Here is a 72,089-nt window from a genome sequence, read left to right as displayed (position 1 = left end):
ACAACGGTACGCAGTCTATGTCGGCATAGATATTGCTAAGCACAGTGATAAAGAAGAAGTAGACTTGTTGAGATGTGGGCACACAGTAATAGCGTATATTAAGAGAATAAGTGAATAGCAACCAGAGAAAGAGGCAGATAGAGAGATATGGTCTAGGTGCGGCCTGTACATTGAGTTAGCGAAGTGCAGTCAGTACGGGTCTGCAAGCCATAGGCATTTTACATTTTAGGACAAGCCAAGAGAATTTTTCGCCCCAATACAGTCAAGTATCAACCAGAAAACATAGATAGGATTTTTAGCAGGAGCACCAGGAGGTAATAAGCTTAAGGAGTTAACAGTTTACTGAATCTGTGTGAAGGAATGTGAATGACCTTTGAGACTCTCTGCTGATAAGTGGAAGTGCATGATCTCATGTGTGAAATTCTGTTGTATTGCTTGCCATGTGTGTGTGTGTGTGTGTGTGTGTGCCAGATATTCCATGAGAAAATGTCGTGCCCTAATTGCACATTTGGATTAATGTTGATTATATCTCCTGAAGGTTGGAGAATTGTCAAAATTATACCAGGAGGGTATATCCAACAGCTCACTGGTTTTGGATTTCTGTCAGACAGATTTCCAGAGTATAAAGTATTTAGGCTCAATGTGCATGGTATTCCTGCAATTCCCTGGGTCGACGGAATTTCATTAAGTGACATAGAAAATTACAATCTTGTCAGATGTCCATTAAATAACGGGCAACCAGAGACGTACCTGGTTGAAGCGCAGCTTGCAGCTCTGCTCACTGGATTCACATTATAGCATAATACGTATTTGTAGAAGGTATACAGCTAGTTTTTCATAATGTCAAGTTTTTTTTAGAATGCATGTTGATAAGAAAAAAAGGAGAGGCAGATGGTTCAAGGTACAAAGTTGCCTTTGACTTGAAGCAGTGTTAGATATCCATGGAAGGCAATTGTCAGGTAGTAAAGATAAGGAATGCTTTTAGTATGTGTTAGAAAGGAAAAAAAAAAAAAAGAAGAGGAAATCCCGTTATATGTGTAATGGAAATCCACCACTCTGCCACCTATTCGGTATTAATATGGTGATTTCCAAAGGGGGGGAGAAGAGAGGAGAGTCAGCTATTTTTAAATATTTTTAATCCATAAAGGTATCTCTCATTAATCTGGATTTTGAGTTTTTCTTTCCGGAAGGTCCAAGAACCTGGTTGTATGGCGATCACACAGCATGAGATAGTAGAAAGCAGAACCACTCCTCCCTCATAACTCTACAGGGGAGGTGGAGTTGACGGCACTCATTGAGGCGTTTAGGGGGCTTTAAGGTAAGCAAGACACCACATATACAAGTCATTGTTTTCAGGTGAACCTACAACTGCAGCCCCATATGGGGAGAAAAGGTCTTTTCTTACATCAACAGGCCCTGGAAGAGGTTGCCATAGTGGAAGTGAGGGTACATATGAGAAGGAACCCGTGGAGCACGAAGCAAACAAAGTGGCTGGGAATCAGCCAGAAGACCAAGGTACTGGGAGACCCCTGAGGCGCCTCCACTGGTCATGGTGAGCATTAAAGATAACCAGTTAGACTTAAGTATCTTACAGGCTCTGACTCGGTCACCAACCGGGGAAGAGACTGAAGTCTGGTCGGAAGCTGGAGCTCAGAACCGTGGATGGTGGGACAGTGGGTATGTTTGCCAAAATCCTTGCACCATGTGATGGCCCATGACTCAACGCACGTGAGTGAAGACAAAAACTATGTGCTCTGAAGAAAGATGCTGGGTCCACCTGTTTAGCTTTACATTAACATAGATTAGATGCGCACAACACAGATAGACTAGAAAGATGCCATAGACATACACGTGCGCCTGGGCCCTCCTATCCGTTTCAATGACTGCAGATTGACTTCATACAGGCTGCCCAAGGTAAGATGTATGAAGTATGTGCTCGTGTGTGTTGATCTCTTTTCAGGGGACTGGAGGCCTTCCTGATGTCAGAAGCTACCACAACTGAGGTACTCTTTTGTCCACATAGATGTTGTGACTATTTGACAACCCCTGCAGCAGGTCCGGAGTCCAAAAGGGACTCCCATTTGTGTATAAATAAGTTTTTGATTCTATTTTAGTTAATCCAGACATTGGTTGCTGACCAAAAGACATGAAGACCACTGGAGCCACTGGTTGATGGTCCCCGCTAAGCCACATCCGTAGAGTTAAACGGAAGACCGGTCTACACAAGCTACTATGAGGTCCTGGAGTGGAAGAATATGGGTCCTGTCCCTGATGATGTTGGCAGCTCTACTGCAAGAAGGACAAATGGACGAGACACTTCAGAACAGCACATCAGTAACCTTGTGGTTTGACACCAAGGCAGCAACAGCTACATTTAGGGTGGACTTGTGTCGGATAGTGAAGTGTCAATGGAATCTTAAATTTGGGAAGAAGAGTAGCAACCCCAATTATAAATATCTAACAGGAGTTGAAGGGGCGGTGGTATATATCTGTGTAACTAGACCTGGAAATGAGAACTGTAATTCTTGGTCAGATGCAGCTTGGAACACGGGAACGTCATGGGGGTATAAGCCAGAGGAAGCCATGACTCGTGTTAGTTCATCAGGAAAGCCTCTCCTCAAGAGGATGAATATTGCTGTACCCATTCCAAAATGGGGTTGTGATCCAGAGGTTTTGGACTGGAGATTCTCTTGCAATCCTCTCCTCATAACACTGGATGAACCCTCTCTTGGAGATGAAGGTCTCTATGTATTGGGACTGTATACCCCAGGTAGACAGGTTCAGCAGGGAACATTTTGGTTAAAAGCTGTTCCTGCACAGGACAAGGAACAAGAGGAGGACAAACCCCAAAGGTCAGGAGAAATGTTGGATGTTGATGGAATTGGAGAATTAGGCTATGAGGAGAAGTTAGCCGTAGAAACAGGCTACACAGAGAGGAATGAATGGTTGCTATGGATGAAGTATACTACAGAGCAAAATAACAAAACTGATTGTATTGCATGTGCAACCGCTAGGCCCCATTTAGGGACTATTCCCCTCAGATATTCAGAACAGGATCAAGTAGACTTACAGTGTATTCTAGCTTTGTATAATGCCACATATGACCCTAGTGATAATGTTCTGTGTCAATCTCTATCAGTCCGGTATCCAATAGCAAAAATTGATCAGGTACCACCTAGAGTTTATGCATATCCAGGTGACTACACTTGCTTCCTGAGAACAGGACCAGGAAGATGGGTAGGAAATCTAACTTCAGAGTTTTGTCACAACACCATCCCAATAAATACAGATACAGGTTTTAAAGCCAGTTGGTTTCAAAACCAAACTATAGCAAGGAGTGACATATGGTGGTTATGTGGAGATATGAAATTGAGGCCTAGGTTGCCACCAGGTTGGGTTGGCAGCTGTGCTCTAGTTCAAGTGCTCATGCCATTTAAAATAATTTCATCAGAAGAGATTAAAGGAGGTGGAATGAATGTTGAAACCCTACACAGAAATAGAAGGTCAGTACCTGCTGGGTCCTTTGATCCTAGTGTTTATATAGACAATATAGGGGTACCCAGAGGGGTACCGGATGAGTACAAGGCCAGGAACCAGATAGCAGCAGGTTTTGAATCAATTTTCTTTTGGTGGGTGACAATTAATAAAAATGTGGATTGGATAAATTATATTTATTATAATCAGCAAAGGTTTATAATTTACACAAGGGATGCAGTAAAAGGGATAGCTGAACAATTAGGCCCAACTTCTTTAACCCCTTCACCCCCAAGGGTGGTTTGCACGTTCATGACCGGGCCAATTTTTACAATTCTGACCACTGTACCTTTATGAGGTCATAACTCTCGAACGCTTCCATGGATCCCGGTGATTCTGACATTGTTTTCTCGTGACATATTGTACTTCATGTTAGTGGTAAAATTTCATTCAAATAACTTGCGTTTATTTGTGAGAAAAACGGAAATTTGGCGAAAATTTTGAAAATTTCGCAATTTTCCAACTTTGAATTTTTATGCCCTTAAATCACAGAGATAAGGCACACAAAAAACTTGATAACTAACATTTCCCACATGTTTACTTTACATCAGCACAATTTTGGAACCAAAATTTTTTTTTGTTAGGAAGTTATAAGGGTTAAAAGTTGACCAGCGATTTCTCATTTTTACAACACCATTTTATTTTTAGGACCACATCACATTTGAAGCCACTTTGAGGGGTCTATATGATAGAAAATACACAAAAGTGACACCATTCTAAAAACTGCACCCCTTAAGGTGCTCAAAACCACATTCAAGAAGTTTATTAACCCTTTAGGTGCGTCACAGGAATTTTTTTGAATATTTAAAAAAAAATGAACATCTAACTTTTTTTCATAAAAAAAATACTTCAGGTTCAATTTTTTTTATTTTACCAAGGGTAACAGGAGAAATTGAACTGCAAAAGTTATTGTGCAATTTGTCCTGAGTACGCAGATACCTGATATGTGGGGGGGAACGACTGTTTCGGCGCATGGCAGAGCTCAGAATGGAAGGAGCGCCGTTTGACTTTTTCAATGCAAAATTGGCTGGAATTCAGATTGGACGCCATGTCACGTTTGGAGAGTCCCTGATGTACCTAAACAGTGGAAACCCCCTACAAGTGACCCCATTTTGGAAACTAGACCCCCCAAGGAACTTATCTAGATATGTGGTGAGAACTTTGAACCCACAAGGGCTTTACAGAAGTTTATAACGTACAGCGGTACAATTAAAAAATCATATTTTTTCCACAAAAATGATCTTTTCACCCCAATTTTTATTTTCCCAAGGGTAACAGGACCCTAAAAGTTATTGTGCAATTTGTCCTGAGTACGCTGATACCCCACATGTGGGGGTAAACCACTATTTGGGCGCATGGCAGAGCTCGGAAGGGAAGCAGCGCCATTTGACGTTTTTGGCTGGAATTGAGATCGGACACCATGTCGCGTTTGGAAAACCCCTGATGTACCAAAACAGTGGAAACCCCCCACAAATGACACCATTTTGGAAACTATACCCCCTAAGGAACTTATCTAGATGTGTGGTGAGAACTTTGAACCCCCATGGGCTTCACAGAAGTTTATAACATAAAGCCATACAATTAAAAAATCATATTTTTTAAACAAAAATGATCTTTTCACCCTCAATTCTTATTTTTCCAAGGGTAACAGGACCCTAAAAGTTATTGTGCAATTTGTCCTGAGTACGCTGATACCCCACATGTGGGGGTAAACCACTATTTGGGCGCATGGCAGAGCTCGGAAGGGAAGCAGCGCCATTTGACGTTTTTGGCTGGAATTGAGATCGGACACCATGTCGCGTTTGGAAAACCCCTGATGTACCAAAACAGTGGAAACCCCCCACAAATGACACCATTTTGGAAACTAGACACCCTAAGGAACTTATCTAGATGTGTGGTGAGAACTTTGAACCCCCATGGGCTTCACAGAAGTTTATAACATAAAGCCATACAATTAAAAAATCATATTTTTTCCACAAAAATGATCTTTTCACCCTCAATTCTTATTTTTCCAAGGGTAACAGGACCCTAAAAGTTATTGTGCAATTTGTCCTGAGTACGCTGATACCCCACATGTGGGGGTAAACCACTATTTGGGGACATGGCAGAGCTCGGAAGGGAAGCAGCGACATTTGACGTTTTTGGCTGGAATTGAGATCGGACACCATGTCGCGTTTGGAAAACTCCTGATGTACCAAAACAGTGGAACCCCCCACAAATGACACCATTTTGGAAACTAGACCCCCTAAGGAACTTATCTAGATGTGTGGTGAGCACTTTGACCCCCCCAGTGCTTCACAGAAGTTTACAACGCCCGGGCGTGAAAATAAAAAATTCGTATTTTTTCCACAAACATGATCTTTTAGTCACCATTTTTTTATTTTCCCAAGGGTACCAGGAGAAATTGGACCCCAAAAGTTGTTTTCCAATTTGTCCTGAGTACGCTGCTACCCCATATGTGGGAGAAAACTACTGTATGGGCACACGTCAGGGCTCGGAAGGGAAGTAGTGACGTTTTGGAATGCAGACTTTGATGGAATGGTCTGCGGGTGTCATGTTGCCTTTGGAGAGCCCCTAATGTACCTAAACAGTGGAAACCCCCCACAAATGACACCATTTTGTAAACTAGACCCCCCAAGGAACTTATCTAGATGTGTGGTGAGCACTTTGACCCCCCCAGTGCTTCACAGAAGTTTACAACGCCCGGGCGTGAAAATAAAAAATTCGTATTTTTTCCACAAACATGATCTTTTAGTCACCATTTTTTTTATTTTCCCAAGGGTACCAGGAGAAATTGGACCCCAAAAGTTGTTTTCCAATTTGTCCTGAGTACGCTGCTACCCCATATGTGGGAGAAAACTACTGTATGGGCACACGTCAGGGCTCGGAAGGGAAGTAGTGACGTTTTGGAATGCAGACTTTGATGGAATGGTCTGCGGGTGTCATGTTGCCTTTGGAGAGCCCCTAATGTACCTAAACAGTGGAAACCCCCCACAAATGACACCATTTTGTAAACTAGACCCCCCAAGGAACTTATCTAGATGTGTGGTGAGCACTTTGACCCCCCCAGTGCTTCACAGAAGTTTACAACGCCCGGGCGTGAAAATAAAAAATTCGTATTTTTTCCACAAACATGATCTTTTAGTCACCATTTTTTTTATTTTCCCAAGGGTACCAGGAGAAATTGGACCCCAAAAGTTGTTGTCCAATTTGTCCTGAGTACGCTGACACCCCATATGTGGGAGAAAACTACTGTATGGACACACGTCGGGGCTCGGAAGGGAAGCAGTGACGTTTTGGAATGCAGACTTTGATGGAATGGTCTGCGGGTGTGATATTGCCTTTGGAGAGCCCCTAATGTACCTAAACAGTGGAAACCCCCCACAAATGACACCATTTTGTAAACTAGACCCCCCAAGGAACTTATCTAGATGTGTGGTGAGCACTTTGACCCCCCCAGTGCTTCACAGAAGTTTACAACGCCCGGGCGTGAAAATAAAAAATTCGTATTTTTTCCACAAACATGATCTTTTAGTCACCATTTTTTTATTTTCCCAAGGGTACCAGGAGAAATTGGACCCCAAAAGTTGTTTTCCAATTTGTCCTGAGTACGCTGCTACCCCATATGTGGGAGAAAACTACTGTATGGGCACACGTCAGGGCTCGGAAGGGAAGTAGTGACGTTTTGGAATGCAGACTTTGATGGAATGCTCTGCGGGTGTCATGTTGCCTTTGGAGAGCCCCTAATGTACCTAAACAGTGGAAACCCCCCACAAATGACACCATTTTGTAAACTAGACCCCCCAAGGAACTTATCTAGATGTGTGGTGAGCACTTTGACCCCCCCAGTGCTTCACAGAAGTTTACAACGCCCGGGCGTGAAAATAAAAAATTCGTATTTTTTCCACAAACATGATCTTTTAGTCACCATTTTTTTTATTTTCCCAAGGGTACCAGGAGAAATTGGACCCCAAAAGTTGTTTTCCAATTTGTCCTGAGTACGCTGCTACCCCATATGTGGGAGAAAACTACTGTATGGGCACACGTCAGGGCTCGGAAGGGAAGTAGTGACGTTTTGGAATGCAGACTTTGATGGAATGGTCTGCGGGTGTCATGTTGCCTTTGGAGAGCCCCTAATGTACCTAAACAGTGGAAACCCCCCACAAATGACACCATTTTGTAAACTAGACCCCCCAAGGAACTTATCTAGATGTGTGGTGAGCACTTTGACCCCCCCAGTGCTTCACAGAAGTTTACAACGCCCGGGCGTGAAAATAAAAAATTCGTATTTTTTCCACAAACATGATCTTTTAGTCACCATTTTTTTTATTTTCCCAAGGGTACCAGGAGAAATTGGACCCCAAAAGTTGTTGTCCAATTTGTCCTGAGTACGCTGACACCCCATATGTGGGAGAAAACTACTGTATGGACACACGTCGGGGCTCGGAAGGGAAGCAGTGACGTTTTGGAACGCAGACTTTGATGGAATGGTCTGCGGTTGTCATGTGCGTTTGGAGAGCCCCTGATGTACCTAAACTATTGAAACTCCCCACAAGTGACCCCATTTTGGACACTAGACCCCCCACGGAACTTATCTAGATGTGTGGTGAGCACTTTGAACCCCCAAGTGCTTCACAGAAGTTTATAACACTCGGACGTGAAAATAAAAAAATCATTTTTTTTCCACAAAAATGATATTTTTGCCCCCAATGTTTTATTTTCCTAAGGGTAACAGGAGAAATTGGACCCCAAAAATTGTTTTGCAATTTGTCCTGAGTAGGCTGATACCCTACATGAGGGGGTAAAACACTGTTTGGGCGCATAGCAGAGCTTGGAAGGGAAGGAGCACCATTTGACTTTTTCAACTCAGAATTGGCTGGAATTGAGATCAGACGCCATGTTGCATTTGGAGAGCCCCTGATGTGCCCAAACAGTGGAAACCCCCCACAAATGACACCATTTTGTAAACTAGACCCCCCAAGGAACTTATCTAGATGTGTGGTGAGCACTTTGACCCCCCCAGTGCTTCACAGAAGTTTACAACGCCCGGGCGTGAAAATAAAAAATTCGTATTTTTTCCACAAACATGATCTTTTAGTCACCATTTTTTTTATTTTCCCAAGGGTACCAGGAGAAATTGGACCCCAAAAGTTGTTGTCCAATTTGTCCTGAGTACGCTGACACCCCATATGTGGGAGAAAACTACTGTATGGACACACGTCGGGGCTCGGAAGGGAAGCAGTGACGTTTTGGAACGCAGACTTTGATGGAATGGTCTGCGGTTGTCATGTGCGTTTGGAGAGCCCCTGATGTACCTAAACTATTGAAACTCCCCACAAGTGACCCCATTTTGGACACTAGACCCCCCACGGAACTTATCTAGATGTGTGGTGAGCACTTTGAACCCCCAAGTGCTTCACAGAAGTTTATAACACTCGGACGTGAAAATAAAAAAATCATTTTTTTTCCACAAAAATGATATTTTTGCCCCCAATTTTTTATTTTCCTAAGGGTAACAGGAGAAATTGGACCCCAAAAATTGTTTTGCAATTTGTCCTGAGTAGGCTGATACCCTACATGAGGGGGTAAAACACTGTTTGGGCGCATAGCAGAGCTTGGAAGGGAAGGAGCACCATTTGACTTTTTCAACTCAGAATTGGCTGGAATTGAGATCAGACGCCATGTTGCATTTGGAGAGCCCCTGATGTGCCCAAACAGTGGAAACCCCCAATTCTAACTCCAACCCGAACCCCAACACGCCCCTAACCCTAGCCCTAACCCTAGCCCTAACCCTAGCCCTAACCCTAGCCCTAACCCTAACCCTAGCCCTAACCCTAACCTAACCCTACCCCAACACACCCATAGCCATAACCCTAGCCCTAACCCTAATGGAAAAATGGAAATAAATACATTTTTTTTATTTTATTATTTTTCCCTAACTAAAGGGGTGATAACGGGGGGTTTGATTTACTATTTATGGCGGTTTTTATGTTTGGCGGCTGTCGCACGCTAAAAGACGCTTTTTATTGTAAAAATAGTTTTTGCATCACCACATATTGAGAGCTATAATTTTTCCGTATTTTGACCCACCGAGTCATGTGAGGTCTTATTTTTTGCGGGACGAGTTGACGTTTTTATTGGTACCATTTTCGGGCACGTGAAATTTTTTGATCACTTTTTATTCCGATTTTTGGGACGCAGAATGAACAAAAACCAGCGTTTCATGAATTTCTTTTGGGGGGGGTGCGTTTACACCGTTCCGCGTGCGGTAAAATTGATAAAGCGCTTTTATTCTTCGGGTCAGTACGGTTACAGCGATACCTCATTTAGGTTTTTTTTATGTTTTTGTCGGTTTTATGCAATGAAAACTATTTTATATAAAAAATAATTATTTTTGCATCGCTTTATTCTGCGAGTTATAACTTTTTTATTTTTTTGCTGATGATGCTGTGTGGCGGCTTGTTTTTTGCGGGACAAGATGACGTTTTCAGTGGTACCATGGATATTTATATGCGTCTTTTTGATCTCGCGTTATTGCACTTTTTGTTTGGCGGTATGATAATAAATCATTATTTTTTGCTTCGTTTTTTATTTTTATTTTTTAAGGGGTTCGCTAAAGGGGTTAACTAATGGGACAGTTTTATAGGGCAGGTCGTTACGGACGCGGCGATACCTAATATGTGTACATTTATTGTTTTTTTTTTTTATTATTTTAAAAAAATGAATTTATTGGGGAATATTTTATTTTTTTTTTACTAATTTATTTGGCGATTTTTTTTAATTTATTTTTACACTTTTTTTTAAATTTTTTTTTACTTTATTACATAGTCCCAGGTGGGACATCACTGTCCTGTGACAGATCGCTGATCTGTCACATCACAGATCACTGTGACAGATCAGCAATCTGTCACAGGCAGTGCACAAGGCTTCCTCATGCCTGCGCTTTGCAGGCACTGAGGAAGCCAGCTTCCCCAGGCCCCCGAAGGCCCCCGTCGCCATCTTGGATTCGGGGGCCTGGAGGATAGGAGTCCCCCGCAGCAGCGCTGCACATTGCGCTGCCGTGGGGGGCTCAGGGAAGCACGGAGGGAGCCCCCTCCCTGCCGATGCTTCCCTTTAACTCCCGGTACACCGCGATCGCGTTTGATCGCGGTGTGCAAGGGGTTAATGTGTCGGGGGCGGTCCGTGACCGCCCCTGACACATTGTGCCGGGTGTCAGCTGTGATAATCAGCTGACACCCGGCCGCGATCAGCGGCGCTCACCACGTGGGCGCCGCTGATCGCGGTAGACGTACTATCCCGTCCCCGGTCATACGGGCCCGGGTACCGTGGACGGGATAGTACGTCTCATGTCAGGAAGGGGTTAATGACACATCAGAATAGGATGGCTTTGGATATGTTGCTAGCGGAAAAAGGGGGCGTGTGCAAGATGTTTGGAACGTTTTGCTGTACCTTCATCCCCAATAATACAAGTCCAGATGGGAGTATCACCAAGGCGTTGGAGGGTCTTACATCCCTGTCCGAAGAATTGGCAGAAAATTCGGGTATCAACAATCCCTTCATGGACTGGTTGGAATCCTGGTTCGGTAGATGGAGTCATCTTGTGTCCAGCCTCCTCATCTCTCTGGCAGTAGTAGCAGCAGTACTTGTGACCTGTGGATGCTGCTGCATACCATGTATCAGAGGACTACTTCAAAGACTGATTGATGCGTCTATTACTAAAACTATGTATATTACGATGAAACCTTACAATAATGATTATGAGCAAATGGTTTGAGGTTGAGAATTAGATATGATCTCCCTTTCCCTATGGGGAATTCGGCAGAAGAAGGGTTAGGAAGTCCGACACTGGCATTAGGCCTTTGAATGTACCTATATGTGAATGGTAGAGTCATATCTGTTCTCAAAAGGGGGGACTGACAGGGAATTCTGTATGTCCTTTTAATATCAATGTATTTCTGGGGTCTTACATGCATACTCTGTATATGAAAATGCTGTCTCATGATAATGATTACCTATAACCTTATTCTTCATAAGAAATTGTACGTGATGGATAAACTGTTTACTGCACCCAGTTGGACATTGAAACTACACGTCCACATATTAGGTAGATACTGGGGCCATGAATACTTAGTAAGACAGGTTAATGAGGCTAATGGAGCTATAACTGTCATGAGGATAGATTAATGAGAATGATATTGGGGTCTTGTGTAATTTACCCAAGACCTATTAAAGCTTTCAGCACGTCTACACAAATACTAACAGCCGAGTACAATCTGATTGGTTAACGAATATGAATATGATTGGTTGGAACCATTTATGCTTACTGTTGAATGATCAATTGTCCAATGAAATGTGATGATGTAATGTTACCGCCTACTCAAATGAGCATATAAGCTACCTAATTAAATCAGGAAAGGGGGAACATCCTGCAGATACATACCCTGTCTCTGTGTGTGTTTGTTCTCCGCTACTCGAGTAGGCCTCAGACCATAATCTGGCAACCTTCCAGCATATCGATCTCCCATTGAGAGATAAAGATCAAATCACAAACTCATCACATGACACATGCCCCTGAGAGAGAATGTGTGCGCCAAAGTGGATTTAAAAGAAGCCCAGTGAGCCAAACTAGCTCTTAAAGGGCCAACGCGCCAAAGTGATTGTTAAAGGGCCAGCGCACCCAAATGAGTCTTAAAGGGCCGACACACCAAATCGGAGACTGAGCCACCCCGGCCTCCAAATCGGAGGCTGAGCCACCCCGGCCTCCAAATCAGAGCCTGATCCACCCCGACCTCCAAATCGGAGGCTGATCGACCCAGGCCTCCAAATCAGAGGCTGAGCCACCCCGGCCTCCAAATCGGAGGCTAAGCCACCCCGGCCTCCAAATCGGAGGCTGAGCCACCCCGGCCTCCAAATCGGAGGCTGAGCCACCCCGGCCTCCAAATCGGAGGCTGAGCCACCCCGGCCTCCAAATCGGAGGCTGATCGACCACGGCCTCCAAATCGGAGGCTGATCCACCCCGGCCTCCAAATCGGAGGCTGATCCACCCCGGCCTCCAAATCGGAGGCTGAGCCACCCCGGCCTCCAAATCGGAGGCTGATCCACCCCGGCCTCCAAATCGGAGGCTGAGCCACCCCGGCCTCCAAATCGGAGGCTGAGCCACCCCGGCTTCCAAATCGGAGGCTGATCCACCCCGGCCTCCAAATCGGAGGCTGATCCACCCCGGCCTCCAAATCGGAGGCTGATCCACCCCGGCCTCCAAATCGGAGGCTGATCGACCCAGGCCTCCAAATAGGAGGCTGGGCCACCCTGGCCTCCAAATCGGAGGCTGAGCCACCCCGGCCTCCAAATCGGAGGCTGAGCCACCCCGGCCTCCAAATCGGAGGCTGATCGACCCCGGCCTCCAAATCAGAGGCTGATCGACCCCGGCCTCCAAATAGAAGGCTGATCGACCCCGGCGTCCAAATCGGAGGCTGAGCCACCCCGGCCTCCAAATAGGAGGCTGAGCCACCCTGGCCTCCAAATCGGAGGCTGATCCACCCCGGCCTCCAAATCGGAGGCTGATCCACCCCAGCCTCCAAATCGGAGGCTGAGCCACCCCGGCCTCCAAATCGGAGGCTGAGCCACCCCGGCCTCCAAATCGGAGGCTGAGCCACCCCGGCCTCCAAATCGGAGGCTCTTTGACCTCGGCCTCCAAATCGGAAGCTCATCGACCCCGGCCTCCAAATCTTACCCAGAGTGGCCCCGCCCACCAAATCTTACCGAGTGGCCCCGCCCACCAAATCTTACCGAGTGGCCCCGCCCACCAAATCGGACCCAGAGAGGCCCTGCCCACCAAACCGGACCCTGAGGGGCCCCGCCCACCAAATCGGACCCTGTGGGGCCCCGCCCACCAAATCGGACCCAGAGTGGTCCCGCCAACCAAATCGGACCCAGAGTGGCCCCGCCGACCAAATCGGACCCAGAGGGTCTCCGCCCACAAAATCAGACCCTAAGGGGCCCAACCCACCAAATCTGACCCTGAGGGGCCCCAACCACAAAATCGGACCCTGATTAGTCCCAACCACAAAATCAGACCCTGAGGGGCCCCGGCCACAAAATCGGACCCTGAGGGGCCCCGGCCACAAAATCGGACCCTGAGGGGCCCTGGCCACAAAATCGGACCCTGAGGGGCCCAACCCACATAATCGGACCCTGAGGGGCCACGGCCAGAAAATCAGACCCTGAGGGGATCCGGCCACAAAATCAGACCCTGAGGGGCCCCGGCCACAAAATCGGACCCTGAGGGGCCCCACTCACAAAATCGGACCCTGAGGGGCCACACCCACAAAATCGGAGCCTGAGAGATCCCCGCCAACAATTCAAGTCCTGAGGAGCCCAGGCCAAGGAATCGGATCCTGAGGGGCCCCACCCACCAAATCAGACCCTGAGGCCAAAGTGGCCTCTGAGAGGCACTCACAGTTAAAACGGATCCTGAGTTGAAAGTCTTGCAGGGGCAGCAGGCAAGTCTCTCTTAAAGGGGCAGCCCGGGCACCATTTCAAACCACTATCTGTACTTCCTTCAGGAAATACACATCTAGTTATAGTGGTTTGAAAAAACCACTATATTGTAATCCGAACGCTGCTAACTTATTCTTCTTATTATTATTATTAAGTTGATTTCCGCAATTAATGCGGCCCGAACCGCTACACGCACAGACTCCGTTGAGGTGTCGTTTCGAAGCCAGCGTCCATGAGAGGTGTGCTAAGTATTTTTCGTGTCGATCGGATTTGTAGTTTTTGCGCAATTTGCGTTTGAAAATTTTTTTTCCAGTCATTGGAATGCACTGTCTCCAATGCTTTTCAATAGGAAATGGCAAAACGTGCCCTGAGGCGATTGAAATGACAGTTGAGCTCATTGATATGCGCAGGCAGACCCAGTTACTATGCCAACGCCTACGAACTTCAATTGAACCCCAGCACAGAGCCTCTGCCACATAATATCAGCTCTTAAAGCGAAACCCACAGCACAAATGCAAATCTAGCTTCATCACATGACACATGCCCCTGAGAGAGAATGTGTGCGCCAAAGTGGATTTAAAAGAAGCCCAGTGAGCCAAACTAGCTCTTAAAGGGCCAACGCGCCAAAGTGATTGTTAAAGGGCCAGCGCACCCAAATGAGTCTTAAAGGGCCGACACACCAAATCGGAGACTGAGCCACCCCGGCCTCCAAATCGGAGGCTGAGCCACCCCGGCCTCCAAATCGGACAATGAGCCACCCCGGCCTCCAAATCGGAGGCTGATCCACCCCGGCCTCCAAATCAGAGCCTGATCCACCCCGACCTCCAAATCGGAGGCTGATCGACCCAGGCCTCCAAATCAGAGGCTGAGCCACCCCGGCCTCCAAATCGGAGGCTAAGCCACCCCGGCCTCCAAATCGGAGGCTGAGCCACCCCGGCCTCCAAATCGGAGGCTGAGCCACCCCGGCCTCCAAATCGGAGGCTGAGCCACCCCGGCCTCCAAATCGGAGGCTGATCGACCACGGCCTCCAAATCGGAGGCTGATCCACCCCGGCCTCCAAATCGGAGGCTGATCCACCCCGGCCTCCAAATCGGAGGCTGATCCACCCCGGCCTCCAAATCGGAGGCTGATCCACCCCGGCCTCCAAATCGGAGGCTGAGCCACCCCGGCCTCCAAATCGGAGGCTGAGCCACCCCGGCTTCCAAATCGGAGGCTGATCCACCCCGGCCTCCAAATCAGAGGCTGATCCACCCCGGCCTCCAAATCGGAGGCTGATCGACCCAGGCCTCCAAATAGGAGGCTGGGCCACCCTGGCCTCCAAATCGGAGGCTGAGCCACCCCGGACTCCAAATCGGAGGCTGATCGACCCCGGCCTCCAAATCGGAGGCTGATCGACCCCGGCCTCCAAATAGAAGGCTGATCGACCCCGGCCTCCAAATCGGAGGCTGAGCCACCCCGGCCTCCAAATAGGAGGCTGAGCCACCCTGGCCTCCAAATCGGAGGCTGATCCACCCCGGCCTCCAAATCGGAGGCTGATCCACCCCGGCCTCCAAATCGGAGGCTGAGCCACTCCGGCCTCCAAATCGGAGGCTGAGCCACCCCGGCCTCCAAATCGGAGGCTGAGCCACCCCGGCCTCCAAATCGGAGGCTGAGCCACCCCGGCCTCCAAATCGGAGGCTGATCGACCCCGGCCTCCAAATCGGAGGCTGATCGACCCCGGCCTCCAAATAAAAGGCTGATCGACCCCGGCCTCCAAATCGGAGGCTGAGCCACCACGGCCTCCAAATCGGAGGCTGATCCACCCCGGCCTCCAAATCGGAGGCTGAGCCACCCCGGCCTCCAAATCGGAGGCTGAGCCACCCCGGCTTCCAAATCGGAGGCTGATCCACCCCGGCCTCCAAATCGGAGGCTGATCCACCCCGGCCTCCAAATCAGAGGCTGATCCACCCCGGCCTCCAAATCGGAGGCTGATCGACCCAGGCCTCCAAATAGGAGGCTGGGCCACCCTGGCCTCCAAATCGGAGGCTGAGCCACCCCGGCCTCCAAATCGGAGGCTGAGCCACCCCGGCCTCCAAATCGGAGGCTGATCGACCCCGGCCTCCAAATCGGAGGCTGATCGACCCCGGCCTCCAAAAAGAAGGCTGATCGACCCCGGCCTCCAAATCGGAGGCTGAGCCACCCCAGCCTCCAAATAGGAGGCTGAGCCACCCTGGCCTCCAAATCGGAGGCTGATCCACCCCGGCCTCCAAATCGGAGGCTGAGCCACCCCGGCCTCCAAATCGGAGGCTGAGCCACCCCGGCCTCCAAATCGGAGGCTGAGCCACCCCGGCCTCCAAATCGGAGGCTCTTTGACCTCGGCCTCCAAATCGGAAGCTCATCGACCCCGGCCTCCAAATCTTACCCAGAGTGGCCCCGCCCACCAAATCTTACCGAGTGGCCCCGCCCACCAAATCTTACCGAGTGGCCCCGCCCACCAAATCGGACCCAGAGAGGCCCTGCCCACCAAACCGGACCCTGAGGGGCCCCGCCCACCAAATCGGACCCTGTGGGGCCCCGCCCACCAAATCGGACCCAGAGTGGTCCCGCCAACCAAATCGGACCCAGAGTGGCCCCGCCGACCAAATCGGACCCAGAGGGTCTCCGCCCACAAAATCAGACCCTAAGGGGCCCAACCCACCAAATATGACCCTGAGGGGCCCCAACCACAAAATCGGACCCTGATTGGTCCCAACCACAAAATCAGACCCTGAGGGGCCCCGGCCACAAAATCGGACCCTGAGGGGCCCCGGCCACAAAATCGGACCCTGAGGGGCCCTGGCCACAAAATCGGACCCTGAGGGGCCCAACCCACATAATCGGACCCTGAGGGGCCACGGCCAGAAAATCAGACCCTGAGGGGATCCGGCCACAAAATCAGACCCTGAGGGGCCCCGGCCACAAAATCGGACCCTGAGGGGCCCCACTCACAAAATCGGACCCTGAGGGGCCACACCCACAAAATCGGAGCCTGAGAGATCCCCGCCAACAATTCAAGTCCTGAGGAGCCCAGGCCAAGGAATCGGATCCTGAGGGGCCCCACCCACCAAATCAGACCCTGAGGCCAAAGTGGCCTCTGAGAGGCACTCACAGTTAAAACGGATCCTGAGTTGAAAGTCTTGCAGGGGCAGCAGGCAAGTCTCTCTTAAAGGGGCAGCCCGGGCACCATTTCAAACCACTATCTGTACTTCCTTCAGGAAATACACATCTAGTTATAGTGGTTTGAAAAAACCACTATATTGTAATCCGAACGCTGCTAACTTATTCTTCTTCTTATTATTATTATTAAGTTGATTTCCGCAATTAATGCGGCCCGAACCGCTACACGCACAGACTCCGTTGAGGTGTCGTTTCGAAGCCAGCGTCCATGAGAGGTGTGCTAAGTATTTTTCGTGTCGATCGGATTTGTAGTTTTTGCGCAATTTGCGTTTGAAAATTTTTTTTCCCGTCATTGGAATGCACTGTCTCCAATGCTTTTCAATAGGAAATGGCAAAACGTGCCCTGAGGCGATTGAAATGACAGTTGAGCTCATTGATATGCGCAGGCAGACCCAGTTACTATGCCAACGCCTACGAACTTCACTTGAACCCCAGCACAGAGCCTCTGCCACATAATATCAGCTCTTAAAGCGAAACCCACAGCACAAATGCAAATCTAGCTTCATCACATGACACATGCCCCTGAGAGAGAATGTGTGCGCCAAAGTGGATTTAAAAGAAGCCCAGTGAGCCAAACTAGCTCTTAAAGGGCCAACGCGCCAAAGTGATTGTTAAAGGGCCAGCGCACCCAAATGAGTCTTAAAGGGCCGACACACCAAATCGGAGACTGAGCCACCCCGGCCTCCAAATCGGAGGCTGAGCCACCCCGGCCTCCAAATCGGACAATGAGCCACCCCGGCCTCCAAATCGGAGGCTGATCCACCCCGGCCTCCAAATCAGAGCCTGATCCACCCCGACCTCCAAATCGGAGGCTGATCGAACCAGGCCTCCAAATCAGAGGCTGAGCCACCCCGGCCTCCAAATCGGAGGCTAAGCCACCCCGGCCTCCAAATCGGAGGCTGAGCCACCCCGGCCTCCAAATCGGAGGCTGAGCCACCCCGGCCTCCAAATCGGAGGCTGAGCCACCCCGGCCTCCAAATCGGAGGCTGATCGACCACGGCCTCCAAATCGGAGGCTGATCCACCCCGGCCTCCAAATCGGAGGCTGATCCACCCCGGCCTCCAAATCGGAGGCTGATCCACCCCGGCCTCCAAATCGGAGGCTGAGCCACCCCGGCCTCCAAATCGGAGGCTGAGCCACCCCGGCTTCCAAATCGGAGGCTGATCCACCCCGGCCTCCAAATCGGAGGCTGATCCACCCCGGCCTCCAAATCGGAGGCTGATCCACCCCGGCCTCCAAATCGGAGGCTGATCCACCCCGGCCTCCAAATCGGAGGCTGATCGACCCAGGCCTCCAAATAGGAGGCTGGGCCACCCTGGCCTCCAAATCGGAGGCTGAGCCACCCCGGCCTCCAAATCGGAGGCTGATCGACCCCGGCCTCCAAATCGGAGGCTGATCGACCCCGGCCTCCAAATAGAAGGCTGATCGACCCCGGCCTCCAAATCGGAGGCTGAGCCACCCCGGCCTCCAAATAGGAGGCTGAGCCACCCTGGCCTCCAAATCGGAGGCTGATCCACCCCGGCCTCCAAATCGGAGGCTGATCCACCCCGGCCTCCAAATCGGAGGCTGAGCCACCCCGGCCTCCAAATCGGAGGCTGAGCCACCCCGGCCTCCAAATCGGAGGCTGAGCCACCCCGGCCTCCAAATCGGAGGCTGAGCCACCCCGGCCTCCAAATCGGAGGCTGATCGACCCCCGCCTCCAAATCGGAGGCTGATCGACCCCGGCCTCCAAATAGAAGGCTGATCGACCCCGGCCTCCAAATCGGAGGCTGATCCACCCCGGCCTCCAAATCGGAGGCTGAGCCACCCCGGCCTCCAAATCGGAGGCTAAGCCACCCCGGCCTCCAAATCGGAGGCTGAGCCACCCCGGCCTCCAAATCGGAGGCTCATCGACCCCGGCCTCCAAATCGGAAGTTCATCGACCCCGGCCTCCAAATCAGAGGCTCTTTGACCTCTGCCTCCAAATTGGAAACTCAACGACCCCAGCCTCCAAATTGGAGGCTGAGCTACCCCAGCCTCCAAATCTTACCCAGAGTGGCCCCGCCCACCAAATCGGACCCTGTGGGGCCCCGCCCACCAAATCGGACCCTGAGAGGCCCCCCCCACCAAATCGGACCCAGAGTGGTCCCGCCCACCAAATTGGACCCAGAGTGGTCCCGCCCACCAAATTGGACCCAGAGGGGCTCCGCCCACAAAATCAGACCCAGAGGGGCCCCTGCCACAAAATCAGACCCTGAGGGGCCACGGCCACAAAATCGGACCCTGATGGGCCACGGCCACAAAATCGGACCCTGATGGGCCCCAGTCACAAAATCGGACCCTGAGAGGCCCCGCCCACCAAATTGGACCCAGAGTGGTCCCGCCCACCAAATTGGACCCAGAGGGGCCCCACCCACAAAATTGGATCCAGAGGGGCCCCTGCCACAAAATCGGACCCAGAGGGGCCCCGGCCACAAAATCGGACCCTGAGGGGCCGCGGCCACAAAATCGGACCCTGAGGGGACACAACCACAAAATCGGACCCTGAGGGGACCCAACCACAAAATCGGACCCTGAGGGGCCCCACCCACAAAATCAGGCCCTGAGGGGCCCCACCCACAAAATCAGACCATGAGGCCAAAGTGGCCCCTGAGAGGCACCCACAGTTAAATCGTATCCTGAGTTGAAAGTCTTGCAGGGGCAGCAGGCAAGTCTCTCTTAAAGGGGCAGCCCGGGCATCATTTCAAACCACTATCTGTACTTCCTTCAGGAAATACACATCTAGTTCTTCTTCTTATTATTATTATTAAGTTGATTTCCGCAATTAATGCGGCCCGAACCGCTACACGCACAGACGCCGTTGATGTGTTGTTTCGAAGCCAGCGTCCACGAGAGGTGTGCTAAGTATATTTCGTGTCGATCGGATTTGTAGTTTTTGCGCAATTTGCGTTTGAAAATTGTTTTTCCCGTCATTGGAATGCACTGGCTCCAATGCTTTTCAATGGGTAATGGCAAAACGTGCCCTGAGGCGATTGAAATGGCAGTTGAGCTCATTGATATGCGCAGGCAGACCCAGTTACTATGCCAACGCCTACGAACGTCACATGACATCCCAAGGACAGAGATTCTGCCACATAATATCAGCTCTTAAAGTGAAACCCACAGCACAAATGCAAATCTAGCTTCATCACATGACACATGCCCCTGAGATAGAATGTGCGACAAAGTGGATTTAGAAACCCAGTAAGCCACCCTGGCTCTTAAAGGGCCGACGTGCCACAGTGATTCTTAAAGGGCCAGCGCACCGAAATGAGTCTTAAAGGGCCGGCGCGCCAAATCGAAAGCTGAGTGACCCCGGCCTCCAAATCGGAGGCTGAGCCACCCCGGCCTCCAAATCGGAGGCTGAACCACCCAGAGTAGCACAGCCCACCAAATCGGATCCTGAGGGGCCCCGCCCACCAAATCAGACTCCGAGTGGCCCCGCCCACCAAATCGGACCCTGAAGGGCCCCGTCCACCAAATCGGACCCTGAGGAGCCCCGCCCACCAAATCAGTCCCTGAGAAGCCCCGCCCACCAAATCGGACCCAGAGTGACCCCGCCCACCAAATCGAACCCTGAAGGGCCCCGCCGATAAAATCGGACCCAGAGTGGCCCCGCCTACCAAATCGGACCCAGAGGGGCCCCGCCCATCAAATCGGACCCTGAGGGGCCCCGCCCACCAAATCGGACCCTGAGGGGCCCCGCCCACCAAATCGGAACCTGAGGGGCCCCACCCACCAAATCGGAACCTGAGGAGCCCCGCCCACCAAATCGGACCCAGATTGACCTCGCCCACCAAATCGGACCCCGAGGAGCCCCGCCCACCAAATCGGACCCAGATTGACCCCGCCCACCAAATCAGACCCTGAAGGGCCCCGCCCACCAAATCGGACCCAGAGGTGCCCCGCCCACCAAATCGGACCCTGAAGGGCCCCGCCCACCAAATCGGACCCAGAGGGGCCCCGCCCACCAAATCGGTCCCAGGGGGCCCCGCCCACCAAATCGGACCATGAGGGGCCCCGCCCACCAAATCAGACCATGAGGGGCACCGCCCACTAAATCTCACCATGAGGGGCACCGCCCACCAAAATGGACCCAGGGGGCTCAACCCACAAAATCAGACCCTAAGGGGCCCCACCCACAAAATTGGACCCTGAGTGGGCCCGGCCACAAAATCAGACCCTGAGGGGCCCCAACCACAAAATCGGACCCTGAGAGACCCCGGCCACAAAATCGAACCTAGAGGGGCCCCAGTCACAAAATCAGACCCTAAGGGGCCCAGGTCACGAAATCGGACCCTGAGGGGCCCCACCCACAAAATCAGACCCTGAGGGGCCCCGCCCACCAAATTAGACCCTGAGGGGCCCCACCCTTAAAATCAGACCCTGAGGGGCCCCAGCCACAAAATCAGACCCTGAGGGGCCCCAGCCACAAAATCGGACTCTGAGGGGCCCCACCCACAAAATCGGACCCTGAGGGGCCCCACCCACAAATCCAGACCCTGAGGGGACCCGGCCACAAAATCGGACCCTGAGAGACCCCGGCCACAAAATCGGACCCTGAAGGGCCCCAACCACAAAATCAGAACCTGAGGGGCCCCAACCACAAAATCAGAACCTGAGGGGCCCCACCCACAAAATCAGACCATGAGGGACCCCACCCACAAAAGCGGACCCTGAGGGGCCCCACCCACCAAATTAGACCCTGAGGGGCTCCACCCTCAAAATCGGTCGCTGAGGGGCCCCACCCACAAAATTGGACCCTGAGGGGCCTCACCCACAAAATCAGACCCTGAGGGACCCCAGCCACAAAATCGGACCCTGAGGGCCCCCACCCACAAAATCAGACCCTGTGGGGCCCCAGTCACAAAATCGGACCCTGATGGGCCCCAGCCACAAAATCAGACCCTGAGGGGCCCCAGCCACAAAATCGGACCCTGAGGGGCCCCACCCACAAAATCAGACCCTGAGGGGCCCCACCCACAAAATTGGACCCTGAGGGGCCCCGCCCACCAAATTAGACCCTGAGGGGCCCCACCCTCAAAATCAGACCCTGAGGGGCCACAGCCACAAAATCAGACCATGAGGGGCCCCAGCCACAAAATCGGACCCTGAGGGGCCCCACCCACAAAATCTGACCCGGATGGGCCCCACCCACAAATCCAGACCCTGAGGGGCCCCAGCCACAAAATCAGACCCTGAGAGACCCCGGCCACAAAATCGGACCCTGAGGGGCCCCAACCACAAAATCAGACCCAGAGGGGCCCCGGTCACAAAATCGGACCCTGAGCGGCCCCACCCACAAAATCAGACCCTGAGGGACCCCAGCCACAAAATCAGACCCTGAGGGGCCCCAGCCACAAAATCGGACCCTGAGGGGCCCCAGCCACAAAATCGGACCCTGAGGGGCCCCACCCACAAAATCGGACCCTGAGGGGCCCCGCCCACCAAATTAGACCCTGAGGGGCCCCACCCTCAAAATCGGTCCCTGAGGGGCCCCGGCCAAAAATCGGACCCTAAGGGGCCCCACCCGCAAAATCGGACCCTAAGGGGCCCCGGCCACAAAATCGGACCCTGAGGGGCCCCATCCGCAAAATCGGACCCTGAGGGGCCCCACCCGCAAAATCGGACCCTGAGGGGCCCCACCCGCAAAATCGGACCCTGAGGGGCCCCACCCGCAAAATCGGACCCTGAGTGGATCCACCCGCAAAATCGGACCCTGAGGGGCCCCGGCTCCAAAAATCGGACCCTGAGGGGCCCCAACCGCAAAATCGGACCCTGAGAGGCACCGGCTACAAAATCGGACCCAGAGGGGCCCCGGACACAAAATCGGACCCTGAGGGGCCCCGGCCACAAAATCGGACCCTGAGGGGCCCAACCCACAAAATCAGACTCAGTGTCCCCGCCCACCAAATTGGACCCTGAAGGGCCCCATCCACCAAATCGGACCGAAAGTGGCACCGCCCACCAAATCAGACCCAGAGTGGCCCCGCCCGCCAAATTGGACCCTGAGGGGCCCCGCCCACCAAATTGGACCCTGAGGGGCCCCGCCCACCAAATTGGACCCTGAGGGGCCCCGCCCACCAAATCGGACCCTCAGGGGCCCCGCCCACTAAATCGGATTCTGAAAGGCCCCAACCACAAAATCGGAACCTGAGGGTCCCCGCTGACCAAATTGAACTCTGAGGGGCCCCGCCCACCAAATCGAACCCCGAGGGATTCCGCCCACCAAATCGAACCCCGAGGGATCCCGCCCACCAAATCGGACCCCGAGGGTCCCCGCCAACCAACTCGGACCCTGAGGGGCCCCGCCCACCAAATCGGACTCTGATAGATCCCGCCCACCAAATCAGACCGAGGGGCCCAGCTCACCAAATCGGACCCAGAGTGGCCCCGCCCACCAAATTGGACCCAGAGTGGCCCCGCCCACCAAATCAGTCCCAGAGTGGCCCCGCCCACCAAATTGTACCCTGAGGGGCCCAACCCACAAAATTGGACCCTGAGGGGCCCCACCCACAAAATTGGACCCTGAGGGGCCCCGACCACAAAATTGGACCCTGAGGGGCCCCACCCACAAAATCGGACCCTGAGGGGATCCGGCCACAACATCGGACCCTGAGTGGCCCCACTCAAAAAATCGGACCCTGAGGGGCCCTACCCACAAAATCGGACCCTGAGGGGCCCTACCCACAAAATCGGACCCTGAGGGGCCCCAACCACAAAATCGGACCCTGACGGGCCCCGGCCGCAAAATCGGACCATGACGGGCCCCGGCCACAAAATCGGACCCTGAGGGACCCCACCTACAAAATTGAACCCTGAGGGGCCCCAACCACAAAATCGGATCCTGAGGGGCCCCACCCACAAAATCGGACCCTGAGGGGCCCCACCCACAAAATTGGACCCTCAGGGGCCCCGGCCACAAAATCGGACCCTGAGGGACCCCGGCCACAAAATCAGATCCTGAGGGGCCCCAACCACAAAATCGAACCCTGAGAGGCTCCGGCTGCAAAATCGGACCCTGACGGGCCCCATCCACAAAATCGGACCCTGAGAGGCACCGGCCACAAAATCGGACCCTGAGGGGCCCCGGACACAAAATTGGACCCTGAGGGGCCCCGGCCACAAAATCGGACCCTGAGGGGCCCAACCCACAAAATCAGACCCAGAGGGGCCCCGCCCACCAAATTAGACCCTGAGGGGCCCCACCCACAAAATCAGACCCTGAGGGGCCCCAGCCACAAAATCGGACTCTGAGGGGCCCCAGCCACAAAATCAGACCCTGAGGGGCCCCAACCACCAAATCAGACCCTGAGGTGCCCCGTCCACCAAATCGGACCCTGAGGAGCCCCACCCACCAAATCAGACCCTGAGAAGCCCCGCCCACCAAATCGGACCCAGAGTGACCCCCCAACCAAATCGAACCCTGAAGGTCCCCGCCCATCAAATCGGACCCAAAGTGGCCCCGCCCATCAAATCGGACCCTGAGGGGCCCCGCCCACCAAATCGGAACCTGAGGAGCCCCGCCCACCAAATCGGACCCAGATTGACCCCGCCCACCAAATCGGACCCTGAAGGGCCCCGCCCACCAAATCGGACACAGAGGGTCCCCGCCCACCAAATCGGACCCTGAAGGGCCCCACCCACCAAAATGGACCCAGTGGGCTCCACTCACAAAATCGGACCATGAGGGGCCCCGCCCACCAAATCGGATGATGAGGGGCACCGCCCACTAAATCGGACCCAGAGTGGCCCCGCCCACCAAAATGGACCCAGGGGGCTCCACTCACAAAATCGGACCCTGAGGGGCCCTACCCACAAAATCGGACCCTGAGGGGCCCCAACCACAAAATCGGACCCTGATGGGCCCCGGCCACAAAATCGGACCCTGAGGGGCCCCGGCCACAAAATCGGACCCTGAGGGACCCCACCTACAAAATTGAACCCTGAGGGGCCCCAACCACAAAATCGGATCCTGAGGGGCCCCACCCACAAAATCGGACCCTGAGGGGCCCCACCCACAAAATTGGACCCTCAGGGCCCCGGCCACAAAATCGGACCTTGAGGGATCCCGGCCACAAAATCAGATCCTGAGGGGCCCCACCCACAAAATCGGACTCTGAGGGGCCCCACCCACAAAATCGGACCCTGAGGGGCCCCACCCACAAATCCAGACCCTGAGGGGACCCGGCCACAAAATCGGACCCTGAGGGGCCCTGCCCACCAAATCGGACCCTGAGGGGCCCCGCCCACTAAATCGGATTCTGAAATGCCCCAACCACAAAATCGGACCCTGAGGGGCCCCGCTGACCAAATTGAACTCTGAGGGGCCCCGCCCACCAAATCAGACCCAGAGTGGCCCGCCTACCAAATCAGACCTAGAGTGGCCCCGCTCACCAAATAGGACCCGGAGGGGCCCCACCTACCAAATCGGACTCTGAGGGGCCCCACCCACCAAATCAGACCCTGAGGGGCCCCGCTCACTAAATCGGACCCTGAGGGGCCCCGCTCACCAAATCGGACCCTGAGGGGCCCCACCCACCAAATCAGACCCTGAGGGGCCCCGGCCACAAAATTGGACCCTGAGGGGCCCCACCCACAAAATTGGACCCTGAGGGGCCCCGGCCACAAGATTGGACCCTGAGGGGCCCCACCCACCAAATCGGACCCTGAGGGGCCCCACCCACAAAATCGGGCCCCGAGGGCCCCACCCACAAAATCGGACCCTGAGGCCAAAGTGGCCCCTGAGAGGCACCCACAGTTAAAACGGATCCTGAGTTGAAAGTCTTGCAGGTGCAGCAGGCAAGTCTCTCTTAGGCCTGTTTCACACTTGCTTTTTTTTGCAGCGCGTTTTTCCCGCAAAAAAACGCATTGAAAAACGCATACAAAAGCATACAACTGCTGCGTTTTTTTCAAGCATTTTTATGAGCATGCATGAAAAAAACGCAGCATTTTTATGCGTTTGTATGCGTTTTTAGTGCGTTTTTACCACGTTTGCGTTTTTTTCCAACATTAGGTGGCCCCTCACACTAACCCAAACCATGACTTTACTAACCCTAACCCTGACCCTAACCCTAACCCTAACCCTTAACCAAACCATACTTAACCCTAACCCTGACCCTAACCCTGACCCTAACCCTAACCCTGACCCTAACCCTGACCCTAACCCTAACCCTGACCCTAACCCTAACCCTAACCCTTAACCATACCATACTTAACCCTAACCCTGACAATAACCCTGACCCTAACCCTTAACCAAACCATACTTAACCCTAACCCTGACCCTAACCCTGACCCTAACCCTAACCCTGACCCTAACCCTAACCCTGACCCTAACCCTAACCCTAACCCTTAACCAAACCATACTTAACCCTAACCCTGACCCTAACCCTTAACCAAACCATACTTAACCCTAACCCTGACCCTAACCCTAACCCTTAACCAAACCATACTTAACCCTAACCCTGACCCTAACCCTTAACCAAACCATACTTAACCTTAACCCTAACCCTGACCCTAACCCTAACCCTGACCCTAACCCTTAACCAAACCATACTTAACCCTAACCCTAATCCTAACCCTAACCCTGACCCTAACCCTTAACCAAACCATACTTAACCCTGACCCTAACCCTAACCCTGACCCTAACCCTAACCCTAAACCCCCTTAACTAACCCTAACTTTACCCAAACCCCTAAATTCCATTGTCTAAACTAATGGTAAAAAAAAAAACGCATGTGCAAAAAAACGCATACATAAGCATGCCAATGCGCACATATGCTCACCATAGACTTATAATGAGTGTCTTGCTGTAAAAAAACGCATTGCGCGCGCATGCGTTTTTTTGAGGCAAATCGGACACACAAAAAATGCAACAAGTTGCATTTTGTGCGCCCGAGCGCATACCGCAAAAAAACGCATGCGCGGTAAAACGCGTACAAACGCATGTGTATGCGCACATAAGCGCATCCCATGCAAAGTATAGGAAAAAAAAACGCATGCGCTATTTAGCGCTAAATTACCGCGAAAAAAACGCAAATGTGAAACCAGCCTTAAAGGGGCAGCCTGGGCAGCATTTCAAACCACTATCTGTACTTCCTTCAGGAAATACACATCTAGTATTACAATTATAATGCGCCAATCACAAGTTATTCAGTTGATTTCCGCAATTAATGCGGCCCGAACCGCTACATGCACAGACTCCGTTGAGGTGTCGTTTCGAAGCCAACGTCCACGAGAGGTGTGCTAAGTATTTTTCGTGTCGATCGGATTTGTAGTTTCTGTGCAATTTCCGTTTGAAAAATTTTGTTCCTGTCATTGGAATGCACTGTCTCAATGCTTTTCATTGGGAAACTTAAAACGTGCCCTGAGGCGATTGAAATGGCAGTAAAGCTCATTGATATGCGCAGGCAGACCCAGTTACTATGCCAACGCCTACGAACATCACATGACCTCTCCAAGACAGAGCTTCTGCCACATAATATCAGCTCTTAAAGCGAAACCCACAGCACAAAAGCAAATCTAGCTTCATCACATAAAGAGTGCCAATGAGAGAGAATGTGCGCCAAAGTGCGCCCTCCCGCCCACCAAATCGGACCCTGAGGGTCCCCGCTCACCAAATTGGACCCTGAGGGGCCCCGCCCACCTAATCGGACCCTGAGGGGCCCCGCCCACCAAATCGGACCCTGAGGGGCCCCGCCCACCAAATTGGACCCCGAGGGGCCCGGTCCACCAAATCGGACCCTGAGGGGCCCCACCCTCCAAATCGGACCCAGAGGGGCCCCAACCACAAAATTGGACCCTGAGGGGCCCCGGCCACAAAATCGGACCCTGAGGGGCCCCGCCCTCAAAATCGGACCCTGAGGGGCCCCAGCCACAAAATCGGACCCTGAGGGGCCCCGGCTACAAAATCGGACCCTGAGGGGCCCCGGCCACAAAATCGGACCCTGAGGGGCCCCGGCCACAAAATTGGACCCTGAGGGGCCCCGGTCACAAAATCGGACCCTGAGGGGCCCCACCCGCAAAATCGGACCCTGAGGGGCCCCAACCGCAAAATCGGACCCTGAGGGGCCCGAGCCATAAAATCGGACCTTGAGGGGCCCCGGCCACAAAATCGGACCCTGAGGGGCCCCGGCCACAAAATCGGACCCTGAGGGGCCCCGGCCACAAAATCGGACCCTGAGAGGCCCCACCCACAAAATCGGACCATAAGGGGCCCCACCCACAAAATCGGACCCTGAGGGGCCCCGCTCACCAAATCGGACCCTGAGGGGCCCCGCTCACCAAATCGGACCCTGAGGGGCCCCGCTCACCAAATCGGACCCTGAGGGGCCCCGCTCACCAAATTGGACCCTGAGGGGCCCCGGACATAAAATCGGACCCTGAGGGGCCCCGCTCACCAAATCGGATTTTGAAAGGCCCCAACCACAAAATCGGACCCTGAGGGGCCCTGGACACAAAATCGGACCCTGAGGGGCCCCAACCACAAAATCGGACCCTGAGGGGCCCCACCACAAAATCAGACCCTAAAGGGGCCCCACCCACTAAATCTGACCCTGAGGGGCCCCGCTGACCAAATCGGACCCTGAGGGGCCCCACCCACCAAATCAGACCCTGAGGGGCCCCGGCAACCAAATCGGACCCTGAGGGGCCCCACCCACCAAATCGGACCCTGAGGGGCCCCGGCCACAAAATCGGAACCTGAAGGGGCCCCACCCACAAAATCGGACCCTGAGGCCAAAGTGGCCCCTGAGAGGCACCCACAGTTAAAACGGATTCTGAGTTGAAAGTCTTGCAGGGGCAGCAGGCAAGTCTCTCTTAAAGGGGCAGCCCGGGCACCATTTCAAACCACTATCTGTACTTCCTTCAGGAAATACACATCTAGTTCTTTTTCTTATTATTATTATTCAGTTGAATTCTGCAATTAATGCGGCCCGAACCGCTACACGCACAGACTCCGTTGAGGTGTCGTTTCAAAGACAGCGTCCACGAGTGGTGTGCTAAGTATTTTTCGTGTCGATCGGATTTGTAGTTTCTGCGCAATTTGCGTTTGAAAATTTTTTTTCCCATCATTGGAATGCATTGTCTCAATGCATTTGAATGGGAAAATTTTGCCATAGGAATACATTGGGCAGTCGTGAGGCGATTCAAATAGCAGTTAAGCTCATTGATATGCGCAGGCACACCCAGTTACTATGCCAACGCCTATGAACTTTACATAACCCCGCCAGAACACAGTTTCTGCCACATAATATCAGCTCTTAAAGGGAAACCCAAAGCACAAATGCAAATCTAACTTCATCACATGACGCATGCCCCTGAGAGAGAATGTGCGCCAAAGTGGATTTAGAAGCCCAGTGCGCCAAACTGGCTCTTAAAGGGCCGACGCGCCAAAGTGATTCTTAAAGGGCCGGCACACCAAAATGAGTCTTAAAGGGCCGGCGCGCCAAATCGAAAGCTGAGTGATCCCAGGCTACAAATCGGAGGCTGAGCCACCCCGGCCTCCAAATCGGAGGCTGATCGACCCTAGCCTACAAATCGGAGGCTGAGCCACCCTGGCCTCCAAATGGGACCCAGAGTGGTTCCGCCCACCAAATAGGACCCTATGGAGCCCCCCACCAAATTGGACCCAGAGTAGCCCCGCCCACCAAATTGGACCCGGAGTGGCCCCGCCCACCAAATCATACCCAGAGTGGCCCCACCCACCAAATCGTACCCAGAGTGACCCCGCCCACTAAATCGGATCCAAAGTGGCCCCGCCCACCAAATCGGACCCAGAGTGGCCCCGCCCACCAAATCGGACCCAGAGTGGCCCTGCCCACCAAATCGGACCCAAAGTGGCCCTGCCCACCAAATCGGACCCAGAGTAGCCCCGCACACCACATCGGACCCAGAGTGGCCCCGCCCACCAAATCGGACCCTGAGGGGTCCTGCCCACCAAATCGGACCCTGAGGGGCCCCACCCACAAAATCGGACCCTGAGGGGCACCAGCCACAAAATAGGACCCAGAGTGGCCCCGGCCACAAAATAGGACCCTGAGGGGCCCCGCCCACCAAATTGGACCCTGAGGGGCCCTGCCCACCAAATCAGACCCTGAGAGGCCCCACCCACTGAATCAGACCCTGAGGGGCCCCACCCACCAAAACAGACCCTGAGGGGCCCCGCCCTCCACATCGGACCCTGAGGGGCCCCGGCCACAAAATCGGATCCTGAGGGGCTCCGGCCACCAAATTGGACCCTGAGGGGCCTCGCCCACCAAATCAGACCTAGAGGGGTTCCGCCCACCAAATTGGACCCTGAGGGGCCCCGTCCACCAAATCGAACCCTGAGGGGCCCCGGCCACCAAATCGGACCCTGAGGGGCCCCAGCCACCAAATCGGACCCTGAGGGGCTCCACCCACCAAATCAGACCCTAAGGATCCCCACAGGTCAAAGTGACCCCTGAGAGGCACCCACAGTTAAAACGGATGCTGAGTTGAAATTCTTGCAGTGGCAGCAGGCAAGTCTCTCTTAAAGGGGCAGCCCAGGCACCATTTCAAAGCACTATCTGTACTTCCTTCAGGAAATACACATCTAGTTCTTTTTCTTATTATTATTATTCAGTTGAATTCTGCAATTAATGCGGCCCGAACCGCTTCACGCACAGACTCCGTTGAGGCGTCGTTTCGAAGTCAGCGTCCACGAGTGGTGTGCTAAGTATTTTTCGTGTCAATCGGATTTGTAGTTTTTGCGCAATTTGCGTTTGAAAATTTTTTTTCCCGTCATTGTAATGCATTGTCTCAATGCATTTCAATAGGAAAATTTTGCCATAGGAATACATGGGGCAGTCGTGAGGCAATTCAAATGGCAGTTAAGCTCATTGATATGCACAGGCACACCCAGTTGCTATGCCAACGCCTACGAACTTTACATGACCCCAGCAGGACACAGTTTCTGCCAGATAATATCAGCTCTTAAAGCGAAACCCAAAGCACAAATGCAAATCTAGCTTCATCACATGATGCATGCCCCTGAGAGAGAATGTGCGCCAAAGTGGATTTAGAAGCCCAGTGCGCCAAACTGGCTCTTAAAGGGCCGGCGCACCAAAATGAGTCTTAAAGGGCCGGCGCGCCAAATCGAAAGCTGAGTGACCCCAGGCTCCAAATCGGAGGCTGATTGACCCCGGCCTCCAAATCAGAGGCTGAGCCACCCCGGTCTCCAAATCGGAGGCTGATTGACCCTGGCCTACAAATCAGAGGCTGAGCCACCCTGGCCTCCAAATGGGACCCAGAGTGGCTCCGCCCACCAAATAGGACCCTATGGAGCCCCCCTGACCAAATCGGACCCAGAGTGGCCCCGCCCACCAAATCGGACCCAGAGTGGCCCCCACCAAATCGTATCCTGAGGGGCCCCGCCCACCAAATCGGATCCTGAGTGGCCCCACCCACCAAATCAGACCCAGTGTGGCCCTGCCCACCAAATCGGACCCTGAGGGGCCCCGCCCACCAAATCGTAGCCAGAGGGGCCCCGCCCACCAAATCGTAGCCAGAGTGGCCCCGCCCACCAAATCAGACCCAGAGTGGCCCCGCCCACCAAATTGGACCCTGAGGGGCCCTGGCCACAAAATCAGACCCTGAGGGACCGCGGCCACAAAATCAGACCCATGGCAATGATTGGTACCCCGTGTCACATCGCAAAGTATCCAATCCAATAGCAGATTAGCTGTCAGCCTTCTGCAGACTCCCAAAATGCTTCGATCATGTGTGATCGCAGCATTTCAGGGGTTAAAGTGCCGAGAGCAGTGCGTGACCGCTACTTGCACTTAGTGCCAGGTGTCAGTTTTCAGAATCAGCTGACACCTGGCACCGATTGCCCGCACACCACCCCTATGCGCTGCCGATCATGAGGACATAATAATACGTCCATGGTCAAATAGGCCCAGGTCAAGTAGACGGATTATTACGTCCAATGTCAGAAATGGGTTAAAAGGCATAAATTAAAAATGAAGCATTTCTCTACGTATTTGTTGGCAAAACAAAAAATATTTATTGTTATTTTTTACATCTTAAAAATTACCAAAAGGAAAATGGGTCAGTGCAAAAGTTTGAACACCTTTGGAGATTTATGTGCTCAGATAACTTCGACCAATGTTTCAGACCTTAATTAGCTTGCTAGGGTTATGGATTGTTCACTATCGTCATAAGGAAAGGCCAAGTAATGCAAATTTCCAAGCTTTATAAAATCCCAGCCGCTTTTAACCTTGTGTCACAAACAGCAGCCATGGGTTCTTCTAAGCAGCTGCCTAGCGCTCATAAAATGAAAATGGTGTTGGACCACAAAAAAGGAGAAGACTATAAGAATATAGCAAAGCATTTTTCAAGCTGCCCTTTCCTCAGTTTGAAATGTAATTAAGAAATGACAGTTAGGAGGGACAGTGGAGGTCAAGTTAAGGTCCAGAACACCAAGAAAAAATTACTGTGAGAGCTGCTTGTAAGATTGCTAGAGAGGCAAATCAGAATTTCCACTTGACTGCAAAAGACTTTCAGAAAGATTTAGAAGACTCATGAGTTGTGGTACATTGTTCTACTGTTCATGAAAGCATCATCAGAAGAAAATCTCTCTGGTGTCCTCACTCCTCACCATAAATTTCAGCATCAGAAGTATGCAAAAGAACATCTAAACAAGCCTGATGCATTTTGGAAACAAGTCCTGTGGACTGAAGAGGTTAAATTAGAACTGATTTTCTCATTCTTTTCCAGGAAAAGAACATCTCGACATTAAGCATGGGGGTGGGTCAATCATGCTTTGGAGTTGTATTGCAGCCAATGGAAAGGGGAACATTTCATGGGTAGAGGGAAGAATAGATTCAATTAGATATCAACAAATTCTTGATGTAAAATAACACCATCTATAAAAAAGTTGAAGTTGGAAAGAGGATGGTTTCTACAGATGGGTAATGATCCTAAACACACTGTAAAATCCACAATAGACTACCTCAAAAGGCACAAGCTGAAGATTTTAAAAAGGCCCTCACAGTTCCCTAATCTGCACATCATTGAAACTCTGTGGCTAAACCTCAAAACAGCAATGCATCCAAGACCAAGGAATCTCACAGAACTGGAAGAATTTTCCAAGTCCAAGGAAGAATGGGTGAAAATCTCAAACAAGAATTGAAAGACTTTTGTCTGGCTACAAAAAGTGTTTACAAGCTGTGATACTTTCAAAAGGGGTGCTGCTAGTTACTAATCATGCAGGGTGCCCAAACATTTGCATAGTCCCATTTTTCATTTTTGTAATCTATAAAGTGTGAAAGATGAAAATATAATTTTTTTTGCCTAAAATACAAAGGAAATGTGCCATCTTTAACTTCAGACTTTTTAGAGTTGATTTCATCTTCAACTTGCTTAGGCTAGTTTCACACTAGCGTTTCCTGGAGCTGCGGAGGGATGCACACGGCCACCGTGAAGCTCCGCCACGGACGCACCTCCTCCGATCAGCTCCGCCTATGGGCACATGACGCTGCATGCGACCTGCGTACCCTATCTTTAGCATTTGATATGCATGCCATGTGCAGGTATGTGTTTGCCGGTGCATGCGTCCTTTTGACGATGCACCGATCGCACCAAAATGCAACACGGTGCATTTGGCGCAGGTCGGCACACCGTCAAAAGGACCCATGCAAATGCATACCTGTGCATGGCCTGCACCCCCAATGCTAAAGATAGGGTACGCAGCTCGCATGCAGCGTCATGTGCCCATAGGCGGAGCTGATCGGAGGAGGTGCGTCCGTGGTGGAGCTTCACGGTGGCTGTGCGCATCCCTCCGCAGCTCCAGGAAATGCTAGTGTGAAACTAGCCTTAATCAATATAACAGTAACTTTGACCAGGGGTGCCTAAATTTTTACATGCCACTGTATTAAAAAAAATTCTCCTTTCTCAAGAGAAAAGTGATTTTTAATTCTATAATTTGCTGTTTAGTGCCTCATTTACCAGACACGTCAGCAATCCATCAAAGGTGACTGGTTTCCTAGGCCATAAGAGCAGATCTTATAAGGTCATTCCTTTAGAGCAGGGGTAGGGATTTTTATTTCTGCCAAGGCCATTTAGCAATTTATATCATACTTCGGGGGCCGTACAAATTGTGAACTAACTCTGCCCACAAAGAATACCCATACACTGGCACAGGTGTCAGGATGTAATCTTTCATTGCAATGGCCTCAGCATTCATTAATGGTGAACACTGCGTGCTTCTGCTTAAAGAGAAAGAAGAGTTTAATAGGCTGGCGGCTGGCAAAATACAGTTGTTGGCCTAAGCATTTCAGGATAAAAGGTAAATGGCCTGTGGGCCTGAGGTTCCCCACCCTTGCTTTAGAGCTTGCATGTGCTGCTCTGGGGTTGGCCGGATACAGCTAGCTTCCACTCGCTGATGTTTTTCTGAGTTTACAGTTCAAGCCAGCAGTTCAATCATGTTGCTGGTCCAAACTATTAATCATCAGAAGAAATCCACCTCCCCCCTAAAAAAATGCAACAAAAAAACCCAGAAAGCCTTGAGGAAGTAGAGTGGTGTGATTCTAAAGAAAGATCCTTAAACAACCCTTTAAAGAATTATGATGCAAATACATGTTGAAAACATTATATATAAATATAGATTTTGTCCTAGCAAAACATTTTTTTTTGTATATTTAACCAGTATAAATAAAGCTGATTGTCTGAAATATAATTGCAGTTATAGTTTAATTTGAGAGATGGAATAGCTTAAATCACAATCTACAAATACAAGAAAATATATTATCATTACGATAGTAACATCACGTAATAACCTATTTTCACATTGGCAGTCCCAGATTTGCTGTCCTTCGAGGCTATGTACAATATGTTTTTGTAGACACGCCAAGGATTTAATTTATGTAGGTTTGAAAAACAGGTGGATTTTGACAATTCAGCTAGTGCTATTAATCAAACAGTAGTTAACATGTTACCTAAAAGGATGCCCCAAAGAAAATAAACATCATATACTTTCAATAGGACAGGTCATGCCTCTCATTATTTATGCATTTTATTCCCTTTTTATTTAGTTTTTAACAATAATAGATTTGTAGACTTCAATATTTAAACAGATTTGGCGATAGCCACATCGCTTTGCCATATTTTAAGCCATTGCGTGGAAAACTTAGTTTTCTTATAACTGACTGTCAATTGTTTGTCGGGAATAACGGAAACCAGATCCACTGTGATCAGCTGATCACCACAATTGCTACATTCTTAAACAGTGGCTTGCGCAAGTGTTCACCCCCTGGTCATTTTTCTTGTTTTGTTACCTGACAACCTTGAATTTCCCTGGTTTTATTAAGGGCTTGCATCAAGTCATGTAAAGAACATGCCTACAACTATGAACATTTGGTTATCTTTTAATCGTGAAAAAAAACAACAAATAGAACATCTGCAAGTCGCTTTCAGTAAGTCTCTATGAGATATCCACATCTTGCCACTGGGATTTTTGCCATTCTTCAAGACAACACTGCTCCAGATCCTTCAAATTAGATGGTTTCCTCTGGTGAACAGCAATCTTCAAGTCTGACCGCAGACTCTCAATTGGACTAAGGGCCCAGTCACACATAGCGACTCACCAGCGATCCCGACAGCGATATCAATGTGTCAGGATCGCTGGTGAGTTGCTACATGATCGCTGGTGAGCTGTCAAACAGACAGCTTCACCAGCGATCAGGACCAGCGTCGCCGAGCGCGCGGCATCACAGCGATGCGTGCTGGCCAGCAGGAGACCAGCGACCAAAAAAATTGTCCAGGGCTTTCCTACAGTGATCAGCGATACCGGCAGGGGGGCCAGTCGCTGATCGCTGTCACACACAGCGATCTCGCTGGTTTGATCGCTGTTACATCACAAAACTTGTGACTCAGGAGCGATCTCACTAGCGAGATCGTTATGTGTGACGGGGCCCTAAGGCCTGGGCTTTGGCAAGGCCACTACAGAGCATTTACACGTTTCCCCTTAAACCATTCAAGCGTTGCTTTAGCAGTATGCTTTGGGTCATTGTCTTGTTGGAAGATGAACCTCCATCCCTGTCTCAAATCACTGACAGACTGATACAGATTTTGCTCAAGAATATCCTTGTATTTCACACCATCCATTTTCTCCTCGACCCAGGCCATATTCCCTGTCCCTACTGCTGAAAAAAATACCCTCAGCATGATGCTGCCACCACCATGTTTCACTATGGGGATGGTGTTTTGGTATGATGATTTGTGATGGTTTGGAACCAGACATATCATATAGTTTGGTGTCCAAATGTCTTTATGCAAACACAAAATGAGAATTACATTTTTCATGTGTAGCTGAAGACTTTTTTCTGCCCATTCTTCCATAAAGATCACTTCTATAGAGTGTGCGTCTTATTGTGATCGTATGGACAGATAATCCAGTCTCTGCTTGGGAACTCTGCAGCGCCTTCATGGTTACCCTTGGTCTTTGTACTTCTCTGACTAATGCCCTCCTTACTGGGCTGGGAGTTTTGGTGGGTGGCCCTCTCTTGGCAGGTTTGTTGTGGTACCATGCTTTTTTTCATTTGATGATAATACATATAATGGTGCTCTGGGGGATCATCAAAGATTAGGATTTTTTTTAACCCAACCTTGAATTGAACTTTTCAACAACTGTGTCCTTGACTTGTTTGAGGATCTCCTTGGTCTTCATAGTGTTGTTTGATTAGTGGCGCTTCTTGCTTACTGGTGTTGCAGCCTTTGTGTCTTTTCAGAAAATGTGTGTATATAGTGACAGACAGGTGAGCACATTTTTTTGTTCCAAAAATTGACTATCGTCATCCATACAATTTAACCTGCTTTGTGTGAAATTACAGTTGTTTGAAATTTAAGAAAAACCCGTTTACCTGCTACAGGTGACCAAATTTCTTTTTAATAAAAAATATTTGTTAAATTAATCAAGGAAACTTGGTTTCCAGAGACCTAGCAATTAGAAAATTCGTAAGGCATCCAATAAGGGACTTAGAAGTGGAAGTGCTGATGATGGTGCACACAGACAGGGAGGATGTAGAGAAGGTGCAACTGCTCCTGTTGCTGAAGCACAAGCAACACACCCGTCCACAACACATAGCTTACTGTCCCAGTTTGCAAGAAGGCACAGGACTCCACTTCTGAAGCCTCACCAATGTGATAGCAGAAGATGCTTACAGCATGCTTTCCAGCATCACCCAGTCTTCCAGCCGGTCCAGTCTTACCAGCCAAAAGTCTGGATCACTTAATCCTCACCCTGATCCTCCTTCATCCAACCATGTCGAATCCCAGTAAATCAGTGATCCCGTACTAGGACACTCTGAGGAGCTGTTTACATTATCATTCCTTAATTATGGCCTCTCACCCTGCATGTTCCAAGAGGAACAGGAGGACATGCTGTTTAGTGATGCACAAAAATTAGAGCAGCCACGGTCACAAGAAGATGATGGTGGTAACAGCAAATTTTGTCTAAGGAGGTAGATGAGGATGAGACACAGTTGCTCATAAGTCAGTTTGTTGTTAAGTCAGGAGGACCAGGGTGCGGAGGTGGAAGACGAGGTGGTGGATGACACAGTCACTGACCCACCCTGGGAAGCTGGCATGTAAAGCAAGGCCAGCAGTGCTGAGGGGATGGGAAACAGGCAGCAAGAGGCAGGGTGGTGACCAAAGGGAAAAGGTGGGTACCTTTCGCAGAACACGAAAGCTCATGAATTTCAAAGAGTTGGGTGTTTCCCAGTATGGGACTTTTTTAAAGAGAGTTCTAAAACAAAAAAATAGTCATTTGCAACCTGTGCCATGCCAAGATCAGCAGGGGCCTGACCACTAACAGCCTAACCACCACCGGCATGATCAGGCACATGTTATCTAAGCACCCGACTTGGTGGGCCGAACGTCTGGGTCCAAAATTTGCTCCAGTGGGTGACACCACTGCCTTTTTCCCCATGCTAGCTGCTTGCCAATCCCCTGTCCATTGCATTGGTGCAGATGCTCCCCACCCTGCACCTGTCGTTGCACATTCTGAGGCACCATTATTAGACACTTCCAAATTCTCATCCCAACACAGTGTTCAGCTGTCCCTAACCCAGGTTTATTAACTAAAAAGAAAGTTCCAGCCACCCACAGGCCTAAATTCAAAATGGTCACATTTCCAGGCTGCTTGCCATGGAAATGTTGTTATATAAGCTTGTGGACAAGGAGAATTTCCACCAACTCATGGCAGCAGTCCCTGGGTACTCAGTCCCAAGCTGCCACTATTTCTCCTGATGTGGCGTCCCGGCCTTTTTCCAGCATTTGTCCAGAAACATCACCCGTGCCCTTACCAAGGCACTTACTGGGATTGTCCACTTAACACCAGACTCACAGACAAGCACTTGTGGCCAGGGATATTACATTTCCCTGCCAACACACTGGATGAACATTGTGGAAGCCGGGGCCGAGTCCCACTGTGGCATGGCATATGTGCTACTGATGCTGAGGATTGATGACCCCAACTCTATCAGGATTTCCTCCACCTCCACCAGTTCCTACACCCCTTCTTGCTCCTCCTCATCCTTTATCCATAATGTGCTATCTCAAAGCATGTTGTCCACAGCAGCCAGAAGCTGGAAGCTCTGCAGCACTGCCTCAGTGATGCAGCAAAAGGCTCTGCTGAAGCTAATTTGTCTAGTAGACAAATGACATGCCGAGGGAGAGTTATTAAAAGGAATAACAGATGAGACAGATCTGTGGCTCTCGCCGCTAAACCTGCCACCAGGCATGGTCGTGTGTGATAATGGGCGTAACATGGTGGTGGCTATGAAGCTTGGCAAGCTCACACACCAGGCCCACCTGCTCAACTTTGTAGTTCAGCAGTGTCTGAAAACCTCCCCAGAGATACTTCTCACGGTATGCCACATCAGCGCCCATTTCCATAAGTGAGCTGCAAATGCCACCACTCTGGCAGTGTTGCAGTAGCACATGCAAGTGCCAACTCACCAACTGGTGTGTGACATCACTCCACACTGCACATGCCGGCAAGGATTTGTGAGCAGCAAAGGCCAGTTGTTGAATACCAGCTCCAACATGCCCATTGGTATTCTGATCAGCCTCTGCACATAACAATCGAAGAGTGGGCATGTATGTATGACATTTGTGTGGCTCTCCAAGACTTCAGCTTTTGAGGACCCAACAAAGATGGTGACCGCCGATGACAACTTAATCAGCACAATGATCCCACTTCTGTGCCTACTTAAACAGTTGCTGCTCACAATTAAACATGACGCTTTGCATGTGGACTAGGTGAAGATGGAGGAAGACATGAGACAGGGCGCTACTACCCAATCCAGCCTTATCTCATCTTCTCAGCATGGATTGGGTAAAAATGAGGAGGTGGAGGAGGAACAGGAGCTGGTTGCTGGCGCATCTCTCCAACGTGGAGAGAGGAGAATGAGGAGGAAGAGAAGGAAGAGGAGGAGATGGAAAGTTGTCATTATGGTGGAGACAGGGAAGTGTTTGCTGTAGGGAGCTTGGAACATATGGCCAACTTTATTTACCACTACCTTTCAGATGACCTTCACGTTATGTTCATCATGGCCAAAAAAGAGTACTGATTATTCACCCTGCTAGACCCATGCTACAAGGAGAGCCTTGCATCTATACTTCCTGAAGTGGATATGTCTACTAAAATGGTGCCAGAAGGCCATTGTGAAAATTATGTTGAAAAAAAAATCCCATCAGACAACACTAGCGGCAGGGGGCAAGCTTCCTTGACTAGCCACGGAGGAGATGTGAGGGAGGCACACACCCACACCATGTATAGCAGAGAGCAGAGACAGGGGTACACTGTCACAGTCCTAGGCCAATTTCATGACACTTTCCCAGCATCTAGGCCCTAATGACTGAGTATTTTTGTCAAGGATTGAAAAGTTTTCAAGGATGGTCAATTAACACCTGGCTGACAAAAACAGCATCTTCTCGAAGTCCTCTGCGACATTCAGCTATTGGGTCTCAAAGATGGACGCCTGGCATGTCCATTGCTTCGGGGACCACCACTTGCAACATGACCCTGAATTCCCGAGATAGCTGGATTCTTTGATACAATAAGCCATTTCTCATTGTCTTAGGATTTGTAGGGCACAGGCAAATAAAGCTGCTCTTGCCAGCTGGGTTTTGTGATGACACCAATGGTGTCACTGGCGCTGCCTAGGGGCCACTAACAGGGGGGAAACGTGAACAAGCGCAGAGAATGCAGGAACAGGGCACGCAGTGCGCAAGGACCTGAGACTAATGCAGTGAGCACAGGGCCTGGCACTAGGCAGTCACGTGACCAGGGGATGGAGTCACCACACGAGCGCAGGGAATGTAACTAAGCATGCAGAATGCAGGGCACAGGCAGAAAGCGTTGCCAAGGAGAGCCGAGGGTCAAAGCCAGACGAGCGTGCAGTACCTAGGGATAATATAAAGAGTAAACAGAGACAAGCTAAGGGGTCAGATAACCAAGAGGGAAAGGGCAGTACAAAGCAGGATGCAGGGGCAAAAGTCAGGGAAAAAACCGAGTCATACACAGCAAAGCACACAAGCACAGAGGCACACCTTTATAGACAAGTAAACCTGGGTCAGCAACCACAAACCAAGTATACGGAAGTATCACCGACACCAAATCCTGGAACTGCCAACATTAAATAGCCCCCCCAGAACCAAAGAGAGGTGAACTAAGATTAACGCTGACCTGACCAGGATGAAGTGGTGATGAACATCAAGGCACTCAAAATATTAGAAATTCGAAGAGGTGCACAAGTAGGGTGTCCAGCCCGTATTACTAGTAATAAAGATGAACTCGGCACTCAAAATGCGTGAAAGATTTTTTATTGGCATCCAAAACCACATGTATTCTGAACATTTTCGGTCCTGGATAGGACCTTCATCAGAGAATTGTTACTATGATTTTACTGTTTAAAGATAAAATATAAATAAAAAAAGAAAAGAAATTAAATATCATATGATGCACAAAAAAGGAAAATTTAGGCATAATTTTCAAAAGAAATACATGAACAGGATACGTCGAATGAGTACATATATGATCTCGTCCTGACAAGATTGTTGCCCAAAGACACGACCTATGTGAACCTTCCGCGAGGATATATGTGAAAAATTAAGGAAAAAAACATTATCATTGGTTAAAGTGATGTGAAGTTCCCTTCAAGTAGAAAAAGGATGTGAAGTTCCCTTGAAGTAGAAAAAGGATACAGGTGCTCCAAGTCACTGGGTGCAAAATTTTGGCAAATGTGGTTTGAATATGATGGTCCTCCTAGGAGGAAAAAAGGAAGAGTAAGGTTAAGCCATGTATTATACTATACAGTGCCATATATATACCTCTATCACATGCATGCACTCTCAATACTATACATATGACGTACAAAGGAGTAAGGTGTATAGTTCCCTATTTTACCTGGATGCTGTTCTATTAGTAGTGTGTTGTAAAATAGCGCTATTTGTATTGCGACCCACGTCGCTTTAGGATGAAGCTGGAAAAAAAGAGGAGAATCCATATTGATCATGCTCAAGCTATATGATAAGAATGCCTTCAGCTGTGTAAGCCCTTTACCATACCTGCATCGGTGGCCCCTTGTGGTTTACGGTATACACCGCTATGAGCAGAGGACGCCATGGTCCGGCGTCTACTTCCGGGTATTTATCCCGGTGGGAACGCCCCCTGGACCGCGTCATCACGGTCACATGATGCCGCTAAGTGGGCCTGCGCTAAGAGCAGAGGACGCCATAGTCCGGCATCTATTTCCAGGTATATTACCCGGTGGGAATGCCCCCTAGACCGCATCACAGCGGTCACGTGATGCTGCTGTGTGGGCTTGCGCCGTGTATATGAAGCACTTGCTATAACGTGTCATAGCAGTCACCTGACCCCACTGTGTATACAAACAGGGGCTCTAATAGTGCGCATACTAGGGGAGAAAAGGAACAATGTGAGGCACTTGTTAAATCGCGTCACAGCGGTCACTGTTCTATTGTGTATAAATGAGGACTACTATGGTACCCATGTAGCAAAGGGAAAAACAGGGATCATGACAGTATAAATGAATCATATTAAACAGTCAACTGGTACGGGTAAATGCTAGTGTTATTTAGAAAAAACAGCGTAGTTATAGTTGCATGGGGATATATGACATATATTTATAGATGTATATATGCATGGACTATATATATATATATAGACTATCTATTCTTTTCTTAAGTTTAATTTATAGGCTAAATACATAAGTTTGAAATTATAAGTTTAAAAATTACACATGAAGGCATTCCCTGTAATATCAAGGTTGGTGAGGTGCATAACATGCCAAGTGGATAGAGGTGCCCAGTGGGAAGATGAAGAGTAGGATTAATGATTTTATTTGGAGAAGAAGAGAATATATGATTAATATTCAATAAATATAGACAAATAAATAAATATCATTAAATCTATAGGTAAATGTACATTATACAGGTACTCAGTGTCTCACAAGAAACTCTGAATATCATAGTCTCTGTTCAGTCCTTTTGGCTCCAAAGTTTGAAGAATAAAAATCCAATAGGCCTCCCTTCTCTTGAGGGTCTTGGACCTATCTTGACCCCTCCTGTTGGGTTCGATCTGTTCCAAAACTTGAAATTTGAGTTGAGAAATATTGTGTCCTTTATCCAAAAAATGGTACGGTAAAGGGAGGTGAGTTCTTTTACATCTTATGCTGGATTTATGTTGGGATATTTTATCCCTTATCATTTGGGTCGTTTCCCCAACATAGGCCAGGCCACATAGGCATTTTATTAAATAAATAACATATGTGGACTCACAGTTATAGAATCCTTTAACCGGAATGGCTTGTCCAGTCTGTGAATGAAAAATTTGGTTCCCTCTCTGTATGTTATTACATTGTAAACATGATAGACATGGGAAAATTCCTTGTTTCTGTGTCCGAAGAAATGTTTTTCTTGGTACCGTTATGCTTGAGCCTACATGTGCTTTAACTATCCTGTCCCTTATATTTCTTGGTCTGCGATAGCACGAAAGGAATGGTTGTTGGAATTCCGGTATCTCGGGGTAACTATTAGTAAGTATGTTCCAATGTTTGTTGATAGTGGCCTGTATTTTTCTGGAGTAGGGATGGAATGTATCCACAAATGGTATACGTTTATTGGAATTTGTAGTCCTGGGGTTCTTATTTGATCTGGATTCCTTCAGTAATCCACCGGGGTACCCTCTTTCAGTGAATTTTTTTGTCATCTCCTCAAACCTCAATTTCTTTGCCTCAATGTCAGTGATAATCCTATCGATCCTGCAGTATTGGGATCTGGCGATTGATTTTTTACTTTTTATTGGATGCCAATAAAAATCTTTCACGCATTTTGTGTGCCAAGTTCATCTTTATTACTGACCAGGATGGAGGCGGAACCATCCTGTCCAGAGTCATGACAGTACCCCCTCTCAACAGGGGGTCACCAGACCCCCAGGTTTCCCAGGAAACAGGGCATGAAAGGAGCGCACCAGACGATCAGCAAGAACCGATCGGGCAGGAACCCATGATTGGTCCCCAGGTCCATACCCCTTCAAGTGCACAAGATACTGGAGGTAACGGTGAACCAACCAGGAATCTACGATGCGCTCCACCACATACTCCTCCTGACTATCCACCAATACAGGCGGCGAGGGACCCAATGATGCTTCTTCCACAGCCCCCAATGGTTTCAGCAGGGCCCTATGGAAAACATTGAGGATCTTAAAAGACGCTGGAAGACGCAAATGAAACGCCACTGGGTTAACCACCTCCGTGAATTCGTAAGAGCCAATAAACTTAGGTCCCAATTTTGCCAAAGGAACCTTAAGTTTAATGTTTCTAGTAGACAGCCACACTTTATCCCCAACCTAAAGTGTGGGTCCCACAGTCCATCTTCTGTCAGCAAAAAGCTTAAACTTCCTCTGAGCCTCCCCAATATTCTTTTGGACTTCCAGCCATAAACTCCCCAACTGCTGTACAGCAATATCGACCTCTGGGCAACTGGAGTCCAAGCAAGAAAACTCGCCAAAGTGTGGATTAAACCCATAATTACAGAAGAAAGGGGAGGTACCTGTAGAGTGGTTAACACGGTTATTGAACGCAAACTCTGCTAAAGGCAAGGCATCAGACCAGTCCTCTTAACTGGAAGTGGCAAGGCAGCACAAAATTTGTTCTAACGACTGATCAGTGAGGAGTTTGACCACCTGAGAGAACCCTTTAATAAACCTCCAGTAGTAATTGGCGAATCCCAAGAAGCGCTGAAGGCCCTTCAGGTCCCGGGGTTGGAAATAATCTACAATGGCCTGCACCTTTTTGGGATCCATACGAAACCTCTCACTAGAGACAATGAACCCCAAGAAAGGCAGTTCCTGGATGAAAAACGAGCATTTCTCTAGTTTAGTGAAAAGTTGGTTCTCCCTGAGTCTCTGAAGAACCACCCGAAGGTGACCAATATGTGTCTGCTTATCAAGTGAATACACTAGAATGTCATCCAAGTATATGACCACAAACCATCCAATAAAATCAGAGAACACATGATTGATGAAGTTTTGGAAAACCGCAGGGCATTGGTCAGACCAAACAGCATAACTAAATTTTCAAACAGCCCTTCTGATGTGAGAAACGCAGATTTCTACTCATCCCCCTCCCACTCCCGGATGAGGTTATATGCCCCCCCCGCAAATCTAGCTTTGAAAGCCATTTGACCCCGGATAATTGAATGCACAAATCGGGAATGAGTGGGAGGGGATATGTGTTTCTTACAATAATCTTATTCAATTCCTGAAAGTCAAGGCATGTGTGGAGACAACTGTCTTTTTTTACAAAAAAAAACTGCAGCAACAGGAGACATTGAAGGGTGGATATGCCTCTTGTGGAGACTCTCAGATATGCACTCCTTCATGGTGACCCGCTCGGGACCAGAAAGGTTAAACAATTGGGCCTTAAGCAATTTAACCATGGGAATCAGGTGAATGGCACAATCAAAAGGGCGGTGCGGTGGAAACCCCTCAGCCTGACTTTCCTAGAATACATCCTCGAAGTCCTTCAGTTACTCCAGAATACCCTCCAGACGGACGAACGAGGCAGACACAGAATTCAAACATTTGTTTTCACAGTTGGATCCTCATTTAACAATCTCCCGAGCCCCCAATCAATGACTGGATTATGACATTGCAGCCAAGGAAACCCCAAAACCAAACCAGCAGGGAGATTGTACAGAACGAAACAGGCTATATGCTCCAAATGAACAGACCCCACCTTAAGGACGAACTCTTTAGTAACAGAGCGGATCCCGTCCTTGGTGAGCAGGGTTGAGTCAATAGCCACCACTCTCATGGGTTTATCCAACCTGACTGTCCCTATCTCACAGTGGGCCACCAACCTCAAGTCAGTCAAGTTCACTGAAGACCCACAATCCACAAAAGCAGAAGAAGAAAAAAACAATTGTTCACACCAACTTCCACTTTTAACAGTAGTTTGAAGGTTGACGAAAAAAGTACCTGTGAATCTGGGTAACCTCCTCGGCAGTTACCCAGACCTAGTCGTTTACCGAGACCTTGGTATCCAGGGGAGAGGAGGGACAGTCCTTTATCCAATGACCCAGCTCTCAACAATAGAAGCAGAATGTTTTCTCTCTGCCGCGTCTCCTCTCCTTTTCCTTCATGGAGACAACCCCCACCTCCATGGGCTCAACCGATGACGAAGGCTCTGGTTTCACTGGCAACAGAAGAGCATCTCGTTGCACAACACATCTCTCTCAGCCTGCTGTCCATATGGACGGCCTGGGTCATGGAGTCCTCCAGAAAGTCGGACAGTGGGTGCAGGGCCAAGGCATCCTTTAAATGCTCTGAGAGACCCCATCAGAATAGCCCCCTGAGTGGCAAGTCATTCCAGGAAACCACAGGTGCCCATCGCCTGTACTCAGAACAGTACCACTCAGCAGAGTGTTTCCCTGGGTAAGACTCATAATCATGTCCTCTGCCAATCTCACCCGATCAGGTTCATCGTATATACGACCCAAGGCCTCAAAGAACTGATCAACAGACATTCTCTCAGGGGAAGTGGGAGATAGGGAGAAAGCCCAGGATTGCGGCCCCTCACGTAACAGGGAAATAACTATCCCCACCCTTTGACTCTCATCACCCAAGGATGCAGGGAAAAAAGTAACTTACAACTCCCTTTAAACACCTGGAATTTTTTGTTATCACCAGAAAAGGTATCCGGAAGTTTGACAGAGGTTTCAGAAGAGGATAGTACCCTCCCCATTGTAGACGAGGAAGAGGCACCCCGAACAGCATTAACTGTATCTGCCAACTTCCTCTGTACCTGTTGGTGAGAAGCAACCAATGCTCTTTGCTCAACAGATAGATTCTGCACCATCTTGGTCAGGTTAGATATCTGATCTGACAGAGCACGCAGAGGGTCCATAACAAACACACAAAAAATACCCTGAAAAAATTGTATAGGTCGATGATAATGTGATGACACCTAGGGGGCGATATCAGGGGGCACGTGAACGAGTGCAGGAACAGAGCATGCAGTGCACAAAGACCTGAGACTAATGCAGTGAGCAGAGGACATGGCACTAGGCAGTCACATAACCAGGGGGCGGAGTTACCGCGCAAGCGCAGGGAATGAAACTAAGCATGCAGAATGCAGGGAACAGACAGAAAACGTTGTCAAGGAGAGCCAAGGGTCAAAGCCAGATGAGCGCGCAGTACCTAGGGATAATACAAAGAGTGAACGGAGTGAAGCAAAGGGGTCAGATAACCAAGAGGGAAAGGGCAGTACAAAGCAGGATGCAGAGGCAAAGCACAGAGGCACACCTTTATGGACGAGTAAACCTGGGTCAGCAACCACAAACCGAGTATACGGAAGTATCACCGACACCAAATCCAGGAACTGCCAACATTAAATAGCCACCCCAGAACCAAAGAGAGGCGAAATAAGATTACCTCTGACCTGACCAGGATGGAGGCAAAACCATCCTGTCCAGAGTCATGACAGGTTTCTGACTTAGAGTGACCCACTTCCGCAGCTCTCCTAACTTAAGATAAGACTATTGTAACTGCACCCACTCATCCCTTGGGCATCCCAGGATCTGAGAGTTTGGGACTCCTCCCCTGATTCTTGAGAGAATACTACAGCTGTCGTGAAGTGATTGAAGTCTGGGGTCTCATCACCTTCCAGTTCTTTATCTGCATCACGCTTTGAACACTCCTTGGTCACCCTGGACAGTGTGTTTGCATGCGTATTCTCAGCTTTCAACCAATAAGAGATCTTATACTGGTATTTAGACTTTCTTGCAACCCATCTATACTCCAGCACAATCGAATTATCCACGTTGGAGAGTGGATTGTACATGTAGTTCCAATCCTAACAGGTACTCCAGAATCTTTTTGGTCGTGACCCAAACCAGCGCCAGAAACTACAACATGGACAAGCTATAGTTTTTGGCATTCTTCTCATAGTCCTTCAGTGACTGACTGGCATACGTAAGAACCCTTTCATGCCCTTCTTGAACCTGAGTCACCACTGCCCCCAGACCGCAAATGCTGCCATCGGTGTACAACTCAAAGGGTTGGGAGAAGTCAGCATATACCAGGATTGGGGCAGCAGTCATTGCCAGTTTTAGAGCCTAAAAAGCTTCTTCTTACCTTGGGTCCCATTGAATCAACTATCGTTTGGTCCCTCCAACTGTCCCCCTTAGTAATTCATATAATGGTGTCGCAGTCTTGGCAAAGTATTTGGTAAACCTCCCGGACTGAACTGTATCCAGACAGTCCCTGGAATGCTTTCAACTCCCTCTGTGTTGTGGGCATAGGCCATTTCTGTACAGCAGTTATTTTCCCCATGGTGGGATAGACCCGTTCACTGAATACTGTGTGCTCAAAGTACTCAATCTCCCTATGAAACAAGTGACACTTCTGGGGTTTAATCTTCAGTCCATGCCTCTAAAGCCATTACAACACCTACCCCAATCTGACGAGAGGTTCCTCGAAGGTGGCAGAACAGATGATGATGTCATCGAGATATATTAAGGTTGTTTCATGTTTAGGTCCCCGAGGCATCTTTCCAAAAGGCGCCTAAATGTTTGTGGCACATTAATTAATCCAAACGGCATCTGATTGAGTTCGCATAACCCCATGGAAAGGATGAAGGCATTCTTTGATTGGTTCTTCGCAGTCACAGTGACTTGCCAATACCCACTGGCCAGATCAAGAGAAGATAGATATTTGGCCTTTCCCAAGGTGGACAGGGATTTTTCTATTCTTGGCAGAGGGTATGAATCATATACGGTGTTTTGCATTCAATTACCGATAGTCCACAAAGAATATTAATGTCCCAACCTTCTTCCAACCAGTACAATGGGTGCAACCCAGGGACTCTGACTCTCGCATATCACTCCATTTCGTAGCGTATGTGACAGCAAGTATTTCACTTCTTGGTACATTTGGGGTGGGATCTGACGGTACCTTTCTGGGATAAGGGCTGTACATGCTGGATGGCCATAGTGCACCTGAAGTTGTCATCATGGTGAGCAAACACCCCTTGATATCACCTCAGTAGGTGTTATACCTGCACCACTTGTCTGGGGGTGACTTCTGTCAGGTCCGTTTTCATGTGTTCCCAGATATTGCGGCCATCTCTGGCTTTATGCCTGTTTTCTTTTGGATTCATGGAGGGATACTGACATGGTCCACTGATCTCCTTTCAAGGGAATCACTTCTATAGCGTTGGACCAAGTGAGATCTTCCGGCATCACGTGCTCTTAAGTCACTTCCTTTCTATGGGTTAGCTGTAAGTTTGCCCCACTCATGTTAATGCACCTTGACTTACAGTGGCTAGAGTGCAGGCGACCAGCAACCAAGAGGTTGCTTCTTTCCCCTCTGAAAGTTCGATTTATAGCTCTACCCCCTCCAATGACACATGCGCTCAGACTGGCATGGTGAGGATGGTTTGTCCTGGTGGCAAGGTCATTGCAGATTTGGCAGGGCACCACCACTTTTCTAAAGGGCCTTTTACACATAGCAAGATCGCTAAAGTGTCACCGATTTTGTGACGCAACAGCGATATCGCCAGCGATCTCGCTACATGTGACACATACCTCCGACCGGCCCCTCTGCTAGATACCGCTGATCACGCTCGAACGTCCTGGGTCATTTTCTCCTCGTTGGCGTCCCACTGGCGCTGACTAGCGATGCATGGACGTAGGTGGAAGTCGTCATCATCACTGCCATGTGACAGGTAAGAGCGACCGCCAAGCATCGCTGGATCGTTGCTGTGTCGCTGGTGAGATCTGCCTGTTTGGCAGCTCACTAGCGACCATTTAGCGATGCACCAGTGATCCTGACCAGATCGTATCGTTGTCGGGATCGCTGGTGCATTGCTAAATGTAATGGGATCCTAAAGTATTGAGATGCAGTTGGTAACTACTGAATCTGGCTGACCCAAGCAAGTTGTTGGAACACTCTCTTGTTCTCATGATTTCGGGTTACAGCTGCTCCCTTGCCTCCCTTCAGCTAGAAATGTACCACTTCTCTCAAGACATCCATCACCAGGGTTATGATGGGGCCTCCTCCACCGGGTCCTGTTACTAACTTGATTCCCTTCTTTCCCATATCCTTTCTGCACACTCATATGGTCATCCACACTACTCCTGCCACAAGAATAGGCAGCCGGTTGGCAGCCACCATTCATCTGGTTGGTTCCTCCTGGAAGTATTCCTCTGGCATATTTGTCACCTGGAACACGGTGTCCATTAAACAGCAGATCCTTTGCCTTTTGTGCTCTGTCCAGGTAATGGCTCTTTTGGAAATTACATCTTCTGAGTATTCTTTCCCTCTTTTAGGTGTGCGAAGCCTGACAGTGTTCTCCTCGACCACAGGGTGCATTAGTTTATCGGCCACTCTTTCTGTCTTTTTTCTTTATTTGGACGCTTCCACAAGATGTGTCCCCTTCCACCACAAGTCCATCATTCTACACCACATTCCTCTTGTGTGTGACATGATTGGTGCGGTTGGCCACAGAAAGAGAGATATTCCTGTTCTGACTTCTCCCCATACCGAGTTTTAGTGCTAGGCATTGTGGTAGTAGCAGGGGTTCCTCTGATGCTGCTTAATTCTCTCATAACATCTCGTATCACCTAAAGAAATAATCTGGCCCAGTCTGGCTTGGCATTTGGCAACTCGGAGACGGTTACTTCATGGCTTCAGACCATACCTGTCATGACTGGAGCCTCTCATTCTCAAACCCTGGCTTCTGCCCCGACCTCCAGGAAACTCATATTGATGTTATAGTGTAAGCTTTCCTTAAGGGCCTGTCTCAGGTAGGGGTCTCTTAAGCCTTCAACTAGTTGATCCCTCAGCACCTCGTCCAATTTTCCCAGCCTTTGATACTCTTCATGAGTCTTCTTAGTGATATGGGCAGTTACTTCTTACAGAGCGTTCACTGGGCCACTGTCTCACCCTCCCACTGAATTCGACGGAATAGGCGTAAGTGTAAGTTACCCAAGTCAGTGTTGTCACCATGCATGTCCCCTAAAATTCTGATCACTTTGTCTGCCGAATCATGGTCCCTTGGCTGTCAGACCAAAACCGTCTGTCGAGCCTCTGTTTAGGGTCAGTAGAGCAATCTTCAACTGTAAGGCAGATGACATGTGGTAGAGCATGCATGACATACCCCTCAGTCGCTCCATCCAGTCCCATAATTTTAAATTGCTTCCCGTAAACCTTGAGAGGTTGCTATGCACAGCCCCAGGGGAATGCTTCCCCTCACAGACTCGGTTACTGAATGATCCTGCATTTCCGTGCTAGAATGTTGTATCCTGCCGACTACGCAAATGTGAATAGGTTACTATAATGAAATATGCAGATAGAGATGAGGTAGAAGTCATTAACTAAGCTATTTACTTTCCTAACATGGAAATGAAGGTGTTAATTATGGAAACAGTCAGTTGTTTGGACACAGAGTATCGAGTCACACAATATTATCACTAATGACAATAACAACAATTTAACAGTTTCAATATCTTATTTTCTATTATTCTATTCTATCTCACTATCTTCCAGTGTGAACGGTACTTTAATGTCCTTCCACTTTAACTTTCACAAGCAGCTTGGCCTATCACTCCAATAGTCCTTCAAGCATTTTCGATTATTCTGGCACCAACGTGAGTCACTTGTCTTTCATGCAAAGCCACATGTCTTTAGTAGGCAGACAATTTATACTGTATGTGTGCTCCACACACTGATGGGCCCTGGTCTCTTTCACTGCACAACCCCAGCCTATGTCCTACACCGTGCATCTACCCTGGAAGTAATGGCCTGGTTCACTCGCGTCTCCTGGTCAACACGGCAGATGTCTAGCCCCGTATGAAGATCAGAGTGTGACCTCTGGTGCTTGAACTGTGGCATCCGGACATCAGGTCATGACAGTCACAGTCTGGGCTTCGGGTCTTGACTGATGCTGTCTGGGCTTCACTTCTTGACCAGCGTAGTCTGGACTGTTTAACCCATGATGTCCCGCTGGTCTCTGTCCCCATGAATCCTCAGTTGCTCTGCCTTTGTGTTCCACCATTCACACGTCCTAACTCTCTCACTGGCTGGCACCAACTGCCTTCCCACTTTGCTGCTCTGTCCTTTTATATTTGATAACAGCACCTCAGCTACCACTTGATCCTTCCAATTCATCGCCCCTAGAAACGCTTCCTCCATCTTCTGGTTCCATCTTACTCAGCTTACTTAATAGATGGCAACATCTGGTCACAAGATCCGTGGAACTTTGATGAACTGCATCTTCAACTCCCCACCCACTTACACTGCCATCAGTGATCATGCTGATTTGTGTACATAAGTGCTCAGTGGGGCAGAACATTCCTCAGACAACCATTAATACCCTCAATTATAGCATGCCAAGGTGTATAAGTTCATATATTCATGTTTATGACACTCATACTCAATACTGAATAAATCGAGATGTTTTGAAAATTTTGTTTACAATTCTTCATCATTTGCATATCATTAACTTGTTTATCATCCCTGCGATTTCCATAATTCCACAACTCTTCCTTCTTGGTATTGCAATTTCAATGTTCAGGAGTATCATTGATGAAAGATGCGGGTAGAGTTTCATTCACATGTGGCTGGGGGTACAACCTGGCTCTGTGTTAATTGTGAGAAAGGAATAATGGCACATGCTCTCACGTTGGCGTGTTGTACAAATTTTGGTCCAAATTCCACATAGGGCATTGAGCAATACAGGGATGCAAGATTTTTCGGGAACATGTAATAACAAAAACAGTAGGAACTTGGTTATGGCATCATAAACGTCCCAGTGATCCCAGATGAGCACAAACTTGTCCAGGATGTTGTTCAGAGCGGCCGTAAGGTTCTCCAGTGAGCAGATATTCTGCTCACTGGATATTCACCTATATAAAACTAGATGAGATGGGGGCTGTTGTTTCCATGCTCCTTCTATCAGAGACTTAGTGGTTGTGCAAATGTATAGGAACAGCCAGGTCATCTTCTTTCCTAATCCCCGCAGGGGAAGGCGGAAGGTAAATGGAGAAGAGATCCTCTGACAATCCCCCATCATGCCCAGACAGGGGTGATAAGGCTACATTCCCAGAAGATATGAGTGAGGGAGGTAGTATGAGTTAAGCACCTCCAGCAGCTGGGTGGTGTTGGCGTGCATAGGGAGAGAAAGAGAGCGGGGTATAGTACTAATGCATGAATAGTTTGAACTGCAGTACAGAAAGAGCAGTGGATATATATGTTTCATTATTTCTTATTAACATTTTCAAGGTCATTCTTATAAAAGTTTACCATGTTCTTTTGTTATGGATCACTTCATGCTAGTGAAAATATCCATATACAGGTGCTTCTCAAAAAATTAAAATATCATCCAAAAGTTAATTTATTTCAATTTTTCAATACAAAAAGTGAAACTTATATATTAGATAGAGTCATTACAAACAGAGTGATCTATTTCAAGTGTTTATTTCTGTTAATGAAAACCCAAATGTCATTTTCTCAGTAAATTAGAACACTTTATAACATCAGCTTGAATAATGATTTTAAAATCCAAAATGTTGGCCTACTGAAATATATGTTCAGTAAATGCACTCAATACTTGGTTGGAGCTCCTTTAACATCAATTACTGCATCAATGTGGCGAGGCATGGAGGCGATCACCCTGTGGCAATGCTGAGGAGTTATGGAAGCCCAGGTTGCTTTGATAGCAGCCTTCAGCTCGTCTGCATTGTTGGGTCTGGTATCTCTATGCGGTTAAGGCCACACGAGTTTGCTGGCCAATAAAGCACAGTGATATTGTTGTTTTTAAACCAGGTATTGGTTCTTTTGGCAATGTGTACAAGTGCCAAGTCCTGCTGGAGAATGAAATTTCCATCTTCCAAAAGCTTGTCAGCAGAGGGAAGCATGAAGTGCTTTAAAATTTCCTGATAGATGACTGCTCTGACTTTGGTCTTGTTAAAACATAGTGGACCTACACCAGCAGATGACATGGCTCCCCAAACCATCACTGATTTTTGAAACTTCACATTAGACCTCAAGCAGCTTGGATTGTGGCCTCTCCACTCTTCCTCCAGACTCTGGGACCTTGATTTCTAAATGAAATGCAAAATTTACTTTCATCTGAAAACACCTTGGACCACTGAGCAACAGCCCAGTTCTTTTTCTCCGTGGCCCAGGTAAGATGCTTCTGCGTTGTCTATTGGTAATGAATGACTTGACACAATGAATGTGACACTTGTAGCCCGTGTCCTGGATACATCTGTGTGTGGTGGCTTTTGAAGCAATGACTCCAGCAGCAGTCCACTCCTTGTGAATCTCAACAACATTTTTGAATGGCCTTTTCTTAACAATCCTTTCAAAGCTGTTGTTATCCCGGTTGCTTGTGCACCTTTTTCTACCACACTTTTTCTTTCCACTCAACTTTCCATTAATATGCTTGGATACAACACTCTGTGAAGAGGCAGCTTCTTTAGCAATGAACTTTTATGGCTTACCCTCCTTGTGGAGTGTGTCAATGACAGCTTTCTGGACATCTGTCAAGTCAACAGTCTTCCCCATGATTGTGGAGCCTACTGAAACAGACTGAGCGACATTTCTAAACGCTTAGGAAACCTTTGCAGGTGTTTTTTTGTTAATTATTCTAATTTGTTGAGATAATGACTTTTGGGTTTTCATTGGCTGTAAGCCATAATGATCAACATTAACAGAAATAAACTTGAAATAGATCACTCTGTTTGTAATGACTCTATATAATATATGAGTTTTACTTTTTGTATTGAAGAACTGAAATAAATTAACTTTTTGATGATATTCTAATGTTGGGAGAAGCACCTGTACATCTTGCAACTATGTAAAAGACGCACAAATGTACATAAAGCCTCCTATTGTGCTAACCTATACTTGTGCTCACCTTGATATGTACAAAGTGCTTGCTGTCTGTTACCAGAGCAAACAAAGAATAGAATGAATAAACATAATGCATTGATGAAACACAGAGGACTTGTTCTTCTATTTCCTGGAAATTTTAATGATGAGACAAAAGCTGAACAACAGCACTTTGTTCGGAGTACTTTAAAGAACGTCTGGATTCTGTTGATATCTTCTGATAACTTTCACAAGGCTAAAAATGAGATTTCTGAGCAAGTCAATGCTCTGTATAAAACACTATATGAAAGTGTAAAGAACAAACAACTTCATTTAATAAAATGAAGGTACAAAGAAGGATTATATAATTATTAATTTTATTACAGTATTAAAGGGGTTGATCTCATGTCCACATTCAGTTCATACAGTATAGTTTTCAATATGGCAGCACGGTGGCTCAGTGGTTAGCACTGCAGGGCTGGGGTCATGGGATCAAATCCCACCAAGGATAATATCTGCAAGGAGTTTGCATGTTCTGCCTGTGTTTACAGAATCTTTATTGTGAGCCCCAATGGGGACAGTGCCGATAACGTCTGTAAAGAGCTGTGGAATTAATGGCGCTATATAAATGAGTAAAATAAATAACTAACTGTCAGAACATCATCAGTACTGTATACAGTATATAGGTACTGACTCATTTCAGTAGCTATACTAAAGCATAAAACGTGATAGAAAAGGGGACTAAATTAATTATTCAAATGAACCAGCTATCCAGCCCCCTGTCATTCTGACTGTATAGGTGATAACTTCTTAGGCTAGGTTCATATTACGTTTAACCAGCCTGTTCAACACATAGCCTTGACGGGCTGGTTAAACGGTATAGCATAATGCGATCGCATTATGCTATACCCGCTAGCGCAGATGTGTCATCTGTGCTAGCGGTGATAGAGCCTCAGACGCTGCAGCCCACGTCCGAGGCTCCGTCACTGAATGACGGCACATCATGAACGCGTGCCACTTGACGGCATGCGTCTCGATGCGCCCGACAATGGAAGGCAATGGCAGCGTTAACGGACTGCGTTACACCGCGTTATGCCACGGTGTAATGCAGTCTGTCTAACGAACTGCTAAAACGAAATGTGAACCTGGCCTTAGATCAGGCACAAGTGACTAAATATGACTACTGCTAAGTCACTTTTCAGAGCAAGAGAAAAGGGTCACTTTAACCCCTTTCTGACATCAAATGTAATAATCCATCCCTGTGCAATGGGCCTATTTGACAAGGATGGATTATGTGGGGGTCCCCGCGATCACTGCAGTTGTCAGCTGATTCTGACAGCTGACACCCGACACTAAGTGCCAGGAGCGGACACGAACCACTCCTGGCACTTTAACCCCCGAAATGCTGCGATCGAGCAAGATTACAGCATTCTGGGAGTCAGTGGAGGGCTGACAGCCCCTTTGCCTTTGGATCGGAGACCCCACAGCGTGACGTGGGGTTCTGATCGTTGACATGGTGACATGATGTCATCATGAAAACATCCGGGTCACCAGACCAAGAAAACTTGATGCGCTTGCCCAGGGAATGATGAGCAACTTTGTGTATCTCCATTCTGTAGAAGCGATCAGCCTGCAAAAAATGATTGTCCCATAGTTTGGCAAAGTAAAAAAGTTAGAAAAAAGCAATACAAAAATTTAAAATAATTGTAAAAAGAGTTTTAAAAGAAATAAAAAATGATAATAAAAATAAAAAAGTCAAGATATTGTATCTCTAAATAAATATTTGAATGAAAAAAAATATATAAACAATAAAAGTACACATATATGGTATTGCCGCGTCCACAACGACCCGACCTATAAAACTATCCCACTAGTTAACCCCTTTAGTGAACACCATAAAAAAATAAAAAACAAGACAAAAAACAATGCTTTATCATCATACTGCCGAACAAAAAGTGGAATACAACACGATCAAAAAGGCAGATATAAATAAACATTGTTCGACTGAAAACAACTTGTCCCGCAAAAAACAAGCTGCCATACAGCTCCACCACAGGAAAAATAACAAAGTTATACAGTGAAGGAAATAATTATTTGCTGATTTTGTAAGTTTGCCCACTGACAAAGACATGACCAGTCTATAATTTTAAGGGTAGGTTAATTTTGACATTGAGAGATAGAATATCAAAAATAATATTCAGAAAATCACATTGTATAAATTATATACATTTATTTGCATTTTGCAGTGAGAAATAAGTATTTGAGCCCCAACCAACCATTAAGGCTATGTGCACATGTATGCAGAAATTTCCTGAGGAAAACTGGACTCCTTCCCAGGAAATCCGCAATTTTTTATTTTTGGTTTTTTTGTGTTTTTTTTCACGTTTTTTGTGTGTTTTTACACGTTTTTTTGCAGATTTTTTGCGTTTTTTTCCGGAGCATCCTAATACAATGAAATCCGCAGAATTTCTGATAAATTAACGAACATGCTGCATTTTTTTCCGCAATGTGCTTTTTTTGCGGAAAAAACGCATCATGGGCAAAAAAATTGCGGATTTCATTCTAATAATAGGATGCTCAATGTATGCGCTTTTTAAGCATTTTTGCCGTGGAAAAACGCACCAGAAACGCGAAAAATCCTGAATGTGTGCACACAGCCTAAGGCTATGTGCTGCCCATGTGTGCAGAAATTTCCTGAGCAAAACCTGATTCCTTCCCAGGAAAAAACACGCATTTTTATTTTTCACGTTTTTGTCGCTTTTTTTGCGCGCTTTTTTCCGGAGCAACCACATTCTCATTGAATATAGTTGGAAATGCGTTTTTTCCGCAAAATTAATGAACATGCTGCATTTTTTTCGCAGATAAAAATGGGATGCTTAATGTATGCATTTGTTTAGTAATTTTGCACGGAAAAATGCTTAAAAAAGCAAAAAAACGCTTACATGGGCACACAGCCTAAGAGTTCTAGCTCCTACAGACCAATTAGACACTCTTAATCAACTTGTTACCTGCATTAAAGAAAGCTGTCTTACATAGTCACTTTTATATAAGACTCCTGTCCCTAAACTCAGTTAGTCAGATTCTAACCTCTACAACATGGGCAAGACCAAAGAGCTTTCTAAGGATGTCAGGGACAAGATCATAGACCTGCACAAAGCTGGAATGAGCTAGAAAACCATAAATAAGATGCTGGGTGAGAGGGAGATAAATACAAAATGACCTTGAATCGACATAGATCTGGGGAACCATGCAAAATCTCACCTCGTGGGGTATCCTTGATCATTAGGAAAGTGAGAGATCAGCCTAAACCTACACAGGAGGAGCTTGTTAATGATCTCAAGGCAGCTGGGTCCACAGTCAACAAGAAAACCATTGGTAACACATTATTCCGTAAAGGTTTAAAATCCTGCAGTGCCCACAAGGTCCCCCTGCTCAAGAAGGCACATGTGCAGGCCCGTCTAAAGTTTGCCAATGATCACCTGGATGATTCTGTGAGTGACTGGGAGAAGGTGCTGTGGTCAGATGAGACAAAAATTGAGGTCTTTGGCATTAACTCTACTCTCCGATTTTGGAGAAAGAGAAATGCTGCCTATGACCCAAAGAACACCATCTCCACTGTCAAGCATGGAGGTGGAGACATTATGTTTTGGAGGTGTTTCTCTGCTAAGAACACAGGACTTCTTCACCACATCAATGAGAGAATGGATGGAGCCATGTACTGTAAAATCCTGAGTGACAACCTCCTTCCCTCTACCAAGACATTAAAAATGGGTCATGGCTGGGTCTTCCAGCAAGACAGTGACTCAAAATATAATAATAATAATAATAAATTTTATTTTTATAGCGCCGACATATTCCGCAGCACTTTACATTTCAGAAGGGATTTGTACAGACAATAGACATTACAGCATAACAATAATCACATACAGTAGATTATAACAAATACCAAGAGGAGTGAGGGCCCTGCTCGCAAGCTTACAGTCTATGAGGAAAGAGGTAGACACGAAAGGTGGGTGGTAACAGTTGCTCTGATTGTATGGACCAGCCATAATGTTAAGTGTGTAACAGTACAGACACAGAGGGCTAATGGATGCATAAAGCATGTGGGAACATGATGCTGGGAACCTGGTTATGGTAAAACTTTTGGCTCTGCCACACAGGGATAGGTTAGGTTAATGTGTTGAGGCGATAGGCCAGTCTGAATAAATGTGTTTTCAGGACACGCTTAAAATTGTGGGGATTGGGGACTAATCGTATTGACCTGGGAAGTGCATTCCAAAGAATTGGCGCGGCACATGTAAAGTCTTGGAGACGGGAGTGGGAGGTTCTGACTATTGAGGATACTAACCTCAGGTCATCAGCAGAACGGAGGGCGCGGGTAGGGTGGTATACTGAAACAAGGGAGGAGATGTAGGGTGGTGCTGAGCCATTGAGGGCTTTGTGGGTGAGGGTAATAAGTTTATACTGAATTCTGGAGTGGATGGGTAGCCAGTGTAATGACTGGCACAAGGTAGAGGCATCGGTGTAACGATTGGTGAGGAATATGATCCTGGCTGCAGCATTCAAGACAGATTGGAGAGGGGAGAGTTTGGTAAGAGGGAGACCGATTAGAAGAGAGTTACAATAGTCGAGACGAGAAAGAATAAGAGAAACAGTAAGAGTTTTTGCAGAGTCAAAAGTAAGAAAAGGTCGAATTCTAGAAATGTTTTTGAGGTGCAGATGACAAGAGCGAGCCAGTGATCGAATGTGGGGGGCAAAGGAAAGCTCGGAATCAAGTATGACCCCAAGACAGCGGGCATGTTGCTGGGGAGTAATAGTGGAACCACACACGGAAATGGCAATGTCGGGTGTAGGTACATTAGTAGCGGGAGGAAACACAAGGAGTTCAGTCTTTGACAGGTTCAGTTTCAGATATAGTGAGGACATGATATTAGACACAGCGTTTAGACAATCGCCAGTGTTTTCCAGAAAGGCTGTCGTGATGTCAGGAGAAGAAGCGTATAATTGGGTGTCATCAGCATAGAGATGGTACTGGAAACCAAATCTACTGATTGTTTGACCAATAGGGGCAGTGTACAAGGAGAAGAGGAGGGGGCCTAGAACCGATCCTTGAGGAACCCCAACAGTAAGGGGAAGGTGAGAGGAGGAGGAACCGGCAAAAGAAACAGTAAAGGAGCCGTCGGAGAGATAGGAGGAGAACCAGGAGAGAACAGTATCCTTGAGGCCAATGGAATGGAGCATAGTGAGGAGGAGCTGATGATCCACAGTGTCGAATGCTGCAGAGAGATCCAAGAGAATTAGCATGGAGTAATGACCATTTGATTTAGCTGTTAGCAGATCATTAGAGACTTTAGTGAGGGCAGTTTCAGTGGAGTGTAAAGAGCGGAAACCGGATTGGAGAGGGTCGAGAACAGAGTTTTCTGAGAGATAGCGGATAAGACGGGAGTGGACCAGGCGTTCCAGGAGTTTAGAGATGAAGGGAAGATTAGAGACAGGTCTATAGTTAGCGGCACAGTTTTGGTCAAAGGATGGTTTTTTAAGTAGTGGATGTATGATGGCATGCTTAAATGAGGAGGGAAAAATACCAGAAGAGAGAGAGAGGTTAAATATTTTAGTTAGGTGAGGGGTGACAGCAGGGGAAAGGGACTGGAGGAGATGTGACGGAAATGGGTCACTGGTGCAAGTAGTTGGGCGAGAAGATGCAAGGAGCCTGCTTACTTCTTCTTCTGTGACTGGTTCAAAATATATAGCCAAGGCAACAAAGGAGTGGCAAAAAAAGTAGCACATTTAGGTCATGAAGTGGCCTTGCCAGTCTCCAAACCTTAATCCCATGGAAAACTTATGGAGGGAGTTGAAGCTTTGAGTTGCTAAGCGACAGCCTCAAAATCTTAATGATTTAGAGATGATCTGCAAAGAGGAGTGGACTAATATTCCGCCTGACGTGTGCGCAAACCTCATCATCAACTACAAAAAACGTCTGACTGCTGTGCTTGCCAACAAGGGTTTTGCCACCAAGTATTAAGTCTTGCTTGCCAGAGGGATCAAATACTTATTTCTCAATGCAAAAAGCAAATACATTTATATAATTTATACATTATGATTTTATTTTAGATATTCTATCTCTCAATGTTAAAATTAACCTATCCTTAAAATTATAGACTGTTCGTGTCTTTGTCAGTGAGCAAACTTACAAAATCAGCAAGGGATAAAGTAATTATTTCCTTCACTGTAGTGATGCAAAAATAATTATTTTTTCTATAAAATAGTTTCTATTGTATAAAACCGCCAAAACATAAAAAAACTGTATAAATGAGGTATTGCTGTAATCATACTGACCCGAAGAATAAAACTGCCTTATCAATTTTAACACACATAGAACGGCATAAACCCCCCAAAAAGAAATTCCTGAATTGATGGTTTTTGTTCATTCTGCCTCCTAAAAATTGGAATAGAGACCGATCAAAAATGTCATGTGCCCAAAATTGGTATCAATAAAAACGTCAACTCGTCCCGCAAAAAAAGCCCTCACATGACTCAGGGAGACAAAATATGGAAAAATTATAGCCCTTAAAATGTGGTGAAGCATAAACTAATTTTTGCAATAAAAAGCGTCTTTTAGTGTGTGACAGCAGCCAAACATAAAAACCCGATATAAATCTGGTATTGCTGTAATCACACCGACCCAACGAATAAAGTCGCCTAATCACGTATACCGCTTGAGAAACAGCGTAAAAAATAAATAAAACCAATTCTTCATGCTGTTGATTTTTTCATTCTGCCTCCCAAAGATCGCAGTAAGGCTTGATGCACATTTATCCCATGCTCTGTGCTGAGCGCTTACACACTGGTTTCCGTGTAAATCTCTGAAATACATGAATCAGATGGAACCCCCATCAGAAGATTCTCTTTAATGAGGCAGATGGAGGCACTGTGGGCGCCATTTGACCTGTGATCTGGCGGTGTCCGTCTTTTTAGGATTGCATAAAAGTGCCGTCGGCCACAGTTTTGTGCACTTCTGAAAAGGACACTGCTAAACAGAGGCCAAAGTAACTCTGCTGCCATATCATAGTGAATGGATCCCTCAGGGGTTTCATCTGAATCACGTCACTCAGAGATTTAGTGATCAGCATTGAGAGCCAGAAAAATGTGATCCCAATAAACCCTTCAACTCAATCCACACAAAAGCAAGCCCTCACTCAGGTCTGTCATCTGTTAATGGAAATATATGGCGCTTTCACGTTACTGGTAGCACAAAGGTTCTGGAAAAGCAAAATGGCTCCTCACCCGCCAAAAGAAATTTAGCAAATTCTGCGCTCCCAAATCCAAATGCTCCTTCCCCTCTGAGCCCCACAGTGTACCTAAACCACATATTGCGTCTATGTTTGGCATTTCTGAAGAGATGTGAGCCCACCTACCTTATGGGTGCATGCCTCCAGAAGCATGGGTTGGGCATAACGTACTGGTGATTGCATCGTACTGGTCACTACAATGGCAGTATACAATTTTCATTCAGCAACTATCATTGCTACTTGTTTCTGGAAAATACCCATGGAGTCAAAATCGTCACTACACCTGTAGATAAATTCCCGAAGGGGTATAATTTCTAAAATAGGGTCACTTGAGAGGTGATTCTGCTCTTCTAGCAATTAGGGGCACTATATATGGAGTCCACAAACTGTTCTAGGAAGATCTGCGGTCCAGAGTGCAGATAGCACTCCATTTCTCCCGAGTCTCTCCATATGGCTAATGGCTAAATAGTATTGTATAGACACATATGGGGTATTGCCACGTCCAGTAGAAATTGTGGGACAAATTTTGGTGCCATTTTTACCCACTTCTTGTGTGAAAATGTAAAATCTGGGGCTAAAAAAAATTTTCGTGGTAAAAATGTAGTTATTTTGTCTTCACTGCTCATTGGTATAAAATTATGTGAAACACCCATGGTGTCAATATAATCATTGCACCCCTAGATGAATTCATTGAGAGGTGTAGTGTGTAAAATGGGGTAACTTATTGGGTGGGTTCAGCTGTTCTGGCACCTCATGGGCTCTCGCAATGGGTCATGGCACCTGCAAACCATAACTGTAAAATCTGGTGCTCTTTGCCTTCTGAGCTTTGCACTGTGTGTGACGAGGTCAACTTACGCTGAGTCGACTTTTTCTTTAGAGTGGACCCTCTGGGTCGTGGCACCCACCCACCTAGGGCGAGCTGACCTTGTGAGGAACCACCCCCTATACAGGTAGTGTCAGGGTCAAGACCAAGGGGATGAGCCACCACGACTGCTGGCACCAGACGGCTGGCTCAGGTAGACACTAGGTACGAGTGTCTGACGACAAGGACGTGCAGGAGACAAGACAAGATGTAAGTTCAAGGTATCTTCATTAAGACAAGTTCAGGATAACATTCAGTGCAAAACGTGATAACAAGCAAACACGGCAAGGTGCGTGCGTGGCACGCCAAGGTCCATGGAATAGTACGTGCTAGAAGGCAAGCCTGGTTACCGGCAATGACACGATGGCATCAGACTCCGGACAGCTGGCAGGGGTCAAGCTGTAGACTTCATGCTTACGATCTCTGGCAGGGATGGCAGGTTCCGGGAATCCACCAGGTAAACCAGGGTACAGGCAAGGAGGCACGACAGATCTCCAGGCATAGTGCGTGCTAGGGAACATGCCGAGGTCCAAGGCAAGATTCCAGGCAGGGTGCATGCTAAGGGCACACCAGGGTCCAGGGCAAGGTGCGAGTGTAGGGAACACGCCAGGTTCAACGTGCAAAGTACGGTGCGTGTGTAGGGGACACGCCAGGGTTCAAAGTTCAACATACAAGACAGTATGCGTGTGTAGCGACATGCCAAAGCACAAGGGAAAAGGCAGAGTCCTGTGCATGCAGAGGGCATGCCAGGGTCATAGTTCAAGGCAGAGTCCTGCGCGTGCAGAGGGGCACGCCAGGGACAGGGTTCTAGGCAGAGTCCTGGGTGTGCAGAGAGACACGCCAGGGACAGGGTTCAAGGCAGAGTCCTGCGTGTGTAGAGGGGCACGCCAGGGTCAGGGTTCAAGGCAGAGTCCTGCGTGTGCAGAGGGCACACCAGGTCAGGTTCCAAGGCAGAGTCCTGAAGGCAGAGTCCTGCACGTGCAGAGGGCACGCCATGGACAGAGTACAGGCTAGGACCTGTGCGTGCGAGAGGGCACGACAGGGTACATGGCAAGGCCTGCGCATACTTTTACAGAAGCACGGGGAGGTAGGCCACGGGGCAGGCGAGGGCCTGCGCGTGCTTAGAGAGGAGCACATAAACACAGTGCAGAGACAGTGTGAGTGGAAGGAAGCACAGAGAGCACAGCTGGGGCACTGGCTAGCTGGACGGGCTGCAGCACAAACAGGCGGGTAAGACTCCAGCAAATCCGGCTGGGGTATAGCAGGCGACACAGCTGTCACTGACCAATGAGCACGGCTGATGCACAAGCAGGCGGGCACGGCTAGGGCGGGCACAGCTGAGGCACAAGCAGAAGGCTAGGAAGGCCAGGCGCATGCAAAGGCACATGAAGAACAATTCAAGGCAAAGCAAGAAACAAGGCAAAGCTGGACAAGGTACGGAACAAGGAACGGAACATAGGCAGAAGCACAGAGTCAGGTCGGAGCGAGAACAGAGCTAGCAGCGGAGCGTAGGCCAAAGCCCAGAGCCAGGTCAAGGGAGAACCTTGAGACTAGCGTGGAAATGTGCAAGAGAGCACCAGAGGTAAGAGAGGAGGAATGGTGCGTGTGCCAGGAGGCACTACAGAGCACCATAGGTAAGAGAGGAGGAATGGTGCGTGTGCCAGGAGGCACAACAGAGCACCATAGGTAAGAGCAAGGAAGAACAAGCAAAGACAGAGAACATAGGAAGGACCACAAGGCAAAGCATAGCAAAGGCAAGACATGGCAAAGCAGGCAAGGCAGAGAACTCCGGAACTACAAGTCCAAGCATGACACGGACAAAACATGGCACAACGGATGAACACAAGACAAGGCACGAGACAAGAGGCAGAGTACAAGCACAGAGCGTGTGCAGAGATGCTCTACAGAGCAGAGTGCAGGGGCACAGAATACAGGGAGCGACCAAGCAGACCAACCAGCCATGCAGGGAAGCAACACTGTACTAAGGCCCTGACCATAGGAAGGGGCGGTCTGATATAGCACCTGCACTTCCGGGTGAGGATCAGGGAAGGACTTACGGTTCAGATCCTCCAGGATCATAGAGAGCGCTGCTAGATCAGACTGGGCTGAACCATAGAGAAGGTCACATGATCAGGGCTCCAGGAATACATAGAGAATTGCAGAATCAGACAGTGCTGGAACATAGGAAAAGTCACATGATCAGGGGCTCCAGGAATACATAGAGGATTGCAGAATCAGACAGTGCTGGAACATAGGAAAGGTCACATGACCAGGGGCTCCAGGAATACAGAGGATTGCTGAATCAGAGCAGAAACGGATGGTTACCTAGCAACGGCGTGCAGTCATGAGGTAAGGCGCGTGTGCACACCGCTCCAGGCATCTTGCAGCACGAGACATAACGGGCATGAGAATTCAGTGCACGTGCACACCGCTCCAGGAGTCATTCTGCATAGCAGACATGGCGGACATGACAGGCATAATGGACATGACAGGCATAACGGACATGGCAGGCATGACACTGTGCCTGAAAAATATTTCCCAATTACATGTAGGGTATTGGCACACTCAGGAAAAAATGGACCTCAGTTTGTTGTAAAAAAATGTCCTTTAGCCCCTTAGATAAAAACTTGGGAACTTGAGGCCACAAGTTTTTAGTGGTAAAAATTAGTGATAAACGAACATGCTTGCCACTACTCGGTACTCACCCTGGTATCACTATACTTGCAGTACTCAGCAAGCACCGAGCATTTCGGGGATTATTTGACGGGAGTTCGGGTCTCTGCCCTGCAATTTTGGCACTGTTTAGAGCGCCAATAAACATGCAGGGATTGTCTGCCATGCACTGTAATGCCGCACCCATCTTTGTTGTGGTATTACAGTGATTGGCTGGCCGCACAGCGTCTTCAGGTCTATAAGAGACCTGCCGCTGCCCTGCTCGTCACAGTCATGTCCGGAATCAGATAGGGTAGGGAGAGCTGCTGCTGAGATAGAGACATATTTGTACTTTTATTAGTTAGTGTGGGTATACCATCATAGAATCCACAAATCCAGCTAAGCCAACAGTCCTTCTAAGGACTAGTTACAGGGTATATAGATTGCAGTGCTAGGTAGGCAGGGGAGTGTATATGCGTATATACACATCAGTGCAAGGCATGCAGGCACTGTATGTGGGTATGTAGATATTATTGCATACATCAAAAGGGTTAATTACTGTCTGCTGCTGCTGCCTATTACATATATACCTAGATCCTGGTATCAGTGGCTAGGAAAAATTTTTTTTTGCACCTCAATCCTGGTTATTGTGTTCCAAAGCAATCCAGAGCCCTTTTTTTCCTCCATTTGCTTGTTGACACAGCCAAATTCTTTTAATACTACAGCGTGAAAATCCAGCAATTTTAAACAGCTTTCCCCGTCCTAGGCATCACATCTGGGTGTGCAGAAAATTTTGGCATTTTTTGTGGTACTGTAGTATTTTTTGGAGTGACAAAAACATATTTAATTGGAAAAAAAATATTTAGCTGCTCCAAAAATATTTAGCTGCCAAAAAAATATTTAACACTGTGTTTTATCCACCACATGCATCGCATATAATTGCGCTAAATATATTAAAATTTTAGTCCTCCAAAGAATTTTTTTTTGTAGTGGCATAGCCTACTTAAGTGTTCACACTAGGCAGTTAGATTAGGGACCCATTCGATCATGAGATTACCTTGATGTTGGTGAATGGGCTCACATTTTTTGGCCAAATTTTGTGCTAAGCATCTCATGTGTTTTTTCTAAATTTCAGAAGTCATTATGCTATTCACACTTCATATATTTCATATTGACATGTCTTAATGCAATTTAGTGCAAGCATTTTTCTCATTTTGATCTGTAAGCTGTTTTTTTAGTATGTACCTATTCAGACTAGTTGTTGATGTGCTGTCATTTTTTCTGTTATTTATAGCCTACTTATTGACACAATTTTGGTGGCTAAAAAAAAATCTAAGCCACATATTTTACAGAGTGCTATCTCCATCAGACACCTGATCTATCTGTGGCCTACAAATTGTGGCATTTCAGGGCTACATTCCACTAAATTTGCTGTCTGTTACCCTATTTCTATACACTATTTTGGGGTACAAAATTTAACTAGATGGGCATTTCCTGAAGGAAAAAACATGGTGCTTGAACAGCGCGGCCAGCTTTACAGCAGTGTATCAGGTGTCGTCTGTAAGAAAGTAAAGTTAGAATATGAATGTTGTGTATAACGATGGCACAACCTGGGATGGGTTGTATATGAAGCCAATGGGGGTGATGTGGTGATGTCACCATCATATAATATTGGGTGTAGGCTAAAAGACCTGTGTGATGTTACCACCATTTGCTTCAAGGGGACGCTGGGAACCACAATGATGAAATGAATTTGCACATGTGATTTCATGTGGCCATGTGAATATGGCCATTGAAAATAATAGGTTGTGATTTGTAGAGCTAAAATGTCCGGCAATATTCGCGCCAAAGAATCTCCTGTGTGAAACGACCTTATTGCCACAAAACCTGTAGCAAATCTGCTGGAATAAGCACGGCATAGTTCCCCCCATGGAAATTAATAACATAGGTGAAATACTGTATTTTAGGGCTGCGGGAAAGAAACAATGACATGCCCTATTTTTTGGCTCCCAGCCCTTACATAATACTGTATGGCAAAATTTGCTATGAGAAAAAAATGGCAGCGATTTGTTAACTGCTCCTCTCACACGTGTGACTACGCCCTTAGGCCTCATACTCACTGGCGCTAAAATCGGACGATTGCAATCCGATTTAAAATCAGATTGCACTCTGACCAATGTTAGTCAATGGGTGACATCTCACTTGCAATTTTTTTCCAATCTGAAATTGGACTGAGAAAAAAATCGCAGCATGCTGAGATTTTTGTCAATGCAAGTCAATGGGTGTGATTAAAAAACGGACAAAAAATGGACCATCCGTTTTAAACGGATACATTACCATTCTGTGGCATAGAACACTGTAAATGGTCCTGTAAATGACTGTAGAAAAATAGATGCTGCAAAAAAAACCGGATGGAAAACAGATGGAAAGATTAAAAATCGCATAGAAATCGCATGACACTCACATAGCACTCCTCCATTTTCTACAGTCCAGAAATCGGACCGTTTTTTTAATCCCAAATTGGTATGAGCCTTTAGGGGCAGATTATGGGGCAGATTTACCTCAGTGGAAATTTCTTCAGAAATTCTGCTTTATGTTATTCACCGAACACAGAAATTAGAAGGTGACTAGCAGATTAGGACGAGCAGGCCTCACACAGTGAAACTGTCTGACAGACTGCTCTAGTTGCCCCGACAACCAATCAGAGGTCAGCTTTCACTTTACCTCAGCAGTTTCAAAAAGGAAAAGCTGACCTCTGGTTGCTATGGACAATACAAATGTGGCAGAGTTGGAAGGTAGAGGGGACAGTAGACCCTTCAAGTCCTATTATATAGTTATCTGTGACCATCTGATCAGTAGGGTTTTCAGAGAAGTGATACTCTGCACAGTGCTTCTGTAGGACTAGTATCTGACAACTTTATTATCACTGCATATGGTATTATCAGTTATATTGGAGCTTGTATAGTAGCAGAGTACATTTGTTCTTTACTGATGAAGGAGAGTACGTGCCTGTGTGTGACCATGTGATTTTTTTTGGGGGGAGGGGTTCTACTGTATGTTTGATTTTTAGTTTCCTTATTATGTTACTGGTGTGTTTTGCATATGTAGGGGGTCAGGATGGGTGCGACCAAGTATAGCAAAATTCATTGCTGCCCCTTTTCTTCGGTGATGTTTGTGTGCCAGACGTGCTTTTTAGCCTCTTTTTTTGTGTCTTTCCAATTCATTTCTAGTATATGTAATTGAACGACTGTCTGCACTGGGCAGGACTGTGAGATATATAAAACAGAAGCCTGATCAGAGTATTACTAATCAGGAATGCGTTCTGGAGTTGCAAGCTGCATCCTTTAAAATAAATCTCTTCTTCTTATCCAGTTAATGCTATTGATTAAACATTTGAATACCCGGTTAATTAAGGACAGGATAACAGTACAAGAATTCATTTATTTGGAGTGATTTATTTTGACGCAAGTGGTGGATTGAAAACAAACTAAATGTTCTCTTCTCTCTAGATCACATAAACACTAGACCAGATTTTTGCAGGGATCATTATATCATAGGGCTTTAACACTGTTGTATCTTCAAGCTTTTTTTAGCCATCAATCTAGTGTAAAGCCTAATACAATGTCATAGAAATAGTGTGAGTCACAACTGTACTGTTAACAATGTTGCAGGTTTGGGGGATAAGTGGTGTAATTACTGGACATTAATATGCAGGAATAACATCCTGAGTGCCAGCAAAACTAATAAGATGCATAAAAACTATAGTGTTTCTAGTAGCAAATCTACACATTACTGATTACATAATAATAAATAATCTTTAACATATTCCGCAGCGCTTTACAGTTTGCACACATTATCATCACTGTCCCCGATGGGGCTCTACATTGATTATGGTACATGCATGAGTCGCCCTGATATGTGCAATGCAGTGTCTGCGGTGACACCCTGAATTTTACACTTGTCAGGCTGCCCATCACTATACTGCCCAATATTTGGCCAAAATTGGCAAGCTCGCAACACCCACAAGGGTCCTCATTATCTTGGGAGTCCCTACAATAAAATGAAAAACAACTCACCAAAATGGATATAAAATTCAAAGAACACCAAAGAAAAAAAAAGTTAGCTTTAACTTACCAACACACGTCACAATAATAATGAACTGAAGGTTACGGCAGGTCCCCATGATAAAGGTGGAGACAACACAGGTGCAAAATACTGATGAGACCACCATTTACCACCACTCAAAACCTACCAATTCACCAATTCATGGATGGGGTGGTTGCTTAGTATTATAAATCCACATGATAAGGCTTGTATACATGACACCAGTCACGTGAGTTGCGAGCTTGTATATTTTGGCCAAAATATTGACCAATACCCCATTTATTTTTTACATATTTTTCATCTTTTTTTGATGGAAGCTTTTCATCTTATGCAGAGAGCAGTCAGGCCCTTTAGTGTTGCCTTGAGAAATTGGGGTATTTATCTATGTGGTGTGCACCTTTATAACGCTGGGTGGATCTCCTGATCTAATAGCATGAGGGCCACTAATATGCTGTAAGCGAGAAATTGTGCATTACACCTTTATGAGTGACGGACACCTTTTTACAAGCCTCATCTGTGTGCATGAATGGTAGATGTGGTTGTTAAATCAGAATTTACAGTTGAAACTAGAAGTTTACATACACTATATAAATAGACACATATGCATGTTTTTCTCAATATCTGACATGAAATCAGAAGAAACCTTTCACGTTTTAGGTCAATTAGGATTACCATAATTACTAATATTTGCCAAATGCCAGAATAATGAGAGAGAGAGAATGTTTTAAGGCATTTTTATTAGTTTCTGAAAAGTCAAAAGTTTACATACACTAACATTACTATGCCTTTAAACAATTCTGGACTGCCCATATGATGATGTCATATGTTTGGAAGCTTCTGATAGTTTTTTTTGCAACATCTGAGTTAATTATTGACACACTTCTGGATGTATTTTAATGCACACCTGAAACACTCTTCTTCTTTGTGTAGCATCATAGGAAAGTCAGCGAAGATATCAGGAAGAGAATTGTGGCTTGCACAAGTCTGGCTCATCCTTGGGTACAACTTCAAGATACCTGAAGGTGCCTTGTTTATCTGTACAAACAATTATATGGAAGCACAAACAAGTTGGGAATGTCCAGTCATCATACCGCTCAGGAAGGAGACAGGTTCTATGTCCCAGAGATGAACGTGCTTTGGCCCGACATGTGCATATCAACCCAAGGACAAAAGCAAAAGACCTTGTGAAGATGATGGCGGAAGCTGGTAAGATTGTGTCAATATCCACAGTGAAACAAGCACTGTATCAATATGGGCTGAAAGGCCACTCTGCCAGTCAGAACCCATTACTCCAAAAGAAACATAAAAAAGCCAGATTAAATTTTGCAAATGCAGACAGGAACAAATTATTTTCATTTTTGGAGACATTTCCTGTGATCTGATGAAACTAAAATTGAGCTTTTTGGATATAATGACCATAGTTAACATTTGGAGGAAAAAAGGAGAAGCTTGGAAGCCTAAGAACACCATCCCAACTGTGAAACTGTGGCAGTATCATGTTGTGTGGTTATTTATCTGCAGGAGGGACTGGTACACTTCACAAAACAGATGGCATCATGTGAAAAGAAGATTATATATTGCAATACTGAAGCAACATCTCAAGACATCAGCCAGGAATTTAAAGCTAGGGTGAAAATGGGTCTTCAAAATGGACAATGACCCAAAGCATACTGCCAAAATGATAACAAAGTGGCTTAAGGATGACAAAGTCAATGTTTTGGAATGGCCATCACAAAGCCCTGATCTCAATCCTATTGAAAGTTTATGGGCAAAGCTGAAAAGACAGGTGCGAGCAAGATGACTTATAAACCTGGATTAGTTACACCAGTTTTGTCAGGAGGAATGGGCCCATATTCCAACCAACTATTGTGAAAAGCTTATGGAAGGATATCCCAAATAGAGATGAGCAAAAATCTTCGGCTCCTTCCTTATTCGGCAAGCTATAGCGCTTACCGAACAAGGTGCCGCGAGAACACAGATTCCTGGAGCGCTCCTGATGATCAGCTTTTCAGCACCGCAGCTGCATGTGTCGCAGCTGTGTGACAGTCACAGCACAAATTTGGAGAGACTGTTTATTGGTGTTCTTTATTTTTTTGTTATAGTATTAATATTTGGAACTTAATCCTAAGTATATATTTTTGCCCAGTTTTTAACATACATGTATTTTAAATTTAACAATAAGAATAAAATAAAATCACACAATATGTTACTATATTATTAAATTTAACATGGCACACTTTCATTTACACTTTTATAGGAAGACTATAACGTACATAAGTAATGTACAGCATATTTAATAATCTGTTCCTTTAGAAACTACACTTTTCCTCTTTTTAAACTTTTATGTGAAAATGACATTTATCTCATGACAGCATTCTCATACCAATATGTGAATAGGCCAAGTTCCTCGGAAAGTGATCATAGACCAGACATGTCTAAATAATATGGAAAATAACCAGGCATACCAAGGAATTGCAATGGTGGGAACTTTGCACGGTATGCTTTTTATAAATGA

The sequence above is a fragment of the Dendrobates tinctorius genome, unplaced genomic scaffold, assembly GCF_039654945.1.
Source record: "Dendrobates tinctorius isolate UK_male_01 unplaced genomic scaffold, ASM3965494v1 ptg000031l, whole genome shotgun sequence".
Classification (NCBI taxonomy): Eukaryota; Metazoa; Chordata; class Amphibia; order Anura; family Dendrobatidae; genus Dendrobates; species Dendrobates tinctorius.
The sequence above is the reverse complement of the archived record's forward strand: the minus strand, read 5'-3'. Positions refer to the sequence as shown.